This window comes from Genypterus blacodes, unplaced genomic scaffold, assembly GCF_046128005.1.
Source record: "Genypterus blacodes isolate CSIRO-AG114 ecotype Tasmania unplaced genomic scaffold, CSIRO-AGI_Gbla_v1 ptg000007l_1, whole genome shotgun sequence".
In the NCBI taxonomy this organism is placed as follows: Eukaryota; Metazoa; Chordata; class Actinopteri; order Ophidiiformes; family Ophidiidae; genus Genypterus; species Genypterus blacodes.
This window is the reverse complement of record NW_027466821.1, coordinates 2,737,837-2,808,620: the sequence shown is the minus strand read 5'-3', so window position 1 is coordinate 2,808,620 and position 70,784 is coordinate 2,737,837. Positions and strand designations below refer to the sequence as shown.

Sequence of the window (70,784 nt, the reverse complement as noted above, 5' to 3'; positions counted from 1 at the left end):
TCCTCTTGGTCGTGGTAGCCCTGCTTCTCCCGGTCGCAGCCGCACTGGCTCAGGTTGCCCTGGCTGCATGCTGCGGTCACAGCGTGGGCGACTCCAGCTGCGGTGATGGCATAAGTGAATGCTGCCTCCTTGCTGCCTAAAGAAAATAGAGCAGGATCTGAGTAAATGTAATATTAGTTGCAAGAAGAACAGCACTTCTTCTTCAGTGGGAAATCTATAATTCGCTTTCCCCCGCTGAGGTTGCACTCCTGTTTGTGATCGTTCTCATAGGTTAAAACAGAAATCAGAGGGATTAGGAATCACCAAATCTTCACTAAAAAGCTTTTTAAATTAGTGCCCTGTTCCAAATATCTGTCGGCAAGTCTGTCTGTGTTCAAATAGTCATCAGTGTGGAGGAGGAAAACACAAGTGACATCTACTGGTTAACCAGAATAGTCATCTTTCTGCATCAGCACTCAGAGATGCTGCATCTCGCTGTTTCCTATCACTTGAATTATCTCACACAGCTTAAGTGTCATCCTGTCTCTGTCTTAGGCTGTCCCGCATTATTTTTGCAAGTGATACTGCTGTGTTGCATGTCGGAATAATCCGTGGCCAGGCTCGACCGAGGTTTTCCCATTTCTAAGCTTTATGTGTCACTGTTTGAACTTCAGAATAAACACATTTATATTTATTGCATGGACAGGAAATTAATTTATTGGCACTACAATAGTTCTGTGTAATAGGATATCCGCTCTCCAATCAGGATAACGTTGGGCCTCCATTCTTCTCAACAGCCAAGAGTATTAATGCATGGCGTCTCTGGTAGAGGCGATTCTAATGGCTCCCTTCCAAACTGACAAACTCACTCGGAGAAACCAATGGGCTTGCGGTTCCCCTGGTCTATAACTCATAACAAACGCTGAAGTCTTCTCTCATCAGGCTAAATCCATGATCCATTCAGATACATTCGATGGTGAGCGGCTCTCAAGGCATCAGGCATATGCAATAGCCAAACAGCCATCTCTTTGCGCGATGATTTGTTTTGATTGTAGAGCAATGCATGCAGCGTTCCATTGTTGCCATCCAGCTGCTGTAGCTGACTTCAATTAGTGGTTAGCATGAATCTCTCTGGTCTTTCTCAATGCTTAATGAGTGCAGGCCCAGCAGGTCAATCAAATGAAGTGGTATGGATGGTGCGTTAGAGACACGGGAGAGAGGTATGGCCCTGACCTATGTTACCTTTCTTTTGGACTAGAAATTGTCTTAAGCGATGCAGAATGGGACCAATCTACGCAATAATGTACTTTAGATACAGATACAATACAGTCTAGATTGTCTACATAGGGCACTGTGCTGAGTCCATGGTGTTTCTACTCGCTGTTTGACACACCGCAAGAGAATAGAGACATTTCCTCAAAAACTAAATTAAAGGGATCCAGACGTCTCCCCGCCTGTCTCCCGTGTTGAAGAAAGTGATTGCTCCCAGAGTTGCTAGATTAAACATGGATCCAAACCCACAGCAAGACCGCAACAAAACATTTCGGACTGAACTACAATTTATATAAGAGGTTCCCATTAAGAGTGAATGGGCTTCTGTGAGAAGTAAAACTGGGAAGAATGTTGACCAAAACCAGGGAGACGTGTGTGTCTCTGTGTTTACAGATCCTGTAGATGTGATGTACGGGCTGTCATTAGACGACACTCCCAGATAAGCCTTCATCCATCACCATCACCTCAGAAGAGTCTTGACTATACAATTATGTCTGATTTGCCGGAGCGGAGTGTGTTGCAAGCGTAGCCTGCAGTGATTCCAGGCAGCAGCAGCAGCAGCTCCAGATTGAAACTCCTTCAGAATTCAACTGCAGGCATTGAGTTTCATTTTTTTTTTTTATGTCGGTGTCTAATGGAGGGCAGAGAATTCATTGTGGTTATTGCTTGTGGGAGACCAACGAGAAATGCTTTCAATTAAAATGTCACCACGCATCTTGCAGGCATTTGCGTGCAACTAAGCTGGAGCTCTGCTGATCGTACCGAGGAGCTCTCTCTCATGCCATTCACCACAGTCGCAGGAGGCTCCAGAAAAATATGGAAACAATCTTTAAAGCAGACCGATGTCACACCACAGGGCCCAGCGGCACCTTTAACCGTGTGTGTCCACATAAACTCTGCTCACATCACGCAGGTTCTTCAACAGGGAAATGGGTTCACAGGACTCAGTTTGGCTTGATCAGGCCAAGTAAAGTACCTGCTCACACACCTGCAGATGGATGTAAGTAACACCAGAAAGGAATTTGTGTAACACCGATCACTCTTAACACAAATCACTTCACTCAATCCCATTTCAGCTCGCTGCCCCGAAACCTCCCTCATTCTTCCTCTCTTCCCTACTGTCTATATTAAGGTTCAACACACTGCAAACAAGCCAGGTCGCCAGGGGCAAACGGACTGACCTACTCTCAGCTCTTGTCCAAAGACCGTCCTCTCGCCCAGGGCCGAGCAGTTCCAGCGGCCGTAGCGGAACTGGTACTGACATTCATTGATGCCTAGCTGGGCCCCTTCGCCGATGACGATGATGGCGTCCGGGCGACTCTGACAGAGGGCTCTCTGACGAGGGGCCAATCCTGGTATCTTGTTGCAGATGATGTTTGCGCCCAACGCCACCACAGAGGACAGCGCCCTAAGCGTAGACACAGAGATGAGAGGCCCATTGAAGATAGATGAAGGTACAGAAAGGGCTAGAATAGAAGATGTATGTGAATGGAGGTACAAAACTGGGTGTAATGCACCTGTACACTAACATTATTCTAAACCAGTACAGATTGAACTACCGGCGCTTGTAACAGTTCTATCAACATTTAGTATGATCACCACCAATCATGCAGATCACTCTATGCCTAATTTAACTAGACCATCAAAAAGACATGAAAGACAACATCAACAACTATTTTTGGAAATGGGGTCCGCATGTAATTCCTTTCTGTCTCTGCCTTTTCCGTCTTACACAAAACATGAACCACCACAGCTATTTTAGGGTTTCAGGATCTGCCCTTGTTATGAATGAAAGGCATGTATGGTGCAGCAATCATTCTCTTTTAGTTGGGGTCTGGGACTTCTAATGCCATAAAACACGAGCTCATTACGCGGATCTGCCTCTATAGGCACGCAGAGGATGATGTAGTTCAGTAGGATCCTTTTCTATACGTTGCTTTCCAAGTATGGCACTTGCCTGACGAGGTGCGCCTGTTGAACAAGTGGTTCTGTAATGCGTAAATCCATGAATGCAGGTTGAGTCATTAAGTAGTTAAATGTAGACCACATAAATATTGACTTGATTAAGTCTGGTTTTCGCTCACTTGTCGTCTTGGTTACCAAGACTATTTATGACACAATTGAAATGAAAAACAGCTCATATTGTGAAATAGGTCAAACGCGCAGCTCGTGCTTCATTGTGTAGAAATACGCAAGTCAAGCATGTGCAAGACACTATTTTTGTTGACAGAATAATCTCAACCCGAAATTGGTAGTCTTTAAGAAAGATTGAGAAACGTAATGGGATCATTTACATTATTTGGTCATTTTGAAGCTGCAAGCACCTGCGGAACCCAGTTGCGTTTTTGGCTCTTATATCTCTTAATAATAATCAACCTTTTTCTGGTGAGTAATTGGCCATTTTGCGCGTAACGCACGGCTACCTGCTCCCTATGCGTGACCCCAAACACAGCCGAGCCGCGTTTACATCAAATAAGAAAGTTGAATATAAGACACCTACAGGTAGCTACCGCTGGTGAGGATGAGGAAGATCAGCGGGTAGTAGACGGACAGCAGCGCACTGCGAGACGAGATGATGAGCATGGTTGCGCATTGAACACCGCGGGCTCTGCTGTCTTGTGGTTTGCAAAAAAAAAGAGGAAAAAAGGATGAGGGTTTGAACAAATATCCTTTATCTTTAATCCGGGAGTCAATCGCAGCGGTGCCGTCTTCTCAGTGCGCCGGTGAGAGTTGGTATCCTCAGCAAGTGGAGCTGTGGTGCGCTGCGGCAGCTCCAAGCTCCCCTGTCCATGTGCTGGAGACAAGAGGCTTCATCCCTTGTCCGGAGTGTGTGTGTGCTCTCCCATCTGGGTTAACAGAAGACCGGGGGGTGGGGGCGAGGGGGGAGTAAGAGACAGAGGGAGTGAGAGAGAGAGAGAGGGAGTGAGAGAGAGGGTGGGTGGGTGGGTGGGTGGGTTGGATGGGTTACACGCGACTCATGTCTCCAAAAAGAAAAAGTGAGATTGTCCTGACAGGGTGAAAGACAGTGGCCTCTCCCGGTCCACCAGCCCTCGGGATGAGTCTGCGCCCAGCATCCTAACAAATCCCCCACCCCAAATCTCCGACCCCCTCCACCCACCCAATCCGGTCCACCCGTCTCTTTCAACAATCCATTATGACATTCTAGTTTGGGGGTCACCAAAACCTCATGATTTGTTAAAATGGTGAAAATGTTACTACCAAGATAATTCTGAGAGGATGATTACACTCAGAGGTGCAGCACCTTATCAGTAGAGCGGCGGGGAAGACACCATCACCTCCACACTTCATAAGGATGGATGCTCTCAGAATGTGCTCAGCCATTCATCTGATCACACATGGTGCCTATCAAATACAACGCCCTCGTGTGGCGGCAAGAAGGAACCAGTCTCTTAACGTTGGTGTACACTGAGATGATGAGGTTCATTTATGGGAGAATTGTTGTCAGCATATGAAAATATTGTTATTTGACTTTACTTTTGCAAAAGAATCATCATCTGAGTGACATTTCATTATTTTGCAATGAATCGGTAAGTGTCACTTTGCAGGATTTGTTGAAGTTTGTGTGATAAGTGGAACTTTGAGTGCAATCCCTCTTATCTAAGCCCCTACAGTGGGTTGAATAAGAGTATAGTGTTGCTTAGGTGCAGTGGGTAGGGAGCTTTTAAAAAATTGTGGCGTTTTATAGGTGAGTGTCACCCAGGGAACAAAGTTAAAATGTTCTCAGCTTTGTTTTGCCAGCAAACAAAGGAACCGTGAGAGATAAGCAGTGTTTGGGCGGGAAGAAAGAGAGTAAAATACCGTTCATTCTTTTGACTGTTATGAGATTGGCTGATCCGCGTGCCCGTTCAGATTGTGTGTAACCATAGCTGCAGTCAGATCCACTCGGCACTGTAAAATATGAGAGGCAGCTCTGCCAATAAATTGGACCGTCTCGGCCGATACAGGCTCCATCTGGATAAAGCCCTCATCACAAAGAAGTCAACTCCCATTCTGCTGCCATTCCAGTGGACAACTTACAGATAATGTGTCTGGCAGTGGGTCAGACAAGGAAGAACCCTCTTTCTTTCTGTGTGTGTGTGTGTGTGTGTGTGTGTTATTGTACTGTACGCCGTTCCCTCTCTCTTTTTCTGTCTCTTTCTCGCTCTTACTCCCTCTCCCCCCATTCTCGTTGTCCAAATAATCCTCCTGACCACAATTTCCAAAGCCAAGATAGCACTTAAGCAGCGTGCACTCACTGTCTTGGCACTTGCGCTGCCATATCTGTTTCTTTTCATATTTTTGTGCAGGAGATGAGGTGAGGAGGGAGACATCGGAAGTTTGGGGCCCTGCAGGAATTCTCTCTATGTTTATTGAACAGGACATCAGGTCAGTGATGACAGTAAGCTGACCAGATGCATGAGTTTTGCTTTTTATTTGTAATGCTTTTTGAAAGAGACATTTTCGTGTCATATCAGAGGAAAGTTGCTGGTCCCATCATGACAGCAGACCTATGTTTTGATGCTGATTGATGGGGCTGAAGACATATTGGGAGAAATTGGAGCAGTAAGGCAGTGGGGCCCCAAGCTGGACGGAAGCCCAAGGAGTCTAGATTAATAATGCTCTCTCTTGGCTCGGTGTCTTTGGAACTATCTTGTCTTCGTGTCCAGAATCCCCCCCTCGCAAAGTCCCTGAGCGGGTTGTCTAGGAAATAGGTATTGTTGAGCATAATAGCAAACACGCGCAGATTCATCCTAAGTGACATTTTCATTACAGTTGAAGGTCTCGGGGGGTAAAACAGTCAAACAAGTGGATAGCATCCACAAACATTAAGAAGCGGGAGGACAAGAGATGTCAGAACAGAGCTGAATTCACATCAAATTGAGGCTTCGTCCACACACAGTTTGGTTTGAGTTCAGATGTTTAGAAAATTCAACACATTTCACAGATTGCTGACATTTTTTACTCTCAATTACTTGAAAAAAATGAACAAAACTTTATGAGATATAACTGATTTTGACAGAGGTATGGTGGGAGGACAAAACCAGCAGTTAAAGGGAATTTCCATCAATACATCGAATTCAGTTTATTGGTCTTGGGCAGCAGCTATGCAGCATGGGAACACAACTGTAGGAACTATTTTGTTGTTGTAGAGAGCTGGTCCAAAGTCGAGGCCTTGGTTGGTTGGTGCTAAGAGTTTAGGTCTGAGATTTAGGAATGGTGTAAAGTGACTTTTTGCTGTGTTTTCTGGTCAACAGGAAGTGACCCCCTTTTGATGTCGTCTGGATTCAGATTCCTCGACTTTGCAAAGCAGCCACAAAAGCCATGGCGCTGTTGTTTTACCATGTTGACTAGGACGGATAGCAGTGATCTATCACAACATGTTGTTTGTGTGAGAATGTTGTGTTTCCTGCATCATATCTAATCTCCTGCGGTTCCTATAAATAACACATACAGCATAAAGCTTAATTAATATTATTTTTAACCTAACCCAGACTGGACGGCCTGGATTCATACCTCCACCCAAAGGGAATTTCCCTATGGAGATCGCTTAAATATTACATTTGACATCGTTCGTACTTCATCAGAGGGGGAGAAACTCTTGATTCTTGAGCCAGACTTAAACCATAACAGCAGCCATACATTGTGTACGCTTCTGCCGCTGGGTTTCATTTGTCGAGGTGCCTCAAATGCATGTGGGCATTGTGAATGATGCTGGCACGCCTGTGACATGCAACTCAAATTGGCTTTCAAGCGTTGCCACAATGTCAGCGGCGTTGTTTAGACTGTAATGCGGCAAGACAAACACATGGTGCTTATGTGTAACGCTGGTATGTGTGAGGAATCTGAAGTGCGGTTGGAGAAAATGAATATTACCCCTTTCACTCCAATGAGATTGTGGAGTATTGAAGATATAAAAACACACACACACACACACACACACAACCTCCCTGGGGGTGAACAGCCAAGAGAAACTACTTTGTAATCAAATCTAATTTACACTGTTCCAAGCATCCCCGAAGTCCTGCAAGCTGACATGGGGAAATTGTTTCCATGTTGAGGAACAACAACGCACATCCACAGTTGAGCAATTATTCCTTGAAGCATTTTCAGAGCAAATGGAAGGGAGGGGGTGGGGGGTTAGGCTTTGTTTTTTTCAGTGTAGAGATGCAGATTTGGTGTTGGAAGCGTGTCAGATTGATGGGGAAATAGATACACAGTGTCGCCGGAGAGACAAAACAACACAATGACAGTAAGAAACAAAAAAAATAAGTGGAATTTGTGACATTTTCCAGCAGAAAGAATTGAACTGATGACCTGGAGGAGCTGCTGCTCATATACGGCCGCTCCACACGGATTTAAATCCCAAATTCGTGCTGTATTTTCCCTGCAGCTGATAAGAAATTCTTCTGAATCAGAAAATGGATCAGGCTGGATGAGTGCTGAGGTGCTCCTAGCTCAGCAGTTCTGTACTACAGCATGTGCATTAAATTCATCTCTGCTCTGTTATAAATTTCACCCCTACCCCTCAATTTCTGCAACACTGTTTGGTTTTTGCCGCTGACTTTGCCATTTTTGAGATAAGATATTGAAAACTGATGATATTGATCAGATACTATGTGATAACATAAATGTGTGAACCTGTAGATGTTAAATACACATTTTGTTAAATCAAATGTAAAATAAAAAGCTCGAGAACACATAAGATATAAAATGCAGTGACAGAAAGGTGCATTTAATCAAATAGAAGGTCCTGATACACCGAGGGAATCTGTGTCTGTATACTCAGCAGAGGGAGACAAAGCACCAGAAAAGGTCCCAGCTGGACTGATTTGTCCTCTGGTTTGGTTTTGTAGCGACATTTGACATTAACGCACCAAGAATACATAAAGACTACAAATATGATATGACAGCGCATCAATACTCCTCTGTGGTTACATTACAACAATCTCATTATTATGATTCAGTTCAGTATTCAATGCTTTACACGTACTTCATATAACTTGTGTTGTGCTGTGGAAACCCCCTGTTTGACACGTTCTTTCATTCATTTCAGATTCCGTAGATGTTTGGATGAGATGCCGTGCTGCTGGGCCTCATGTGAGTTTAACATTACAGCGTCTCTGGCCCTCAGAAGCTTGCAAGACACATAACATTTGTACATTTGAGAACCTCAAGGGGGCTCTTTACTCCCATGTTTCAAAGTGCAGCAGGCAGAGCCGTACAGCAGCCCGGCCGTTCCCACCATCACTCTGTGGTTCCGCCATTTTGGTTCCTACCATCGAACAAATTCAAAATTTAACCGTCGCCGGCGCCCGCGATAATTCCGCGCCTGTAAATATTTCTCTCTTGGAATGTCTTTGTTTTTAATGTGCCTGATATCAAAACACATTTCTGTTTGTTGCTCTTTCTACAAATCCTGAAGTCATTAATATTGAGGAATTCCTATCACATTTTTGTGTTTTATTGCATCAACCGAACACCCAGGGGCTCAGATTACGACTTCAAAGCCAAGTGGAGATATATCAAACACACATATAGGGCAGCCTGAGCGTACATCCTGTATCCTTTCACACTGTAGTCCTACATTACACACTTACGAACATTCCTATTCCTTACTCCTGAATTGGAATCAGTGTACACACAACAAATGAACTGAATGTCTTAGTAATTGTAGGATTTATGCAGGGCTGTAAGTGTCATTTCCAAATATCCATGTATGAATCCCCTCCGTCGAATCCTGGGTTCCTGTGACTGAATCTGTTAACCCCGAAAACTAAAACGATTCCTCTCTAGCTTTTCTTGTTGTTGTATTTTACATGATCATGATATTTCCTTACATTCCACTTACATCTATTAGAGGAGCCCCGACAAGAGAAGTAACGATTAGTCTTTGTTAATTGTACATTTAACACTATTTTGCGCAACCATCATCAAAGATTGCAGTTTGGCTGTAGCTGGTGCTCAGTGTAACTTGATGTGGTCTGTTAGTAATTCACATGTAAAGAATTATCACACTGGGGCTTTGGGAATCGAACATGTGTTACACTTCTGTAAGTTTCTATTCCCTTGGTAATACTCTGCCCTTAATGGGCTGGGCCTCGCTGTTGAATCACACTGAAAAATCTTTCCCACTCTCTCTTCCTCTCTCTCTCTCTCTCTCTCGATCTCGCTCTCGCTCTCGCTCTCTCTCTCTCTCTCTCACACACACATACACACACACACTTTAAAACACACAAATAGACACAACCACAAACTCTTAACCGGTTTTAGCAGGCTCTAATAGCTCAAAACCACAGAACGTCCTCCGAAAAACTCCTAAGATTCACATCGCATCAGTGCCGAAACTTGCTGATTAAGTTTGCTCACAATCACACGGGTCAGGGCTGGGGTCAGGTCCATGGATCATTTAGTTTAATGGCCATTTCCTGCCGTCTGAAACGTATGCTTTACATTCATAGGAAACGAGGAGATGTAACATAGCATGCAAGCGTATTATTTACAGGATACAGCAGTGAGAACGGGAGGAAAAAAAGGTGATTTGGGAAAGAGAGAGGGACACCTAAAGGTGAAATACAGGAGAGAGTGACTTGAAGAGACGGATCAATGGGAACAAAAAGAGAGAAAGAACCAGAGGAAAAGAGAGATGGTGACAAAGAAAGGAGAGAAAGCTCAGCTAATTTTTTTGTGGCCTGTCTGTGTCACCAGTACCCTGTTGGGACGACAGATGTGCAGATGATGTCATGTGGAAAGGGGATAGGGCGGGGAGGGTGGAGCCAGCAGAGCGCGGGAGGACGAGCCAGCAGGCGGAGCCTCAGCAAGAGAGAGAGAGAGAAAGAGAGGGATGAGGGATGAGGGGAGGAAGGGAGGGAGGCTGTGACACTCCTCCGTTGCCCCGCAGTCACACAATTATTCCGTTTTCGTAAGACGTGTCTTGAGTATATTTTATATTTGAAAGCTGACAGAGCTTCGTCACAGTCCTCATTGTTCTTTTAATTGAAAGTGTTGTTGCATGAATACATAACATATATACAGATTATCAAAGAGAGAGAGAGGAACGCAGAGTCATTTTGTGCTTTTGCCGTGCAGCCTTCGTTTTGCTGAACTGGTGGTTTTAGATGCAGGACCACTCACACAGCCGAGTCTCTCCAAACCACACAGGCCATTGGAGCTATAATTTACTTAGTGCAGTCATTGCTTCAAGTTTACCCTCCCATCCCCTGACCAGCCACAGCATAAGAACCCAATTGTTCTTGTGGTCCAGAGTGACAATGGCTGCTTGTGGCCGTCCAGTGAGAAAGAAAAGTGAGAAAGAGAAACGGACTGTGGAGTGGAGAAAGCAGAGCCGTGCGTTCCAGTAATTTGTACTGTTCGCTGCTAAAGATATAGTCAGGGTCAAGCTCAGAGGGGACGTCAGGAATGCCGGGATCGTCTCAAGGACACAAACAGTCCCTTAATCTGGCCCGTGTCCTGTCGTTTTGCCCTCCCAACTCTCCAGCAGTTATAACGGTGAGACCAAAGCGAGCTTGCTTGCATTTTGGTGATAAGCTTCCCAGCCTCCTCTACCCCCCACCTGCGCCCTTTCAGGCCAATTGTGCTGGCATGGCAGAGGGAGAAATTGAATGAATTAGGCAGTCGGATGTTGCCTAATGGTTGCACTGCACAAATGCAGCCATTCCTGGCATTGTTATGTGTTCGAATGAGACTGAGAGGGATTGTGCTCTATGGCCAACGCAGGAAAGCAGTTAATAAGTGAGACAACCTGTGGGAATCAACCCAAACCAAAAGTGGACTGAGGCAGTTTTTCCCTCTCTTTAATTTCTGCAAGCTTTACTTTGTTGGAAGCTGTTTGCTTTGAAATAGTTATTGATGTGCAATGGGGGACGACCACAAAATATCATCGGCCCAATCATTGATCCATTGATTTGGTCATGGGCGACCATGGGGCGGCCCTGCATTAAAAGTGAGTGGAACTGAGAATGTCTAGACAAGCCACTGCAAAATGTGTCCCAGAGAGAAAGAAATTACTATAATAAACAATATTTCTCTACATCTACAACAAAATCGTTCGCTTGCCTGGCTAGACATTCATTTTACTTTACTATCCCAATAATGTGCCTCCTATTATGTTCCTTTTCCAGATCTGGACCAGAAAAGCATCTATTGTTAGCCTAATATGGGATAAATATGCCTGAAGAAATAAGATTAGTGTATTACTTTTGAAGAAACTGACTGAAATGTTGAAAAGAAATCAGTTGTAACGTTCCTCTGCCTGCCACTAGATGTGGATCTGCAGTGTGTTCTTATCTGGAACACGCTCCACCCTTTGCTTAATACGTTTTGGAGTAATCTATCATAACTTCATAACCTCTTTGGCAGAGAAGCATCACAGGAAATTTTGGACACCTACAGTGGAAGCCAAAATGGATTATGTCCTTACTTAAAAGCATAAAATACCTGATTAAAAGCCAGAGCGTTGCCCTGCCCAACTCGGCCTGCAAGCACAGATAAAACACTGATAAGAGTTACAGACGGCAGCTGCAGCTGTTTTTTCTCTCTCTCACATGGGGAAGTGTGTCTGACCCGAGCCTGAGGACACCCTTGGCCCTCTGGGTAATCATTGACCTGTTACCTGTGGCAACCAAGCCACAACATACTGTACAACCCCTGGACGGCTGATAACAAGGTGATATCAGCAGCATTTAAGGTGCGCAGATACATGCGGCCACCACTCTTAATTGACATGGGATAATCTCTCATTTGGCCCTATACACTGATTTTCCTTCCTGAGACGCCGAGATGTGAATTGAGCAAAGTGGAATGCTGTAGAATGTGAATATTTACCTAGAATCAGATCACCCTCATGGCGAACGAATAGAGGCGGTGAAGGGGGACTGGAGGCTGTTTTCGTGGCGATATAGGTGGGGCGTGGCACCGCACTGCAGCACGTTGGCTGGGACGAGGACGGGATACCATCCAAGGAGAGGAAGGAGCAGGGAGAAAGATGGTGAGGGAGGCGGGGGAGAGGCAACAATTTGGCCCTCTACAGAGTCTCCTCCCACTGTTTCTGCACTTCCCGTCCCCCCTTTCCCCCCCATCTCCTCGCCTCGAACTCGCTCAGTCCTGCACGCAAAATGGCCTGTGTCTGAGAGCAGTGGCCTGAAATAAAAACTAAGAGGGGCCTTGGGCGGCGGAGAATGCAAGCTTTGTCTCAGCTGCCATCCACACTGTCTAGAGACATGGAGGAAAAGAGCTCAAAGAGAGTGTCTGATTGCAAATTAGCAGTGCCAAATGGAACGCCTTCCTTTCTTCTCTCCTTTCCTCCTCTCCTCTCCTCTCCTCTCCTCTCCTCTCCTAAGACATCTCTCTCCTTGCTTCATCTAAAGGTAGCATCGACTTCACTGATTAAATATTCACAAACTTTTCCCTTAGTTAATGCGAGTGAGGGAAGGGGCGGCTGTACAAATATATAGGATGAAACATTTATGAGTGCTGAGTGCAGAAGTCCATTTAGGTTCGATGTGCCAGAAAGTTTTGAATGAGAAGTGCTTAGTAGCATATCAAAGTCCATCAGCTAGACTAACAACTCATAATATCATGCTTAAAGTGGTATTTCAATTTAGTCCAATACTTCGATTGCTCGCTGCGTTCATGTTTAAGTTGGAAGCTTTGCAGAAGTGCCTGGGATTTGTAATGTCTGCTGTCCTTCAGTAACTGCTGCCTGGAAAAAATATTTCTTCCTCCTTTCTTAAAGGTTAAAAATAGAAACTGATTTGTTTTTCCCTTATATTATCCTTTAAAAACTTTGAAGCATTACTTCAAGAAAAGAAAGTAATCAATAAAAAGTTGTAGTTGTGGTCCAGAAATGGGTCACATCGTATTTAAGAAAAAGATTTAACCAAAACTTCTTTGTTAAAAAAATGTGATAAGACAACAAGAAAAGTAGTCAAAGAGCTGAAACAAACAAACCATAACCAAAAGAGAAAAGACACCTGATGAACTTTAAGGTTTGGGATGTCTGTAACAAATTCTGGGCCATTGGAGAAGCTGCATGATGATAGATCTGTGTGTTTCTGTCTTGGTCGAGCAGGCGGAATACCCTTTTATTATACACAAGTCAAAATCAGTAATTATAAATATAAATGCAGTTTATTAAAAATAAATGTAATGTAAAAAATTCTAAATAATCATCTCCATTTTTTTAATAATCACTTTTAGAATGTTTTAGAATTATACATACTATAAGTAAAGTTCATTATTTGGTTATGTAGTATACAAATATAAGAAAGATTAGTGTGTGTTGTGTGTCACATCAGGAGAAACGCCATCAATGTGAACTTGCATCACCCTGTAAGACACACACACAAAGACACAGATTTACTCTTTGTCAGTTCACTCGCTCTTCCCAGAAACCTAAATAAGACAAATTCATCTGCTTGCTTGTAAGTACATTATTTCTGCAGCTTGTTTTAAAAACAAGTTTTACAAAAACACATTTTCTTTTCATTTATTCAGTGAGAGACAATGCTGCAAGTTTTTTCTTATTTTTAGAGGATTTTAATTTTTTTAACAAATTGATCCATATAGTTAAGTTTGTATAATTACTTTTTTTTAAAATCAAAAGTGCATCTTTATTTAGTATGAAAGTAATACATTTGTCATACACTTCACCCTATCTATCTATCTATCTATCTATCTATCTATCTATCTATATCTATCTATCTATCTATTTTTCCCTTTTTCCACAGTGCAGCTGAATGTAATGGCTCTGATCTGTATAAAGGGAAACTTTTCAGAGCTTTATAAATGTATTTTCTCTCTATGATCTTTTATAGTATTCTTCTTACAGACTTGCACTCTTTATATGGATTTATCTCACACCTTGATGGATAGATATTCCACAGGTGGGAATGAGCTCCTTTAATTCTCTCACTCACCTAAAGTCAAATTCTTACTTGGTCAATTTCACTTTTCTGAAATAATAAAAATAGGTTATAAACAAGTGTATTTACAGAACATCCCCAAATACGTATTAAATATGTAAAATAAATATCTGCCTACATCAGGAGCTCAAACAGTCAGCTGAAGAGTGTAAAATCAGCTCCAAATCATCCCATTTAGCTGATTACAGTGATTGGAGACGGAAGAGCTCCGGCTTGCCTCACCTCCACAGCAGATGAAGCCGTCTAATCAATAAAAGCGTCTGCGAGGCAAATCGTGCCTCTCGACATGTCTGAACTTGTCCCCGAGTCACCTGTGGTGTCTCAACTACATAGACATTCATTAACGCTCGCGCAGGCTGCAGAGGACAGGAAGCTCATTAAGGCAGCCAGAACAGGTGTGTGTGAGCCGCAGCTTTTCAATCTCTAATATCTGTTTTATCTTTTATGAGATGACATAAAAAGCAAATATAACCCTGCAGCTGTAGGTTGAACTTTTATACAACATGCACAATTAACTCTTAAGGTTGTGTTTGATTAATTTTGGGTGCTTGCCTCGAAAGCTTTTGAAGTATTATCCGAGTGTAAACGAACCAGGTTAGCTATTTAACCATTTTTTGCTTGAACATTCTATCAGCTACTTGTTTATTATAGTTAAATATATTGAAATAAAACTGTTATGCTTAAATATCAAGGCAGGCCCTTTCTCTTTATAGCCTGCGGGCCTCTATCCTGGGTTTATGACCCCAACGAAATATTACTCTAATGTTTCTGTAATATTCCTACTCGGATATGTAGTTTTATACTGTTCATTGTTGAGTTTTAAGTTAACATTTTTGATTCTGTACATCTCTGGCATCACCTTGTTGTATTAGAAATGACTTCAAATATCTCCGTGGTGTTATCTGAGGATTCTGTGGTGTTGAATGCAGACGAAAATTGTCTAAAATGGCTGACAGGGTTTAATTTATTGTTCATACAGGAGGTCTACAAATCCAAATAGTGTTTTTAGATTGTGGGTGGGGTGGAAGACACAGAGTCTGCCAGCGCTTCACAATCGGCGCAACGCAGCCTATTTTTTGCGTTCAATTTCTGCGCGAAGCATGTTTACGGCTCCTTCTCTCTTTCGCAGACGTGAAAATAAAGCGGTGCTGGTGATCGCACACAAACACACGCACTCACACACACGCGCACGCTCACACACATACACACACACCCTGGCTGGTTGTGTAACGCGTTTCACCTCAGCTGAACTTGACGCATCTGGTTCAATCGGCGGCGCAGGACGCACGGCGCAGCCTGCGTGTCCCCGTTGAACCGGAGGGAGGCTGGGATGGCCGGGGGAGAGAGAGCCGCGGAGACGGGGGGGGGAAGGAAGGCGCAACTCTCACACAGACAAGCCCGCTCGCCGCTATCGCCACCTCGGCTTCCGCGTATAAAACCCCAAAACGACGACTTCTCCCCTCACACACCCATGAAAAAACAAAAGATTGTCGCCCCTTTTCTTGTTTTTGTTATTTTGCATCCAGACGCATTATAGACGACCGATAGAGGAAGCGCCGTCTAGGACATGTAAAGCCCGCGGACACCGGGAGATGAGACGGTCGGTCCTCCAACTTGAACTTGAGCTCTGTCGTGAGTAGTATTAAATAAATTACCCTGTTATCTGTGTGCTTATTAAGAGGTTAATATGTGCGTCAAATACGTAAAAATGACAACCAGGTACAGATTTCTTTTTTTTTTTGAACGCATCGATATATTGCCCGTGCGAACCTAAACCTTCCACGGGTCTTTCGGGGGAAACTTCACCCCGAAAAACAAAACCCCAACCTCGGTACCATCTGAAAAGAAAAATGTATTAAATGTGAGCTGGTCTCCTCAAACGTGTTCTCGTCTTTGTGTGGAGACAGACGGCGGCTCCGCGGTAGATTCCCCCCATCGCAGTGGAAGAAAAGAGGTCGCCTTTTCATGCCCTAGTTTTCCCTTCACAGAGGCATAATCTTTCCTTTTGTTGTCCCCGATGTGAGCCGAGATAGAGGCGCACAGCAGCGGGAACACGTCGCGGTTAACGCCGCCGCTTCCCCGAATGAGGGGGATTCTCGTGTATATAACGCGAAACAAAAAAGTGCGTTTAATTAGACAGGCAGCGTCTCCCGGTCGGTGCATGGAAGACATGACAACATATGGTGGATCCGTGCGGTTTCCCCCTGATGTGTCACTGTGGTTTTCCTCTGAGGAGAAGTTTTTCATGAGATTAATTCTACTCTGAAATCTGAGAGGACCCAATACAGCGGTGGCTGAATGTATTTTTAATGGTTAAAAGGTCTGGGGCTTTGTAGTGATATGTATATATATGTATATATTTATTCTATGTGCATATCTATCTATATATGTGGAAAATAAGATAAATGTATATTCTTGTGAGGGTTTGAAGTGATCATATTTACTAGGCACCATTAAACGCATTGCCATTCCTGCTATAGGGGGAATAATATAGATTTTGAACTTGAAAGGACGCAGGAAATCAGTTGTTTTCCAGAGTAACACAGAGTTTATTGTGAAGCCTAAAGCTCCTCTTCTTGTTGCTGAAAATTATTGATTTCACTAACTGTGGATCAGCATTTTTCTCAGTCCCTGTGAGGCAGAAATGTGCAGTACAAACAAGATAAATGTAGTATACTTTGAGATTGTGGCGAGATCAGTACTGTACAATAACACTAGCCCTTTGAAAGTATCAGTGCGTCTGCAACAGCCCAGTTTCGCAGCACATTGCGACACATCCCGCAGTGTCATGTGCTCCGGCGGCATGTGTTTTTAGCTCGTTTCGGTGGACGCCAAAGATAACGTTGTGGCCAAAGATAACTTGCGGCGTGCCTGGTTTCACCCAAAGCACCGCAGCGCACACGGGCACCTTCTGCTTGGCACAAGTCAAAAGTTTAAAAGAGGTACACACACACACACACACACACAGCGAAGACACACACACACACACAGAGGTGTATCTTCTGGGGTTGTCGGTCCTTTTTGGATCATCCGATTGCACCCTGCACATCTGGCTGCGTATTTAGCTGAGTGCTTTTGTCCGCGTTCCTCTGAAGCTCCAGAGTCAGAATTGAAGCAAGGAAATATCTATGCTGGCTGACACAAACTTGGTCTCTCACTCTTCTTTCTCTCTCTCTCACTCTCCGTCTCTCTCACCACACTGGGAAGAGGAACAATGCTGTCACGAGCCAAAAAATATGAACTGGGTCAACATGACCCATTGGCCCGCAGCTCTTACCCATAAACACATTCTCTTAAATGATGTATTAATGCCCGCCATATTGCACGTTAATAAAGCACAGCCGTGGCCGTAAACAGGAAAACACCATTGTGCCTTTGAGAAAATGGCGCAGAAGCACAGGTGGCCCTCAGACAATGGGACTAGGGGGTCATCTCTTCCAATCTGAGTCGGTGGGACGGGAGAAACCAGAACCATGAGGTATGCAGGAGATCAGAGAGGTCCCAAATCACCAAAATCTTCTCTTGTTTGCTTTATACAGAGTGTCTAGCTTTTCATGATTCTCCCTCCCACTCTTCCTCATGGTCTCTCTCTCTCCCTCGCTCTCTATCGCTCCCTGTTTCGCTCATATCTCACGCAATTGATTGAAACCCTAAACGGCGAGATCAGACCGGGCGCAATCCACCCCATCTATGAATAGTTGATTGGATGCGATGGCGATGTGGTGTGTTGTTTCTTTAAGGGCATTTCAGGTCAGGGGATGGGGGGGGGCAGGCAGGCGGGCGAGCGAGCGGGTGGGGGTTTCGGCGTGCACAGCAGATACTGCGACGTGTCGCGTTCTGCTCTCCTGTCCTGCACAGAGCTGCTGTGTTGTGGAGGCTCCTGCAGCCCTTTTTGTGCGATTGTCTGCGCCTGTGTGCGTGTGTGTGTGTCTGAGCCACCTCTTCATGTTCTAATCTGCACAGATGGATGGTGTATTAACAGTAGGAGCAGTAGGCGTCTGTCACTGATTATTTCAGGGTTTTTTTCTGTATTATTACACGGCAAGCCATTGGCTGTGTACAGCGTATGCCCAGTGTGTATGTATGTGTGTGTGTATGTGCATGTAAAGGCAAGCGTGTTTGCTTGTTGTTGTTTATTTTTTTTGCGTGTGTATGCTTTTGCTGTCCCCACCTCACTCTTAAATCTCTGCACATCTCAGTGCAGGGCATTTAAGTGCTTGACCTAATTTCTCTGGCAGCAAAGAATCCACTCGTGAAGGCCTTCCTCTGTGTGTGTGTGGTGTGTGTGTGTGTGGGCGTGCACGCACGCTGGGTCTGTGCACGCGCCCGTACGTGCACGCGCCCTGTGTTGCTCTGGGTGTTTCCTCCTTGCCTTTCTAACAGGAAGCTGATGTGGAGTTCAACTGAGGACAAGGAAAAGGCCTTTTCTTTCCACTGTGAATCATTTGAGAGAGAGAGGGGGAAAAAAATAAAAAGACGGAGAGGGAAAAAAAGAGAGAGAGCGAGAGAGAGACAGACTAGGCCACTGCATTGATTCATTCCTGTACAATCTAACCTCCCTCGCTCTCTCTCTCTTTCTCTGCATTTTTTCTCGCTCTTCACTCTTCATTTCTATTTCTACTGAGGAAGGATAGAGAGTGGGATAGTGATCTGAAGGCAATCGGCCGGTTTGTAGGGAGTTTACGAGTCCGATGAGAAGATTGAAAGAGAGAGAGAGAGGGAGGGAGAGAGAGAGAGAGTGAGCGAGCGACTAAAAGCAAATGAGTTAGGCCTGTAGGGAGCAGTGCAGGTTCTTCCAGTTCAGCTGTATCATACCCACCGCAGAGGCTGGCCCATGTTATGTACATACAAAGAAATGAAAAAACACAACAGCAAGTCGGGCCAATTTGCGCATCCGCATGCAGTAAAGAACAGGGGAGGGGATGCAATGTCATAAAGCAGCGATATGAAGTTTTTCCTTGCATGTTTAGAGAAAATCATATTTCCATAACTGCTCAGGAAAACATTGACCTCCAGGTCTGCATATCAGCAAATATTTACAGTGCCCAGGTGCCCTTGAGCAGACACGGATCCTGTACCAAGGGTGTAGCTGTTGTCGACCTTGTGCTCTGCCCTGCCTGGAGGGGAGAAAGTGAATCAATAAAATGTCTTTTTTACGATTGTATGCAGGCATTTGCAAAATAATAGAAGCGTTCTCACAATGTTGAGTAGCGTTACATAGACCTCAGTGCTTTTACAAATCCTTGTTTTCATTTTTTATTGCATAGATGTAATCTCATTGCTCTCACGTGCTTTCATCTCATTATTGCACCGAATGAACGGAGGACTTGCACCGGAGAATTCCTGCATTAAGAGAATTGAAAACATAATGTAGAGTGTAAAGAAATGGCGTCCTCTGTTCAGAGCAGTTTGGCAAAACAATTGCTTCTCACCTATAATAATCAGTGACAGATCTTGATAATTTGTCATGTTTCAGGTCAAAACATGGGCACGATCATGTCCCACAGTCTTGTTTTGTGACTTGAGTCTTTTCTGTTTGTTCCGGTGGGTGCAGGGAAACGGGAGACGAGCCGAAGGTGGAACCAGCCACGCCTCAGACACTGCAATGCAGGTGAGCTCACGCTGACACTCGAGTGGATTGAAGCCGAAACACACGCATGCACGCGCCCATGCACACACACACCTCCACCCAAACCTGTGCGCAGAAAAGTGGGGTGTTTTCCTAATGAGAAAATGCAGTATTATTTTGTCAGTGAAGCAGTTTCAGCTTAAGGCTTTTATTAATGTGATAGGATAGATTCATGAATAAATGCATGACTAAATGTTTATGAACACTTGAACAGATTTTTTGCTTAACCTAGCCTCTTGAAAAAACAACTCCTAATCTCAGTGGGACTAACCTGGTCACATTAATATTAGAACAGCAAAATAAATCCTGACATTAGTCTTTGGAGCAGTCTCCAAGTCAAAATGGTTCTTTTCCTCTTTCTCGCTACTCGTGAAGCTGTGATCCACAACAAAGCAGGCCACAGGATTAATACTTTAAATTACAGGTCTGCCTGATACTGTTGTTATGGCCGAGTATATTTTTAATGATGATCAGATTTAAGGAGAGCCTGAATCTCTTCTGCAGCACCCTCAGCACCTTCAGTCTTCAGTTTAGGAATTCCATAAGTGTCTCTGAGACGATTCTCATGTGAATTTGACATTCTTGAAGTGGGGCGAAAGCATAATTTACAATTTTTATTTTCTTCCAAGCAATGGATTTTGACTACATCAGGGCCTTTCGCTCCTCATAAATCAGAAAATTATGTTGTAATGATGAAGCTGATCCATTTTGAAAGTGTGGTTTTGACTTTTTTACCCCGTAAGGACAGCTTTCGTTGTCCTCAGTCTTCAAAATACCAGAATAACAGCTGAGGGAGGAAAGACGTATGGCTAGATTAAAGTATCAAAGTATCAAGATTGATGACCATAGCTCACAAGCTATTACGTATCTGACTGGATGACATGAAGACTGTCTAACTGGCAAAGCAATACCTGGCCTGGGTTACATTCTAGTCGCAAATAGCCCTGAGTGTTTGTTTCAACTTGCACGGACTACCAGAGGGCTGGAGCTTATTGGATCAGGATGATTCCAATAGTGTAACATCAATATCAGGCTCAGAAAAGTGTACTGAGTTCAGCTAAACTGCTTGAACTTGATGTTCTCCATAAATTTGAAGAAGGGAGAGAAAACACAGCAAGGCGGCGTCACATCTATATGGTATTCTGTATCTGCTCCACTGTATTTTATGCGTAGTTTGAGTGAAATATGGAAACTTAAGACGCCGCATTTTTATTACTGCACCATTACATCAAATGGAAAAGATTCTAGATGTCTTGTGCACCAGTATATACCCATTTCCCTGTAATTCGGCATGACATCTATGGTATTTTTTGTGGAACATTAGAATCTTGACTAGAATTGAATTTAATCTTTAGCAGCTTTGAACAATGCTTGACTGCACAATATGCCTTTAAAATGATGGACCCACTGTGATGGAAGAGTTTTCTGAAAGTAATTCTAAAAGCGAATGCTCCGGCGTGGGAAGTGAAGGTCGTCTCGATTGTGAAGAAGACCTGCACTTCCGTAGCCCTGCATTTAATGTACTGATGGTGAATAGTGGCTCCCTTTAGTGTTGATTCAACCCTATGTTTACTTTTAAGCAGTGCTTTAATCTTGCACTCAAGACTTTAAAAAAATAGCCAGGATAGGATTTAAGTTCAAGTTCAAGTTCAAGAGTTTATTGTCATTTGCACAGAAAAACACAGGTTGATACTGTATATTGAAATTCTTTGTGACGAGACATCAGCAGCAGTATAGAGAATGTGCAAAAATTAAAATTAAGTGCAGAATTGAATTCGGTGCAAAAACAGAATTGAATTTAGTGAATTTATTGGTTTTAATGAGATATCTTTCTTTTTTTTTTAGAAATGTTCAGTCTTGGTAGATGTATGTGCTGTAATGAATAACTTTCTGACCCTCTGCTATTAAAGAGAAGAGAAGTTATTACCAGTTTACTAGTTGTTGAAAGATACTCAAGGACAGACAGTTAGAAATGTATTTTAGCAAAGAAACACATTTTCACATCTTCTGCTTGTCACTAGATGGTTCTGTGTGTCCCCTAAATAGGCTTAAACAGTTAGAGGTATTTGTGAATCCTGCTGGACACAGGTCTGGTCTGGTCCGTCGTCTCTCTCAGGTGCACTTCCAACTGAGTTTGAGCTCATGTGGGACCTCTGCAGGTGTCAGCATGTCAAACAGATCCTCATCAGGATCTGGGATCAGCTTTCTGTCTTTTAAGCCAACTGAAACACCTCAGGTTAATACTCAATACTCAGTTTAAATTACAGGTACAAACAAGTTGCCAGAATTTAGTATTTTGAGTTCTAAATTAATGAATCCAACATAAAGCACCAGAAATGTTTGACAAGGATCCCTTTTTTAAGATTAACTCAAGCAGATAACTATTTTTGTCCAGTAAGGGCTATTCTTGCTTTACTACCTACAATGGCTGAGATTAATGCATCTTATAACAGTTTGTTACTGTATGGCAATAGCATACAATGAATTTGCTAAATATTATAGTAACTTGATTTAATTTGATTTGATTTGCTCATGAACTTGATTGATTCGCTATAAATTACATTACATTACATTACGGTCATTTAGCAGACGCTTTTATCCTAAGCGACTTACAATAAGTGCGTTCAACAAAGGTAGATAAAAGAACTTCAGGTCACAAGAAATCGTAAGAAATCGTGACTACCTACACACATATGTTTGTTTGAGTGATAGCTTCGAGTGGTAAGTAAACTTTATACCACATCCAGACATTCTGAATGAAACCCTTCATTTGACCAAACCAGTTCAGTGGAGGTTCAGTAAGCAGCGTCCCTCAGATCAGGTGTTGTCCAGATGTGCTTGTGAGATCCATCCTTAGGCTCCTACTAATCTTCTACAATATTTGGAGCGAAGGGGAGGAAGAAGAAAGCCCTCCATGACTTGAGTGACTGTAATGTGCCGTGCACACAAAAAAGCCTTTCAATGCCTTGACTAAATATAAATGTACCGTCAGGAACGACTTAATTTGATACACATATTTCACACATACACATATTTGCTGCACAAACCTGTACTACAGCATTATGGGTAGAGTCCAAATCATTACAGATGACTAGAAAGTTAATCAGTCTCACTTTATTACAATTATGGTTAGTCTTATTGCGGCCCGAACCTTTGTAAAACTATATTAGTGCTTATATTCATTCACTGTACTTATCTGCACATGATTGCATCATATCAGGTTTTACCCCTGCATTCCACTGCAACTTTCAACTGCCTCACCGTCTCCTCACCGCTTGTATCTTCACTTTCTATTCGATACCCAATGGGGCAGAATTGAAAATTAGGATATGATATGAGCCACGGGGAGACACTGAGTTACTTGCGAAAGTGAAGGTGGACTAAGCGGTGTCTGATTATCGGGCACGGCCGGCATTGTGCTTGCAGGGATGGTTCAGGTCCACTGGCGTCCAATTACAAAGTATTACATGGAAGGTAATTATGGGGTAAAGTTCAGGGCACTGTAGGGCACTGTAGCAGCGTCTGCTACTTGCGGCGGAGGTGTAAGGTAACTCTGTCTGTGTTTGGCAGTGTGTGCTCATTGGAGGGTCATGAAGGAGAAGTAATGAGAATAGATGGTCGCTCTCCACCAGACAACCAGAATGAACTGACTCTCTCTCTCGCTCGCTCGCCCGCTCGCTCGGCCACCGCTGCATTGTGGCCCGGGGCCTCATTTGAATGGGCCTTTAGTATTTTGTGTGAACAAGTCAGCGCCATTTGCATTTGTTCCAGTCACAAAGGTTTAACAGGTCAATAGGGACTCCCTGGCAGAAAACTAACACGCCAGGATACCTTTCCCCCCCCTGCCTACCCTCACGTCTCCTCCATCGCTGTGGTTGTCAGGCAGCCAGCGTGTCCTGGAAGTATGCAACTCGAGCATGCGGCGTGTATACATTACATGTGTGTTCCCCCGTGTACAAGTGTGCGTATGTGTTTTTGGACACGATAGGCGGCGGGGTACAGGGTCAGAAAATGGGAGCTGATATTCTCCAGCCTACGCGAACAAAAGGTTTAATTAACATATGACTTGTAGCAGCAGCTAGTTTGAATGGTTGGTTTTGTGTGGGTGTGTTTATGTGCATGTTTGTTTGAGAGGGAGAGAGGGGAGGGTGTCGCTTTTTTTGTTTTGTTTTTTGTACACACACACACACACACACACAGACACACACACACACACACACACACACACACACACTCACACACACACATGTACATCTGTGTCTGCTGTCCAGGAGAGTTTCATTTCCGCAGCCCGGAATAGTTTTAATCCAAATTGTAATGCAGCACCGAGCTCCAGTCAGTACGTTAACACACACAGTGACACTTTGATCCCGGTCCGATAAAGGCAATAAGCTTTTCCAAACGTCATGTAAACGCTGTGGTGTACGAGTGTCAGCATTTGCTCATCTGGCGTACTTCCTCTCATAAATCAATTAAGCATACGCCACATTTTTGCCTTCATCCTGGCACAAACAAAAATCATAGCGTAGCTTTTGTGACAACATTACTAGTCTAAGGTGATGACTGCTGTGGTATTTGTAAAGAAAAACAGTAAAACTTCACTAACGCAGTGATATAATAGCTTATATTATATAATAGTTTGGCTTTCATCAGGGAACGACAGCTAGTAGCATTGTTAGCAATGGCAATAAAAACTAATGGATGAGATTAGCTTTGGGCTGGCAGTACCCAACCACCGATTTGAGTGCAGAACGTGTTACTAGTACCTTTTGTATAATTAAAGAAATATATTTACAACACTTTGACAAATGATTTTGATGAAAAAAACTGAACAAAAAAAGGTAACCACAAGTGTCAATTCTTAAATGATCGATTTTTAGCATGAACGTCGTTAGCATGTGTCATTGCTTTGCTCTGAAATGATACACCGCAATTTATTTATTTTTATAACCAAGTGAAAATTCACCTTGCTAATTTGGACTGCAGCACTTTTGGAAAAGTAAATATGTGCCAGTATAAGTGTTTGAGCAGAATATTGAGAGATAACTCACTGTTACCCTCTGAAATAAGATTTATTTGGACATTTTAAGGTTGGCAGGATTGACTTATAATGGTTTCAAAGTGTCTCCAGTTTAATGCGTTGCCTTTGGTGTAATTTATTGTATTGTAGGCACAGACACAGCCGAACGTCCAGACAGTATGTAATACACATTTTTAACGTTGAATCAACTGTCCATGGCTTGCTCTTGAAGTAATAGAGGAATGCTGGACTGCCACAGCATTTCCATTTAGTTTGTGTGAGTCTGAAGAGCATTCAGGGTGGTGTAGCAGTTAAATGCTATATTTATTCTGTCAGGTACAAGTACGCAATTCTAAGCAATTGTTGCTCATCGGATATGTTTTGTGAACATGTAAACGGTAGGAGAAAGCACATGAAATCTGATATTCTCATATTTGACATTTGTATGTGGAAATACATCTGATATCTACTGGGAATCTGCTAATGCGACCATTAAATGTGACATTCTTTACCTGTGTAAGAATGACACCAAAACTACAAGTGCCTGGATCTCTTGGCTGTCCAGCTATTTGTTTGGGTGTCAGAAACTTCACCATTGGTTGTGCGTGAGGGTTGTTTCAGGTGTAAACGGTGTAAACACAGGTATTTGATGCGAGCCTCTTCAAAAAGAAGATGTAAATCTGTGAGCCAAAAATCACATATAGGTGGAAAAAATGAAGTGTAAATGTATCAAAAGAGATTGTCCTGTAACTAGAAATGTCAAGCATTCCAGTACAACAACAAAATGTCCTGATGAATTGTCCTCAGGCAGGACAGCAAAGACCTATCTGCTTATTCTGGGTGAAAGCACTTGCAAAACACCTCAAATGTGAATGTAAAATAGTAGTGCTTCCACTTTGTCAGCAGATTTCCCTGCTTTGTGTTGTATGATATTCATTTTCAAATGTGACACGGTGCCTCCTGCTTGTCAGGAATGCAACAATGCCACGTCTCAGAATCTCCCTGAGCCACTTTTATCACCTTTGTAACAAGTAATAACCTTCAACAACAAGCAGTGTGACGCACAATGTGGTATTTACCAGACTGACACGCCCCAAATACATTATTTGTTTATGGAGTTGAGGATGAAACTTGATGCTGTCCAAAGTCTGGTCCCTGCACACTTTAAATATAAAGACAATATATGAAAGTGGACTACATTTTATTTGAGCTGTATGCTTTTTATGTCTTTTCTCAGGACATGCCTGCACCATAAATATATACAAAAAAGGATTAATAAGGGCCGACAATTATTTTGTTGCCGTCCATATTTCTTCGGGAGAGAAGCTGAAAAAAGCTGATCAAAGCCCTTCTTGCTTTTGTGACTCTGCACTCTTCTCTTAAAGCTTGGTCCAAGCTTTAGCTTTTAGAAAAGTGTAAATCCTTCCCTATACCTAGTAAACCAGAAATAGTTTAATCACGATGTGTGTACAGAAACATGTACACTATAAGGAATTGGCCCTGGTGACTTGGCTCATGTAGCATAAATACAGCAGAATATACACCAGCACCGTGTATATAGTAGGATACAAAACTATGTACACATTATGCACAACACATATACATGATTAAAACATACACAGTTTGTATTTACATCACGGCATTAGAAAGGAAGAAGGGTAGTCCAGTTTATTGTGACATGAGACAGTAAAGAGGAGGAAAACTCAGATATTTTGTGGCCAACTACAGCAAGAGCCATGCAATCGCTCCTGTCCTGCTGATTTGAGATCGCCTAGTCATTCTGCTGAGCTGCGTGACCCTCGATTTGGACCTGCGCTCCATTATCTATCAAACTCGCTGCAACTGGGTCTCACTCAAAGAAAGGCAAAGTAAGAGCCCAGCGTCAGGTGCTGTAAGCTGCTAGGCCAGTAGCCAGGCCCGGAGAGCCAGACCTGGCAGCTCCAAGGCTGCGACGTGTGAAACGCTGCACACAAAGGAGCTCGCTCCATCTGTATGCACCCTACATAGGCAGGCTTTTGTTGCAGCCGACAGGCACATGACTGCTAGCATCTTAACCCCTCAGAGCCAGCGTCTCTTTTCCCTGCTCACTGAGCTGCACACAGACACAGCAGTCTGTTAATGCTGTAGATCAGATGAAAAATCAGAGCAGAACTGTGGGCTAAAGGTTCAACAAATAAGATCGAAGGGTTTATTTATTACTGATTAATGTTCATGTATTTTTTGGGACATTTCCCTCATTAGAAATATGCCCAAATTCAAGTTTATAAGCTATATAGCTTCTCCCCTTGGCTATATTGCAATTTGCTATGAATATTTAGTGTTCAGGCGTGTACCTCAAACCGACAATTTAGTTTATGGTAGCAAAATAAGGCTATATGTTGTTTAAAGAATTGTTTACATTTTTTAACAGGGATTTGAGGTTAATATTGGAGTCAGCCATGAATACGAGCAGATCAGAGAGGAGAAAATGTGGAAAGAGGCCACAGACTATACATGCGATCAAATGTGTGGAAAAATATTTGAATTGAATTTGTATTTAAAAAAACAAAAATAATACACCACAGGTGAAAGATGGTTTTTAAATTTCTATTCAGAGCAATGTTGCTACTTTGACTGCGCATTTTGCATAGAGTTGCATGAAATGAGGAATTTATTCCGACTGGTAGGGAAAAATGCTAATTAAAGTTCAGAATCACTGCCATTGAGTTTTGAAACGTGCAGCCATTAGAAGATGCTCCTATCTATTCATTTTTCTATTCTAACTCGGATGTCCTTGAGTAGGTCATTATCGTACACACATCTGCGCGCACACACACACACACACACACACACACACACACACAATTGGTGCACACGTGGCGTCTGTCTAGAAGTTCTTTTCTCATTAGACCACAGTGAGCCACCAATTAAAAAAGAGAAAAAAGAAACAAATTATCGTCCAATTTCACAAACTTTTCTTTTCATTACTTGTGAATTTCCCTTTCACATTAAAACTCCTTGGACACTGGATTTACGCACACGTTGGCCCGTGCCGGATGTTATGTGTGTGTAACGTGTGTGTATGGGGGAGCATGTCTGTGCAGCCTCGTGGTCGATAGCAAATCAAACAAACGCTTTTATTTGGAGTGTGTGTTCCCAAAACCCTCAGTCGGCTGAATCGGATCGGAGCAGCTGTGACGAACATGCCGCTGCATTGTCGGATAAGTGAGTGATGTTTGGAAAAGGAGAGGACACGGGGAGAACACGAGTAAGGATGTGGAGGCTGCACTGTGTTAAAAGGCATCTAAGAGGTCCCCCCTCCCTCCCCCACCCACCTTCCGTCTGTGAAACGTGCGTGTACCATCCGGGCAGGGGCCTGAGCACCAAGGGCTCCTATCTGGGCCGAGCTAGGTCACGCAGGCCCATCCAGGCTGCAGTGTGTCTGTGACGTGGCACTGCTGTAGAACCAACAGCTGGGTCCAAACTCTTTAAGAGGCGGTACCAGTGTCCCAGACGTTATGCTGCTGTTTGATAAGTAGAAATTTGTCTCATTTTGTCAGACGGGGGTCCAGAAACATGTCCAGTAAGTAGCATTTAAGAGGGATATGTGCATGTGTGTGCACGTGTGTGTGTGTGTGTGTGTGTGTTTCGTAAAGTACAAAATGTGGGCTTGAAAAAAATTATTACACCTACTTCTCTTGTCCGCAGGTTGTATTTCACTTGCAGTTGTCCACAAGAATGAGCCGAATGTGTGAGCTGAGATATTTCAGGCTCGACTCAGCACATTTGCATTCTGGTGTCGTCTGCCATCGCTTGATATGCAAACGCTGTATGAAACGCTCCTGTATGAAACGCTATCGCATGTGAGGTTAAAGGTAACCGGGATATCCAAAATCACAGCCTTGGTTTTTGCTGTAAATTCAATTTCATCGCGCTCATCACACTTATTATACATTTCCGGGAAAAGCCAGGGACCGGCGTGGCATTTCTCTGCTCCCTGGACGACAAATCCATGTAATTACCTTTTTTTTAATGACGAGAAATGTATTCTTTTGGGGAAATTAGAAACCAAACTTTTCCTAATAAGCATGGCAGTTGCGAAATGACCTAGAGAGGGGTACTCTCATGGTTAACAGAAAGTAGGACGATGGTTTTCCCAAAGCACAGCCCTTATTTAATGAGAGAGGAGCCGAGACGCTGTCTGAAGTGCCACTCGTTCAGTGTATCTTGTCTTGTTTTTAAGGCTGCTCGTGTCCGAGCTCGTCCGGGCTCATTTAAGCGTCTCCTCTCCTCCAACCTTTGCTCTGCTGCCGACCCAGCTCTCCCCCTGGCTCCGCTTTCAGAGGTGAGTGGCTCAATGATTGTCAGAGGAGTGAATTGGAAGTGCTCAGTCCATGTCCACGGTGTGCGTGAGTGTGAATTGCCCCTCGAAAAGCGTTTAAAAAGAAAAAGAAAATCTGTTACATTTATTTGTAACCATGACTTGAAAATGGTTGAATGCAATCGGAAACACACAGAAGGAACAAAATGCTTCCATAATTAAAATACTTAAAGCCTAAAAGTGAAATAATGAAAAGCTACAAGACTGGTTTGTGTCATTGACAGCTGCGTTTGAATGATCGTAATTACAGGTGAAATAATGCAAATTCGAATTGGAACTTTGAGCAATAAGCTGCTGTTTGTTTCTTGGAAGATTTATTATCAGAACACTTTGACATTTTCCAGCTTAGATACTCTTAAACAGCTTTTTTACCTCCACTTTTTAAATTTGCAGAGGCTGAGACAGAACTTTCTCTAAAAATTGTTTTTACAAATTCATTTATGTCTTTTTTGTGTGTTAAAAATCTATTGTCCTTTATCCTTTTCAATACTCCATTATGAAAACTTAAACTTTCCTAGGCGATTCTGCTCATTGGCAGTCTTTCTTTACTGAATTTAATGTTTCAACAAATTAAATAAATAATATCATATGTAGTTTGATCTTATTCAGCAACATTAAAGGTGTGTAAATAATTTTCTCAACTTTTTTCTGTTAAACAAATGACACTTCATGTCCTCTCAGCACACTTTGTTAATTAAGCCCTAAATTCATTCTGTGTAAAATCTTGATTCACAGGGAAGATTTAGTTTTTTCATTCCTAACTGAATTTAACTGCATTTCTATATGAATTTCTTTAATTACTCTGTAGTTTTTAATTTTAAAATGTGAGATTGTGCCAGGTAAATGCACTGCATTTGCTTGTATTCACACACATTAATGATAATGAGAAAGAAACGATTTGTTCTCTTAGGTCAGAGTTTTTTGGTCATTAAATACACACGGAAATTCATAGACACACTTTTTTGGAAAAATAGAAAGACTTAATTAGTTCATAACTTCTTTCATCATTTGAAATGCACATTAAAGGCAGAAACTAAACACACATCTGCTGTGTGTGTTCATATTTTGCTCTTCATCGTGGGTGAACCCCTGGATGTGTTTGCAACTCAAATTCATCACATTCACTTTCTCAAATACAAACTCTGTTTAGCCTTTTCTCCAGTGTGTATAACATTTCTTGTTTAGTAATTTGGCTGATTAGAGGCAGTGTGAGTGAGTGCATCACTCGGTCCGCCATGTTGTCTCCTCCTGTCCTCCATTTTGTGGTTCTGTCTCTCATTGTTCATGACCTTTTCTTTCTTCTTTTTTTAATCATCAAACATTTAGAGAACTTGACTTGTTACATTTATTTCCGTTACTTTCTCGTGATTTTCAAATATTTTGCTGGCCATCTACAGGATTTTCCCAGCCAATGACTGGAAATGTTGCCTTATTCTTTAAAGCCCAGTGCCAAAAACTTGAACTCAGCCGTCCTGTCTGTGTGGGACACACACACCTCACAGCAAGGTTCCACTCTCAGCTTCCTAAGTTTTCACCTCTTAAAACAGTTTATCCCTGTAATCACCACCGGTGCGTTGACGGCTTGACGCGACATGAGTGTTTACAGCTCCACCGTGTGAGCGACCATGACCCGTAGCCCCGTAATGGCCACGGCAGGTCACAGGGGTTAATAGAGACTGATGTATGAGGCCCCAGACTGACATCCCAAAGGAGATGGCCCCTTAATCCTTATTAGGCCTCAGTGTTAGTGATCCTTACCTTTCAAAGCAAACAGCACGCTCCCTTTGACGAGGGGCCCCGGCCTGCCCCCGGCGTTACACTTCTGACCCCGAGGTCACGGCCTTTGTTCGGAACCCTTCAAAGTCTGACCTCCGGGGTCACAGCTGTAATAGAGAAGTTGTCAAGGCACGTGCTGCGGAGGGGCCCCTCAGTAGACCACCGCGTAGAGGGAGCCGGCCCCGCCGCACTGGTCACCGTTGAGAGGAGCGATTGTCTGTGTGTGTGTGTGTTAACCGCAGTGTGAACGTATAGACGCATGCAGCTTGCAGGATGGAAACGCAACACGGGGATCAGATGTGTGAGTTATTAGCATTTAGTGCAATGTCTTAAACATGCTAATAAGAGCAGACGCTTGGAATTTTAAGAGCAACAACTCTTTATAATCATCATCTCTCATCACCGGCATTCCTACAAACTCGTCTGCCACATTATTGCTAATAGATGAAATATAAATAAATAGAAGCAATAGATGTTTTTCCAGGTTTTAATTATTTAATTTATTCTCGTAAAGATGAATTTTCATTACAGAGGAAGTGTGTGTCTTTCACCTTGTATCTATTATAATCTATAATATAACAATATAATATAATAATAAGTGGAATCGTGTGTGGTTGAATGAAACCTCACACTGCTGTCGCTCTGCTCTCAGACACCTTTTGCCATTGAAAATGAATATGAAGATGCAGCTCTGCAGGTGTTGCTGGCGACAGGCTCTTGGGCAGTCCAGCACCGAGCAGCGTGTGTGTGTGTGTGTGTCATAAATATAATCGTTGTGTGTTCAGTGGATCTGCAGCATGATTAATACGAGTTTAAAGGTGCCCGAGTCTGATAAGAGCGCTGGATTAACCACTGTGTTGTTTCAGTTCATTAGTGAACTATAAATGTTTGGGAGACCCTTGCTGCCTTCGTGCCAGTGGGCAACAGGAATTGCACACTTAACAGGTCTGAGTCCTTTCTGCCATTGTGTCGTTCAGCTTTTCTTTATTTTAGCAGACCTGTGCAGACTAACATGCGTATCACATATCAATGACGCATTTCAGTCACACACACACACACACTCGCGTCACACTGACAGCAAATGTCTGACAGAGAAGGGCTGAGCCGAGATTGCAGCCGGAGATGATACAATAAATAACGCAGCGGCTGACTCGTGAAGGTGTCATAAAGCGGCCTGTTAATATTGGAGTTTCATCAATGGCAGCATTGCGCAGGCCGCTCCTGCAGGGGCGAGGCTGCGCACAGGGCTAAAGTGTCAGGAGTTGGCAGCGCAGCCAAAACCAGAGTCGTATCCTCGGGTGAACTCTCGGCGACGTACAGTGCGCCGGGCCCTGCCAAGTTTTTTGAATTCCTGCCACATGTTCGATGGTAAACAACTGACTCGCAGTAGCAGTGCCTGGGATAGACGAGGAGAGGAGGGCCGTGCGTCTCTCCGTCCGCCTCGGCCGCCGATGAAACATGCACTTGTTTACACCATTGTTTCATTTATGTTTTTTGCGCAGTTGCAGAGCGTTTTTTTTTTGCTCAGAGCCAACGCAATTGGTTCAAAGACGTGGTGAGATGTGACGTCACCGGGTTCACCCTCATGGCTGCTCTGTCGCCTTTTGTCATGGAGGCACCAGGGCTGAATTTATATCTCTGTATAGCGCAACGGAGCTGATATTTCCTTGTGTTCCCAGGCTGGAATGATCATATTTCTGTGACACGTTCAATCATTTCTCAATATCGTGAGTTTTGGCGTTAAAGTGGGCGTGTGCGAGAGGCGGATGGCACAGCAGCAGCAGCCACTCCACCACCACGCCGAACACAGAGCACCTGAGTTTAATTTGAGATTGTGGCAAAGCCGAGGAGAGTTTGGCAAGACGAGTGCACTCTTGCTCTCTTTTCTCTCACTCTCCCCATCTGTCTCTCTCTCTCTCTCTCTCCCCGGGTCGGTCCGAAAGGAAGGGCGGCGGCGCAACGCCTCTCCCCCAGCGCCCGGGCAGATTACAGCCGCCCGAGCCGCCATGTTGGTTTGCCGCGCGCTCGTTCCCGCACTCTTCGTTTACTTCTCCGCAGTAACACAAGTGCGCACGTGCACAAAAACAGTCGTACTTTCTGCGCGCGCCAACGTCGAGCGAGCAGGAAGGACAGATCGAAATCGCGATCGGCAAGCGGTGCTCGCTGACGTGAGATCTGTCTGCTATTTTGGACAGTTTTCTCTTTTTCCCCTCTCTTTTGTGCGGCTGCTACTTTGGGGAGAGAGGAGGGGAAAAACTCTGGGTTTCTTTGGGAAGGAGAAGCCTGGAGGGGAGGGGAGTGGGAGAGGAAGTTTTTCCTTTTTTTCTCCTGTGCCGTGGGGAATCTGTTGCAAACGGCGAAGGAGGTATTACAGCATCGGCCACCTCGAGAAGTTTCAGAGAGGGAAGTCGGATGGGCAGAGGACGAGTGTGGATAACCTTCAGCTGTTTGATGCAGGGGTTGGTAGGTGTTGGTGCGGGAGAGAGAGAGAGAGAGAGAGAGAGGGAGGGAAGGGGTGGTAGGAGCCACATAATTATGTAAGAAAATGTGACCCGCCTTCCCTCTCCAGCAAAGGGAAGTGGAGAAAGATCCCCCTCAAAGCGGCTTAAATGAACACTCGCTGTTTAGTGCACGGCCGAGCTACTGAATGGACAAGAAAGAGGCTGGAGACAGAAAAGACTGGACACTCGGGGAGCCGGAGGGGGGGGGGGTGCGGGAGAGAGAGGAGCTGAGGGGAGCGGTGGGGTGGAGAATGAGGGTACACACAGGCAGGAGTCACCGGGCCCATTTTTATTTTTTTTATTGGCCAGGTTACTACGTCCCCCTCCTGCAGACTGCGTCGTTCGCAGGCGAGGAGGAAAAAGGGGGCGGACCCCCGTTAATGGCGAGCGGTGGGCGCACTGCGGTAAAAGATCGCGGCAACTTCACGTTGACCGGCGGTCGCCCCAAAAAACGGACGGTGTAGCTTTTTCGAGTTCTAGTTCAAGTGCGGTACAACAAACCAGTAATGATGAAGAACAAGACACCCCCCCCACACACACACACACACACGTGCACATACACCCACACCCGGTTCTAAAAAGTTCTACTCTCGCCCTCGGATCCTTTCTAATCCCCCCCCCAACGTGCTCGCAAGGGTCTCCTCCTTAGGAGGTGCACCCTGAGCCCCTGTGCCCCCCCCTCGACTCAGCCGGCCGCCTCACGCACGCTCACGCCGCTCTGGGGCCACCGGTGATGAAAACGCGCTGCGCACACGCAACACAGACCCACCCCCCCCCCGTTTCGTCGTCAGCTGAGCTCTTTCTCCTCCACTCAGAGCTCTTTTCCCTCCCTCTCTCTCTCTCCCCCCCTTGCTTCTTTTTCTGTCCATCTCTCTCGCTCTCGCTCCCTCTTCCTCTCTCCCTGGGTCCTGGCCACATGCGAGAGGGTAGACTAGGACGCCGCAGCTCTCTGACACACACACACGCTCGCTCGCACACACACGCACACGCCGAAATGAGAGAAAAAAATAGAGAGGGGAAAAACGCTGCTGCTATTTCTACAGCCGGGCCCTCCCCTCCAGCCGCTCTGTGCCAAAAGAGGGAGGGATTTTTTACTACTCCCAGGATTTTAACCCTCTGCCTGCTCCCCCTGCAAGATCCGCTCCTCTGTATCATGCAACAAGTGGCGTTCGCTCTCTCACTCCTGCTTCAACCCTGCTGCCGCCACACCATTTGGGGAGACGCACCCCCACCCCCCACACCCCAAGTTTTCTTCATCTTCTTCTTCCTCTCACCCCCCTCCGCGCGCCGCATTTCGGGTCAGTTTTCGTCGCTTCCGACTTTGTCACCTACAGCGTCAAACGAATCGGTTTTGGGTTTTTTTTGTGGGGGCGTGGGGGCGGGCGGGAGGCGGTTGTGCGGACCTTGGACAGATCGCTCCGACCGCGGTCTCCCTTTTTTTTTCTCGGCAGAGGAGTGTGTGGCTGCCTTGAACTGAGGACGGAGACAGCGGGTTTGTTCTCGACTGCTGCCTTGATTCTGTGCCGCCTGTGCACGCCAAGATTTCCACATCTTTTGAGATCTGCCAATGATTTCTCATTTATTTCCTCCCTCGCTCTTATCTCGTTTGCCCTCTACCTTCCTCACCCCTCTCCCTCTTGCCTTCTCTGCCCCACCCTCTCTCCTTCTCTCTCTCTCTCTCTCTCTCTCCCTCCGTCTCTTGTGGGCAGTCTCCAGTGAAAGGGGAGCAGGAGGGCGGAGCAGCGGCGGGGCTTTTTCTGGGACAGGTGCCAATTCCAAACAAAAGACACAAAAAGAGTGAGATGGTTCCCAACGAGAGAGTGAGAGACAGAGAGTGAGAGACAGAGAGAGAGACAGAGAGAGTGGGGTGGCATGTTTCAAGAAGTGATTTGTCGCGATTCCATGTGAGCGCGCATGTGCTCAGCTTTACTATCGCTGCAGTTTTTATTACACGAGCGAGGAGCAGAGGTCTTGAATTCTCTCTCTGCCCTCTCTCTCAATCTCTCTCTCTCTCTCTCTCTCTCTCTCTCTCTCTCTCATTCCCGTGAAGGCATTTGAGTTTGGAGCAGGCGGGGGGGTGGTGGGTGGGGAGGGAGAAGAGAAGGTGGGGCGGGTGGATTTAGGAAAGGGGCACAAGGAGGTGGAGCCTTGCCTCCCTCTCCTCCCTGTTGAGCCTTCTGCATTATTCATGGGCCCGGGCCGGTGCTGCGCTCTGACTGGCTGCCCGGCTTAGCATTCACCCAACATTCAGCGGCTCTGTTTGCTAACATTCCTCATTCAAAGCCTTGTTAACTGCCAGACGGGAGGAACACGCGACTCCACGGGAAACCCACATGGCCTCCCCCCATTGTGGCGGGCCCCCTGACAGTCTCAGACGAGGAGGCGGCTGACAGGGGGGGAGAGCGGGAGTAGAGGAGAGGAGAGCCAGGCGCGTATAGATCAGGAGCTCTTACCTGAGGTTTAGGTCAGGCAGAGGGAGAGACGGAGCGAGTGTGAGCGAGCGAGAGAGAGAGACGGGTTTAGGCTGAGGTGGCCAGATTGCCGGGGCGAAAAGCAGACAGATGGGCAGACAGACATGCAGACGAGTCGCTCAGACAGAGAGGGAGGCTGGCACTCTCTGGTGGGACTCTGAATGGGTCTCCGGTCGGCGTGCCCGCCTACTCCTTTGCAGAGCTGTGTGACTGAATCCCAGCTGCGTCTCTGCTCCTGTCCACAGAGACACAGAGCCGGGGACGTTAACTGCGTGAATCCCGCCAGAGCCGTCGGACAGGATTTCTCAGCGCTTTGCCCGGGCAGATGAGCGCTGCATGTGCCAGTGGCCTTTGTGGGTAAGTCAGACTGTGTGTGTCTGTGTGTGTGTGTGGGTGAAGTGTCTGTGTGCGGATGTTTGTTGAGAAAAAGGGCAAAGAGGAAACAAACGCCAGAGCAGATTGGCTGACTCGGTCCTCACGTGCCCGTATTTGAACACAGCGTCTTCAGCTCTCCGGAGAAACTAAATGTGGACAGACTGGGTGGGGGGGTCGGGAGGGGGGGGGGGGGACTCGGCTCGGGCTTTGGACTTCAGACAAAGCCCGAGCCCTAATCTCCCTTTTTCTTCACTCGTACCTGCCATTTGCACTCCAGGTCGGCCTTGTGTGTGTGTGTCAGTGTGAGACAGTTTTGGAGGGAGCAGTGCTGTAATGTTGGGCCGAGGGCCAGACAGGGCCTGCTGCACATTGCCCCACGATAACGTCCACTGCCTGTCTGTCCTCTGCTCGCCGAGCGGGACACCGGCAGCCGCCAACGAAATGGCGAATTTTTGCCATAAAAAGGCATTTTTAAACGGCACGCCTGCGCTTCGTGTTTTGTCGTAGAAGGTTAAACGCCCGGAAATGGGTCAGTGCTGACACGTGGCTACACAGAGCTTTGATAGAGCTCACACAGGCCTGTTTAAGGCAGCCGAGTCCAGCACTAAATGGTTCAGCTCATATACATATGTGACTGTATGTAAACGCGCGTAAACAGGAGTTTTTATGTTGCAGACATTCCTGTCACTTTATCAGGAATCCAGCTTGTTTTGTAATTATACGTCGTTTCGTTTGTATTGTAGCACGAAAATAAGATTGAAAACTCTACGTGGTTTATGTCGGATTCCGCCGCACATATTTTCTTTTTTGATGCGTAGAATTTTTAAACCCAGAGCGGTGCACCCATGCCGATCCCGTCCATCGCCGTCCACATTTCCCCGATCGGCTCGTCGTCTGCGTATGGTCACGTCGGCCGTGCACCTCGTCCCTGCACACACACATACGTGCGTGCGCATACGCCGACCGGCAGGTACGGAGTGGAGGCAGCGTGAGTCACCAGACAGCGCCACTCGTCCCTCCTCCGCCCCACGTGCGACGGGCCCATTCACCCGCCGCTCTGACGCCAGCATCCGCCATTTCTGTCAGGCCCAAAGAGAAAACCTGTGACAGCCCCCCCTCCCCCCACCCCACCCTAAGACTCCAGAGTTAGTCGATACGTCAGAGCCAGACGTCACTCCTGGACACAGAATCATCCTGTCTTGTTCTGTTCTTCTATGTTTGCCAGAAATTGAATTCCCAGGCCGCGTACACGACGTCCGTGACTGTAACGAGGAGGATGTGTCACAAATGTTTTATAGCATTTCATCCCCCAAAACATGGACGTACAGTATATCAACGCATATTTACAATCTCAAATCACGTTAAATTCCATTGCGCATAAGAATGAATGCAAAGTCCTGACCGTCCCGCAATTTGTCGTCTCACAGGGCACGAGGGGAAAAAAACGGGGTTTGAGTTATTTGAATTCATAAAATGTGAGATTGTGTCCCACGCTGATGGCGCACAGAAAGGTTCAACAGTAAAAGTTTTATGCGTTGATTTCCGGAACTCTCGAAATTATGAATTTGTTGCCGAGGGATGTTTTTGGTCAAACCGTCACGTATGAAAAACAGAGCCACAAAATGAAGGAAAACAGCAAAAATAAACAAAATGAGAGCCTAGGTCACACACACACACACACACACACACACACACACACACACATGCACACACGCACACACATGCACATGCACACACACACAGACACACACTCAGACACATTTGATGCAATGTACCCCACAATGAACCCTGCCTCCTAAGATGAATGGGGTTCCCACGCCTCTCCCAAGGAGTGCAGGGCACAGCCTCCTCCTCTGGGTATTCAAACACACACACACACACACACACACACACATACATGCTGCCGCACGTACAAATACACACGATCATCCAGTTGCACTCGATCACGCACAGGTGTATGCAAGAACAATACACAGACACTCTGGTATGTTACAAGGACACATTCTTAAAAGAAGACACACACACACACACACACACACAGTGAGATGATATGTGTACTCGGGCGAAGTGTTGTTCTTCGTTCCTCGTCTGGTTTGCAGTTTTTACGAAACTTTAAAATGGCGTCTTCAGGCGAATCATTACAGCGCGAGGAAACACACTTTGGTGAGAATCCAACTTTAAAAGTGACGCACCAATCATGGCTGAACACGCCGGGGATACACTGAGACCAACAGAAACTCAACTATAGACTCTGTGTGTGTCTGTGTGTGTGTGTCTGTGTGTGTGTGTTTGTGTGTGTGTGTGTGTGTGTGCGCGCGTTTGTGTGTGTGTTTGAAATATAATGCTTTGTCGAATTTTTCCCAAATCGGATCAAACACGGATATATTGTAATATTTGTCTCCATAAATATTAAGGTAAACTACATAGTTTGTAATTGTTACATTAGTTGTATCAGTATCTATATTCTTTTATTAATCATTTATGATTGTAATTTATTTATGAAGGACAGGACTTATTTTTGGTTTAGCAACATTATACATGGTTTATAGAATTATTAAAAAATAATGAATTGTATTTGCAGTTTACTGTCGTCTGTTTTCTTTAATAAAACTTTTGCTCAGGAAACTTCGAGACATTTTTCAAATTTTGTAATTAGTTTTGTAATTTAGTAACACAGAAAAATCATAAACAAATGGAAACACACAGTATTCCCTGTGGTAATTTTTTGAAGTGTGTGTGTGTGCTCTGGACAGTAAACTGTATGCTAATTGAGTTATCCAGTCTAAATTTGGGCTCAGTAATGTGAGCTGTGAGAACGTGCAGGACTTCAGCTTTAATAATACACACAAGTAGCTGCCTGGCAGGTTTATGACCCGGAGGCTCTGGTGTACTCACACACACCTTGCGCGTGTGTGTGTGTCTTGTGAATCTGCCTGGACCGAATTTTGTTATTATATAGTGTAAAGTTTTTTCTCTCTTTCAGTTCCAGGTGGATCAGCTGAGGATGACTTCATTTTCCTGGCGAGCTTTGGCGTAAAGGTTTGTTTCAACATATTATAATTATTGTACAATTATGGATTGACTGATGCCTGTGTGTGTGTGTTTGTGTGTGTATGTTTGTGTGAGTGTGTGGGCTTTTAAAATCCAAATCGTTTCTTTTCCTATGACCTCATCACTCGCCGGCCTGCAGGTGCTCAAAGCGGTAAACACACTCTGTCGTCCAGCCGAACACGACGCACGGCGGCGGCAACAGTGAGCGACGCAAGGCCGTCAAAACCCCCTTAAAGCTCCGGGTGTTGTCCACATCAGCCAGAGATAATCTCCTCAAAGGAAATTAGTCCGGGAAAAACGGGAAAGAAAAGCCGTCGGCCTAAAGGTCAAATGAAGAAACAGTACACGAGGGCAACGCCGGCTGGCACCCGGAACCGCACAAAGGCCTCATTGTGACGGGAGACCTCGGCGTGGCTGCCGCTCTCTCCCCCCTGTGCTTGGTCCAGACATGACACCTGTTGGTGGTTTGGGTCAACTGCAGGCACGGAGACAGAGGGACGTCTCTGCAGGACAATGCGGTGCTCAGGTTTGGGCTTTTGTCTCTTCCCAAACACAGCGGGGGGTCGGGAAACTTTTTGGGATCCGCAAACACCTGTGCAATTACCAAAAAACCACCACGCCGCAAAGATCTTCAAAATCTATAAATCTATAAATACATAAATAACAACAGGATAATTGCTTTTGTTTTATTTTTTTGCCGGGTTTTACACTTTGAGCCAAGTCCTCGGGTCACACGGGGCCGTCTGGCTTCAAAGGGCAGCGCGCTTCATCCCGACTCATTCCGGGGATCATTCCCGGCAGTTTTACGGCCCGTGGCGCCGCGCGTTCCATCAGAGGTACACACGGCCACGGGATGCCTGTTATTAGCCTATAATTCCCGGTGTACAAGCTGGATAAACTGGCCGTGTGTTTGAGGGAGAGATACTTTCAAATACGAAATGATTTGCTGCATTTTAATATACATTCTGCACCTCCATTAAAGGTGTAAATCAGCTTCTGTGCCGCAGATCAGATTTGTGTGGCATTTATGGGATAACCAAGGAGTCATAAAAGAGCCACAAACTGGTATGTGCGTGTGTGTGTGTGTGTGTGTGTGGGCGGTGACTCATTTTTACAAGTTTGACCCCACCGTGCCTCCTCTGCGTTGGCGTCTCTTCTGTCACAGTCAGGAAACTCCCCCAAAAACAACCGCAACCTGTCGCTTTGACCTTTCAGGCCCCTCAGACGAACACACACACACACACACGTACGCCCCTCAGCAATGAGACCTCCTGCGACACGCACGTTAGCGGCACAGCGTCTTTAGAGGATTCATGTGGCTCATTTTAGGGTAATGGAGTGTGCGGTGGTGTGTGTTTAATAGGCAGCATGTGTGTGTGTGTGTACTGCATGAGTGTGTCACCTGAGGCGCCAGGTAGCACACACCGTTGCCCTGCTGATTGCCAAACATCATCCTCATTAATAATCCAGACAGACCACACTCTCACTCTCTCCTCCTCCTCTCCGTGTTCCCGTGCACACATGTAAGCGTGAACCTGTTTTGGTGATCAGGTGTTGACCTGCACCGGTCTGCACGCCATGTGCTTTCATGTACGTGTGTGTGTGTGTGTGTGTGTGTGTGTGTGTGTGTGTGTGTGTGTGTGTGTGTGTGTGTGTGTGTGTGTGTGTTATGTGTGTGTTAAATGTGTGTGTGCACGCAGGCTTGCCGAGTGTAAAACAAAAGGTGAGAACCTGACCTTGAGACACCCCGAGGCGGCTCACTCTCTCCTCTCATTTGTCTCCGTCAGGACGAGGAAACCTGAGAGAAGACGAGGTGACCGAGCGTGCGGACGAAGGCGCAGAGGAGGTGAACCGCCACACACAAGTGGCACGCAGGAAATACTTTGAAAGCGATATTTATGGGGGCAAAAAGGTTAAACAAACGACGTGGCTGGCTTACAATCTCACTCCTCTCACTTTGCTCTTCAACCAGTCGCCTCATAGTGGCATGAAATAATTTTGCAGTGAACAAAATGTCGTCTGTTTCTGATGTCATGGGAAGTGCTAACACAGTGGGAAAGTGCGCCATTTCAATATTCTCCTTGAGTAAAAGACAGATTTAATGAGCAGTTAAGGAATTTATATACTGAAGTACCCAAAGCCAGTGTTAAATTATTGTTTGGTAGATTTGAAATTTCCCCAAATTAAAGATGAGGAACTTCTTCACCCAAAAGTGGAGATGCAAGGATTATCACCTGATGTAGTGATTACATACACTACAGTCATTTCAATGATTTCTTTCATTTACATTGTGCGAGCTGAATCGATGCAGTGTGATGATTTTACCTTGTTTTTTCATTTCAAAGTCTCCCGTTGCAAAGTAACTCCAGTCGCCAGATAAATCCAGGTGAGAAAACGTGACAACTGTTCCCTCTAACATGTGCTGCAGATGTAGAAAGACATATTGGCATCAGGCACATGTGCGCCAAAATTGTGCTTCAGTAAATGCACCTTCTTACTTTTCTTCTCTTGCTCTGCAGTCGGCTGATACACAACGTCAAGGCACCTGAGCTCCTGTAGTTTGGGATCAAAAAGTCTGATCTATGGTTTAGTTTTGTGCATTTCTCCCCGGCCCCTAAGTATTTTGTGAGTTTGTGTTCCCACAGGAGCCCGTCAGCCTCGTGTCGTGAGGGGCGACCTCGGGAGACAAACTGTCCTTTGGGGTGAGGTAGTAGGTTGTATAGTTTTAGGGTTATTCCCAAACTGTCGATGACTATACAACTTACTGTCTTTCCTGAAGCGACTGTGATGGCATCACGGTCGTCATCGTCGTCATCACCATCGCCGTCTCTGCTGATGCGGAAGAAAATAGTCTGATTCTTAAATAAAACTGATATTTGTCTTCTTTATTTAGGTCATATTTTGAATGTGGGCTTGGCGGTGAAAGGGGGAGCATAACGTCTGATTATCGGAATGACTTGTATTGAAATATAATGTCTTGATTGTGTAATGAAATCACGACAAACCTCATTGTAGCCTGTAGTTCTCTCCTCATTCATCCACGGCTCAGACCTCTGGACAAGTCCTCAGATGGGACACGCGGGAACCGGACCCTTGGGGCTGACTTATGGTGTTCGCACAGGGTGAGGTAGTAGGTTGTGTGGTTTCAGGGTTGTGATTTTGCCCCATCAGGAGCTAACTATACAACCTACTGCCTTCCCTGGAGGGCAGCAATACATCACAATACAGCACCGCCACATCTGTTCATGTTCAACCGGATTTTCCTACTGGATATTATTCCTAAATGTCCCCAGAAGAGGTGAGTGTTGGACTATCACAACATCAAAACATATCAACATCAAAAGTGTAGCTGTTCCTTTATTAGGAGTAGTAATGTTGTATAATTGTTCTGTTTGATTATTTAATAAAGACTGGTTGGGAAATTAAGAAAGTCTGAGCCTGATCTTTTGAAAGTGTCTTAAGAGTGTGTAGATGGTGTATGTGTGGCTTAAACCTTAGTTGTTCCAATTTGTTAGTAAGTAGTGCTGCTTTAATCTGTAATCCTTCAAAGGAGCTCATTCTATTTCCAAAACCAAGCTTCCAAGACTTGTGTTGTACTGTGTAGTCGGAGAAGAATCAAATCGAATGAATGCAGCTGTAACCAAGCTCATTATCTGATTTCATCCCTTTATCCCGAAAAAGCTGCAGAACAAAATGCTGTTCCTACTTTTAAAACCTTTTCTCACAGACAAACCTGACAGGATGCTGAGGTATCACCAAAAACGTTCCACTTCCCAGGGACCAGACACCCTCCACAGAGTGTTGTTTTCTAGCTTTCTTGGAAGTAAAACACACTAAAAGAAGCTGATCCTGTGAAATTAAGATTTTGAAACACTACTTTGCATTCTTACACAGTAGATGGCGCCAAATAATGTGTAACTATGAAAGTTATTAAGGTTATTGAAAGAGCATACTCAGCAGAGGCAATGTTTCAGAGGGTCCTTGCCACCATCTGCTGGCTTGAACATGAAGGCGCAGAGGTTTCAGGATGGATGAGTGTATCATGCAAACTCCAGTGTCATTACACACCACAGGCAAAGACTTATGGCTCCAGCACAAAAGGCTTTATGATTAAGGGACTAGATCATGCTGCTTTTTTGTACTTATGCGTCATTATTTATTTAAGTTTTGTGGGTCCAGTGTATTAAAGAAATTTGAGTTTTTCATTCACAGAAGTGCCATTATTAACAAATAACTTTCCCTTGATCAATCTATACCAATAACTATGAGATACGGGTTAAAGGAGTGACGTTCCACCCCCAGAACATTCACATGTACGTTATATTATCAATTTCCCAAGGTTGCATCAGGACCTAGTAAAGGTCAGTACTGGATATTATTTCACTTAAACAACACTCGTTGTTGTACGACATTATAAGCCAGGGTATTATAGTTCTGTTGTGTTTGTACGCCTTTCTCCTATTAAAAGAGCAGGGATTATATATTACAAAGTATCTACATGTTCTTTTCTACTAGATAGTAATTCATCAGCTTTACTTTTACTTTTAACAAAACATACAGTACATGGGCATACAGGTTAATAGTTATTTTATTAGTCAAAGTTGACGCTGTAACTTCAGAGTAATCTTACATAAGGTTTATTTTCTTTAAACAAACTTTTATTGAGCATTTGTATTATTGTTTACAGTTTAAGAATGTTGAATTACACTGTATAAGTGTTTTAATCAAGACGGAGTGATTTCAAGTTGACACCGGATGGCATTAATTCTACAGCCGCAAAGCAGTTTTGCTGTTTTATTTTTTTGAGCCGCAGCCCCGCATCTTATTGGCTGGTTTCACGCCACCAGGAAGTGATGTGTCTAACACACGGGGGGGGGAAATAATAAAAAATAAAAATAAATTATAAAACATAAATACACCACACGAGATAAAACCCAATGAAAGAAAATAAAAACAAAAAATAGGAATAAAATAATACGGATATAATTTCGGGGGCTGTCCATTTCAGTTCCCTGCGCGTTGATTGGTTCAAACCATAGGTGTGTCAAGAGGTGCGCGCATATCTGTGTCCTTCCGCCACTCTACGTTACTTCCTGCAGTGGGTGATTGCAGTTTGACAGCGCGGAGGGAGACAACGCGTCAACTTTTTACGGCGCTATCTATCCGCTCTCCTCCCGCTCCCTCTTCTCCTAAAACACCGGCGACATCATCTGGAAATGCTCCCCAAAGTCTCCGAGGTAATTAAAAACTCCATATTCCAAAACCGCGCTGTTATGTAATTATGTTTCTAAACCAATAAGAGGATTTTCCTGTTGTCTGGTGGTATTCAACAAACTTTTTGCTGCCCAGAACTACAGCTCTCTGTGACGTCTGACCGCACATTAATCTCTACTGAAGTTGACGTGGCTTTATATTTTTAAAGAGCACGTTTACTCTCTGCAGCTGCTCTATGTTATAGCTGCTGCTGCTGCTGCTGCTATATTTAATTTAGCAGCGACGTGTCGGCGGTGCAGGTCATTGTTCTCGGTGTCTTGTGGGAAGGAGCTCCACTTGAATTTCCTGACTCGCCTCGGCTTCACCTGTTTTTGTAATAAACTGTTGCTGACACACCCACACGAGTTTCAGGCGGAGAAGAGGGGAAGGTTTGCTTCGACCACATTCAGCTTTAGCTTCAATAAAGATTTGTAATGTGGGGGAATTCCCTTAACTCTCTGATGTGTGAGTATAGAAGATGTACCTGGTGTTTGGTGGGAGATCACAGGTCTCTGAAAGGTCAGAATAGATGATTGTGGTTGGGTAACATTCGAACACAGAAGAGTATTTGAATCCCAGACGGCCAGTGTTGTCATTTCTGTAGCTCTAGTTGTACCTTTGGTCTTTGCATCTTCTGTCATCTGCTAACATGCATCTTAGACTGAAAACAAGGTCCCTTAAATTCACCTCCTGTTTCCTCTTCTCCTCTGACCTAAAGATAGACTTCTCTGTCTGGGAGTATAGTTCCTTTGGGAGTTTAAACACAATGTAACTTTTAGGTAATGGGGAAGACTGGGCATGGGTTTGGATCATCTGGTGGAGGAAGAGGAGGAAGAGGAGTGGAAAAGTCACCTCAGTCAAGACTGAGCTGCCTAAGTGTCACACCAAAGGAGGAAGCTGTAACTCCTGAATAACACAATAGTTACAATCTGTGTCAAGAGGGTGAATCAGCAATTTGTCAATTAATCATGACAGATCAGGTGTGCGTGTGTGTGTGTGTGTGTGCTGTGAGAGAAGGCATGATAAGATGATGTCATCAGACTATGCCTACTGTGATCACAACAGTAATTACAGTATTTATATCCTGAATACATGAAGAGGCCAATATATGAATCACATCTCAGAGCTGCATAACAAAACATTTTGAAAATCATAAAATCCATTTCTCAAGTTTGGAAAAAAAAAAAAAGATTGTTTGCAAAGCAGTGTTTTAAGATTTTGCCAAAACTTTAACTTGATCAATATGTTGTGGTCCAAATGCAGTTTTGTCGAGTGTGTGTGTGTGTGTGTGTGTGTGTGTGTGTGTGTGTGTGTGTGTGTGTGTGTGTGTGTGTGTGTGTGTGTGTGTGTGTGTGTGTGTGTGTGTGTGTGTGTGTGCGCGCGCACAACTTGGCAGATGAGTTAGAAGACAACAGCTGTTTGCACTGCTGTGACGCCATATTGTCGTAGATTCTCACCCCCGGCCTTCTCTGTTCTGGTTTTGCAGCACCATATATGACATGCATACAGGCCCGAGTGCGGACCCTCATTTATACACACTCACACAAGCGTCTCTCCATAACACAACGTCGGCCTATTGTCAGGACGTGTCGCTTGAAACGCCGGAACACAAAAGACAAGATAAACAAGAACAAGCATGCTTTGATCAATCACGTCCACTCTGGCCTCACAGACCGCTGCTGATAGAGTGCACACATGCTCCACCCCCCCTCCCCTCATAGGTAAACAGGGCCATGGGTCTAATTGTTATTCTCAACCTTTAATAGTAAACATTCAGACAAGATTCTCTAACAGTGGAAGCAAAAGCTGGCCAGCCTCATCCCAGCTCATATTTCTCTCCTTCTTGGCGTTGAGGTGCAGGCAGCTGTGTAAACTTGAGTTTCTTACATGGCGCTCACATGGGTTCTGCCATCCCACAGCTTCAGCGTCTGTGTATCAGAAGAAGTATGCTAGAAATTCCTGTCCAAATAGTCCTGATGAGTGTTTTGTTTCAGTCACGAGGGGTCGGCGATCACAGGGATGTGAACTTTTCGGGGGAGTTTAGGCAAAGAAAATAACCGTGTCTTTAAACTGGATTTCTCTGTCAGCGATTTTGCAAATTTCAATCAAAAATGGCCTTTTAAAGAGCTTACAAAAACAATAACATCTGTGCTTTGGGTTCCACGAAACGGTTACAGAACACCGGCGTTTGCCACAGTGCCGGGATGTTGCGCGATGGCTCAAACAGATGTCCTTTACCCTGCTGAGAACAGCTGGGAAGCCCACTCCTTCCCTTACATACTTCAAAATCTGTGCTGAAGAGACAGACGGAGAGACATGCTGAAGACAAACAAGGCAGGAGAGCAGAGAAGTAGACATGTGGCAGGGTAGACGACCAGTTGAATAGCCTTTTAATGGGAGCCGCTTGAACACGCAAACACACAGAAGCTATTTATATGATGTAAACCTCGTGTCCCCTGTGTTGTATGTACACACTGAAGTTTGCACGCCATCGGCATTGGAGGAAAATCAAGAGTTGGCTCTTTGTCGTCAACACTAAGTAAGTTGACTTTTGGTTGGACTTGGCAGCAGACATGTTGGAATTTGAGAGTTGAGTAATACAGTCGAAAGAACGACTGTTGAGTCTTTGGGCACGGTGCTTGTATTCCTCGATGAACCGTTTGACACGAGCTGTACAATGCTCGCTCTCCACCGCAAGAGACACGGCAAGAGTCAAGATTCAACCCCTGCGCCATAAAGATCGTCTCTGTTGCTTGAAGAGCGGCGGCGAAGGCTTTCTTCGGGCGTCCACAACAACTAGGGCCATTTGGACGCGGCGTCGACTCTGGCCTCTTGTCGTCACGCCGACGTGTACTCCAGCTCCAAGAAGCCTAGTGGTAACCATGAAGAATTTGTTGGTTTGAAAAGTGCAGAGTTGGTTGTTGAAAACTAATCTAAAGGTGGCCTCGGGCTTTGTTAAACCATTTTTTTTCTTTCACCCTTCGCGCTTTGCTGAGCCCGAGGAAGCCGGAGTCTGGCTCTACACACACCTATTGCAACATCCATTTCCACTATAAAATTCTTAAGCAGGATTCCTTTTTAGACATCACATCCCAACTGTGCTCCCGGACACAGAAGAACCTCGTCCAGAAGTTTGGAATGAAATTATCCCGGCCTCCTCTCCTCCCCCGCAGCCATCTGCAATCAAATTCACCACCTGGTTCCGATCAGGACCTAGCCAAACCTCCCTGTTAACCCAAGTGCAGGATGGCCTCGGGTCTGATGAGTTCACATTAAAGTGGATGATTGCAGAAGTTCCATGTGTGTCTCCGCTGTAACCCCTGCATGTCTCACCCTCCATAGTTCCCCATCTGTTTCCGCTGGGGTCGATTCCCTGCTGTGACGCATTGAAAACTAACTGTGATGTCGCCACTGTCCCCTTCCTCCTTGTCCCTCCTCTCCTTCCTCTCCTTCACCCAGTCTGGCGAGTGAGGGGTCCCCCCCCCCCCACCCCGCCTCTCCCCGCCTCCTTTTCTCAGGGCCTTGCTTCTCCTCCCCTCCATGGCAGGGGACCCTTACAGCCCCCCGTCTCCATTGGGGGACTCTCTCCTGGACAGCCCGCTATGTGGCGACCTGATGGAAGACCTGGGCGACATCTCCCAGTCCATCGGAGACGACACGCTGGGCTGCCTCGATTTTCCCGAGTACCAGAAAACCGGATCTGGGTCCGAGGGCTCCATCACATTGGGTGAGTAGTGAGGGACAAGCGGCATCTTTACTCAGTGGGGGGGGGGGGGGGACACACCAGCAGGATGATGAAGAACGACTCCCATAATTCCATCCTTGTCGAGAACTTAATATGACACTAATTATAAAACACACCAGTTCAAAATTGGCCATACCTGCCTCCGTTCTCGAGTTCGAGTTGTAGGAAAGTGAGGAAAGTTCTGGACCGCCTCTTTAATATTTAGTTCCTTTTGTATATGATGGACGTGATTATAAAGTCATCATCTTGCCGAATCAACATCCTGACTCCAGAGCTGCTGCTGAAATGATCCTGCACGTGCACCCGTTTATTTTTGACTCATTTGGAAAGCAGCTGCTGACAAGTAGCACAGACCCTTACACCACTGTGACCTCGTGACCTTTTGGCTCCTGTGCCCCAAATGTGTATTTGTTGAAGAGGCCTGTGTGTCTGATAAGAGAAGATAAGACGTCTTCACATTCCAAAGCGCCACTGTTCTTCATCAGTCATATCTTAGCGGCAGTAAGCTTTGATACAATGTTGATTTTGTTGCGGAAACTGTACAAATGAAGAAACTCTGTGTCCATCCCTCACCGTGTTCCTGTCTCCTCTGTGCTGTCCCACTCGTCCTCTGCTGTAGACACGTTGACGCCAGCGTCCAGTCCGTCCTCTGGGGTGTACGGGGCAGCACCAGACCCCGATGACAGCTTGAGCCCCCTCTCTCTGGAGTGCAGGGTGTGCTCGGACAAGGCGTCGGGCTTCCACTACGGGGTGCACGCCTGCGAGGGCTGCAAGGTGAGTGATGTGAGACAGAAACAAACTGTGTGTGTGTGTGTGTGTTTGTGCGCTGAGTGTGCATGTTAGGTTAACAGTAATGAATATAAGAAGACCAAACGGGAGGGTAAGTTTGGGTTTCGATGATGTTTGCAAATAGCTCTCTCACTGTGACAGAGGTGAAGAACACACACATACACACACACACATGCACACACTCACCTAAACACAAAGAGTTTGGCGTGCAGAGGTGCTTGACATAGCGGTCAGTGGAAAGTTTCCGTGGCATGTGTTCAGGTCATGTGAGGTGGAGGACGCGGTGGCCTTGGTCTACTTGTTACCTCGCCACTGCTTGGCACAGGGCCCAACTGGTGTGTATACACACACACAGACGCACACAGGCGCACACAGACGTACATGGCAGGGGCCTGACCTCCGCTGTGCTTAAGCCCACGATTGCCTCCTTTTATGTTGGGGCTGTAAAATGATTTGACCCCTTTTTTCAGAGGTCAAGCACGCGGGTCTGAAACGCTTTGATCCCCCTGAAAACACTTTTCTGGTGGTCTTGTGACACACATTGACTTCAGTGTTAAAAGCACAACCACTCAGCGCAGTCATCACTTCTCCATGTGGGTTAAGAAGCGTACGGCTGCTGGTGTGTGGTCATGTGAGCCTGTCATAGCGTCATATCTCCCTAAGCTGACCTCCAGCTGCTGCTAATCTGAGCCTCTGTCTTCTATTTTTGCCTTTTTGACTCGCCCGCTCTACAACTGTTCCCCCATCAGACGTGTTTGTTTGTTTCCAGAACATTCATGCAGTGATTGAGAAACCACAAGTGTGTATGTGGGTGTACACGCGACACACAGGTGAAAGCAGTATGAAGCTGTCTCCTTCTGTGTGTGTGTGTGTGTGTGTGTGTGTGTGTGTGTGTGTGTGTGTGTGTGTGTGTGTGTGTGTGTGTGTGTGTGTGTGTGTGTGTGTGTGTGTGTGTGTGTGTGTGTGTGTGTGTGTGTGTGTGTGTGTGTGTGTGTGTGTGTGTGTGTGTGTGTGTGTGTGTGTGTGTTGCACAACCGCTCTCTCCAGCTGGAGTGAATCTTGGAAGTTCCCACTGTTCTGGACTGGCGCTGTGCCTTTGCCTTTAACTTCTCCCGCTCATCTATAGGGGACAGGAGGGACGGACGCAGGCAGGGGGGGTTAACATTTCACAATTGTTCAATTCTCTTTGTCCCAAGTTTCTCCGATCTCTGTTTGAAGATGCTTCTCATTCATCAACATCGCCACCATGACTCCTGAACCGACCCCTGTGCGAGCCCCTGGCTGCATGCTTTGGCAACAGCAGCTTCCAGCATGGAGACACGATGGCACAGAGACGCGCTGCACATGTCAGAGGTCTATTTTGACACCCGTCTGCTGCTAAATTCCCTGACTGGCGGCTTTGTGCCATCATGGAAAAAATCTGACTTGTGATACGGCGCAGTCCTAATTCTCAGTTTCCATGCTGGACTCTTGGACTCTGTGGATGGTTTTCCACACCTCCCTGTTTGAAGAGCGCAGAGTTCACTGACTGGAGCGTCACCGGACCCAGCGTGAGGCATTCATCTGCCGTGACGAGACGCTGAGTTCAATTCCATAACCACTTCCTTTAACCGTGTCGCTGGTTTGCCCGTAAGGAAGCATTGCACAACAAACCCATGTGCTTATGCCTTCAGTGTGTTAGTCATCGTGCTCTTTAGCCGTATGCCGTGTTCACTGCTCCACCCAGGGTCACTAAGTATTCACAGACGTGCAGAGACACGCACACTTCATGAACGCACACATCTGCTTCTCCTGTTTGTGCAGCACTCTTCTTGTTGCATATATATATATATATATATATATATATATATATATATATATATATATATATATACTACTATATATACCGCGATGCAACCGTCCAGTCAGACCCACAAGCGTGCAATTTCTGGTTAGGAGACAACACAAACAAAATGTGTGTGTGTGTGTGTGTGTGTGTCAGCGGAGGGCTCTGCTCCCTGTTACATGAATGCTGAGGTATGGCGCGACCCTGTGGCTGAAGATGTATTGCCTGAAGACTTACAGGCCCTTTTGCATTGGGGGGAGGGTCGAGGAATGTCCTGACGAAAAATAGAAATGTAATATTTACTTCAGTGATGTGTGTGTGTGTGTGTGTGTGTGTGTGTTGGAGGATCTAATTTGACAGTATGTTTCTTTTAAATCCATTTGCCTGTTTTAGCCTGTTCTGAGTTCTGACAACTAGATTTGATTCCCTTCACTGACTGTTTGTGTGTGTGTGTGGCTGTGTGTCCGTCAGGGTTTCTTCCGAAGGACCATCAGGCTAAAGCTGGAATACGACAAGTGCGAACGAAACTGCAAGATCCAAAAGAAGAACCGCAATAAGTGCCAGTACTGCCGCTTCCACAAGTGCCTCTCTGTGGGCATGTCACACAACGGTCAGTACGCCAGCGCCCTCACTGGAATCATTGTTTGTTTTGAAATGTAAACTGGTAATTAAGGAGCTTGATATCAGTTGATGCGGTTGCGTAACACTTGGCTCCCAGTGTCCTGAGCTGACTCTGTAGCCTGGCCTTTTATCACACAATGTACTGTATGTGACTTACAGCCTTGAATGTGCAGGGTGTTGGACTCCCGCCAACTTAATTCAGGGTTTTATATAAACCCAGCAGCCCGCTGCACACTGAGGAAATGCAGGGACGGTATAGAGCCACATGTGGCGTGTCATTTGTGCTGCCTGCCAGAGGGTCACTGGGTTCGTTACAATGGCCTCCCGCTGCAATAGGGAGCAGTGTCGCAAAGCTGAGAGGCCGGGAGGGCGGCAGGAGAACAGAAAGGAGCAGATCTCCTCCGTGCATACGTGCGTGTGGTGTGAGGCGGAAATAATCTGTATTCTGGATAGGTTGAGCACGTCCTTGCAGTTGTTTTTGTTGAAGATAAATATCCTTCCCTTCACTGTTTAACCACCAGCCATAAGGTTTGGTCGGATGCCGCAGGCGGAGAAGCTGAAGCTGAAGGCGGAGAGCCAGAAGGAGGAGAGCGGAGTGACGGACCCCATGCTGGCCGACCACAAGATTCTTATCAAGCAGATTCACGAAGCCTACATGAAGAACTTCAACATGAACAAGGCCAAAGCACGGCTCATACTCACCGGAAAGACCAGCAAGCCGGTAAATGATGGGGATGCAGTCAAACTAAAGGGACATGAAGGTGTGTGTCACGATCCTATCTGATAAATCCCCCCCCCCCACTCTCCGCAGCCTTTCGTCATTCACGACATGGAGACGTTCCAGCTGGCAGAGAGGACCCTGGCAGCCCAGGTGGTGGACGGTGGCTGTCCAGGGCCGGAGCCGGACCTGGAAGACGTGATTCCAGACCCAGGGTCCGGGGAGCTCCAGCAGAGGGAGGCCGAAGCCAGACTGTTCCACTGCTGCCAGAGCACCTCGGTGGAGACGGTCACCGAGCTGACGGAGTTTGCGAAGGCCGTGCCGGGATTCCAAAGCCTGGATCTGAACGATCAGGTGGGTCTCTGTCATTGCATGAGAAAAGGCACAGAATGGTTGTCTGATCTGACGTGGTAAAACGATCCCACTGTTCCTGTTTTGCGTTGTGTTTAGGTTACACTCTTGAAGTACGGCGTGTATGAAGCACTCTTTACTCTCCTGGCCTCCTGCATGAACAAAGATGGCCTCCTGGTGGCTCGCGGTGGCGGCTTCATCACTCGGGAATTCCTCAAGAGCCTCCGGCGGCCTTTTAGCGACATGATGGAGCCCAAGTTCCAGTTTGCGACCCGCTTCAACTCTCTGGAGCTTGACGACAGTGACCTGGCGATTTTCGTGGCGGCCATTATCTGCTGTGGAGGTGAGCTACGGGTGGAGAGGAACATCAGATGACTGGTTGCTTACTTTTTATTGACTTTAAACTCCTTTTATGGCTTCACCCTTTTTCCTCCCAGACCGCCCAGGCCTGGTCGACGTGCCCCCAGTGGAGCGGCTCCAGGAAAGCATCGTTCAGGCTCTACGGCTCCACCTGCTGGCCAACCGCCCTGACGACGCTTTCCTCTTCCCCAGGCTGCTGCAGAAACTGGCCGACCTCCGCGAGCTGGTCACTGAGCACGCGCAGCTGGTACAGGAAATCAAGACAACAGAGGACGCCTCACTCCACCCTCTCCTCCAAGAGATATACAGAGATATGTATTGACGTTTCAATACATAGCCATATATGAAGACGTGTATTAAAACTGTAACATGTGCCAGGCAGTGTCTAAAGTAGCTGGAGGTAGAGATTACTGATACTAATATCCATATCAGTATTGAGGTTATTATGCAATTCTTCTGGATAAAGCCTGGTGTTTCACTGAACATTTATTCTATGTGACTCTAGAAGTTGCTGCTGAAACACAACACAAGTGGAATTCCTTTAGGGACGAACGGCAGCTCGTGTGGATGATGTGACATCATCGGTAACGGAGCACACATTTGGTGGTAGACTCTCTGGAATTACATCATAAATGTGTATTAAGATACTGTATTGTACGTGCAGAATCCAGCTGCCATCTGTTGGTAGTTCTGGGTGCAAGTAGAGAGAGTATGCAAATGTGTATACTTGATATTCCTCTGGGTGAGCACAAAGTAGTCCTTCACTGACGCTAAATATTCAGTGTCATATGAATATTTGAATAAGTGAATCCAAGTAAATCTCAGTATTTGTCTAAACGGGCAAGTTAAAGACCTTTGTTCTGCCATCGGAGCTGCTAGAAATATAAAAATACCAGAAAGATGTTCCTCATGTTTAGTACGTTCAGTGTACACGCTCAGATCATTTAGACGGGCTTTAGATGTCATTATTATTATCATTCCCATATTTTTTGGTGGCTGCTAGTACTTTGTAGAGGAAGTGTTGTAGAAACAAACCGTGCTTCAGTAGATGCCATTTCTATCACACTGGATGAGCTCTGTGTTGGTGCCGCCGCCGCTCTTGGATAACGTTAGGAGCAATACAGCCTTTTTGCTATTATAGGTGGTACGGATTAAGAAATGTGGAAAAGTATCACGAGGTGGGGAGCAGTCTGGAATGAAGTGAAAGTAGCTTTACTTCTACTCCAGAAAAACTGTGAAAAAGCAGTTTGGTGTGTCGTGAGTCACAGGAATTCCTCCTACTGCTGCCAGCACAGTGTCATAGGTCATGGTGTCGTATCCTAACATGACCTTTATTTGGTTGTACAAATTCTGCCACTAAAACTCATTTATTCAAGGAAAAGGCCAGTATTTTAAGTGCGATCTTGTTTTTTACTAAAATCTATTATGACAAATAAACTGGTTCATATTTTACTTTGTAAGGTGTGTGTGTGTGTGTGTGTGTGTGTGCACGCGCGTCTGTGCAAAGCAATCAAATTATTTTATTTACTGTATGTAGATGGTCTCTGCGTGTATTAAAACATCATGTTGATCACTTTTTAAAAAAACAATTAAACCCAGTGGACTGTTCATTATCTGTCTCAACAATGTGATTGCCTCGAATAAATAACTATTTAACTCAGTCATATTTGTAGTTGAGTTGATTTAATGACCGACCTGACGATGCCAAGATCCCACAGTTCTATTCCGCTTTTATCATATTTTTAAAATTCCTCAAGCAGCAATGGAGCCATTACAGGGGCTGAGAATTCTGACGTCATTAGCGTTGTGAGCCCCTGAATCATGTCGGGGATTGTGAATATCTAATGTATTTGAGCTATTTTGGAGGTCTGGGTTTAAAATATCTAAATGACAAGCATCAACTGTGGAAAGAAACTTGTATTTATTGATACTACAGAGCCTAAAACAGTTTAATATCTTCAATATTTTTCTGACTGTTTAAACATTTTTTACAATGTGTTTCCCCTACCGGTCCACTAGGAGGCAGCAACGCTTCACAAAACAATGCTAATGACGTCGCTACAGTTAGCAGGAAGAGCCCGGTTCTGTCTCCCTCAACGATGGAAGAAAGTACAAACGAACCCCCTCAGAAGACATTTACATGCCGGTCGTGTGGTTTGTCTAGTCCGTTCACTTACTACGGACAGAAACCACCAAACACCAGAGCCATTGTGTAAGTGTAACTTTACAAAACCACGCTATTATTGACGTGCTCTGGAGCTAAGCTAATGTATGCTAACGTTACTGTGACGTCGAAGAAATTCGCTCAGCAGCCCCTCCACTTCTTTGTACGTGTCATTTAAAGCCAATTTTGACAGTTAAACACACATATACACACACTACGAGCAACAACCAGCTCACAAACGTCATATTGAAAGCTTATTGTGTGCTTTTCCAGGTTGCTGGAGGAGTGTTTTGTCACCAGAGACCCTTTTAACCCGGACAGGGAGAAGTTCCTGGTCCTGGGCTCGAACTGCAGCCTGTGCAGCGTCCCGGTCTGTGTAGGCTCGGTAAGTATCTTTACTGCTGCTGGGTTTAGTTATGTCCACTTGTGTGATCTTTTGTTGCTCTTACGGTCTGGAAGCACAGATGTCCACCTCTGGGGACCAATGACATCAGCCTTGATAATACAGAGGGAGTGATGGTTACTTTATTTAGGGGCTATAATCATAATAAACACAGAAGAAACTAACTTAAATGCATGACTTGTTGTAACTGCATATGTGTCTCCAGTTGGTACAGATTGACCCTGCAGAGGCATATATTTTAATGTTTTCTTTAGATGATTGTTTAATCATGTGATATATGTTCCTGCTGAGAGGGTTTCATGACTATTAAGCCATAGAAATCGCTTAATCCAGTTATAAATCCACAAATATCCAGTGAGACAGATATGGAAAATGGTAACCCCTCTCTCTCTCTTTTCTCTCTCTCTCTTCTGTCAGGACTGCAGTCTTTTCTACACCAAGCGGTTCTGCGTGCAGTGTGTGAACAAGCACTTGGAGCAGTTTCCCTCTCAGATTCAGGCCGAGCTGGCCAAGAAGAGGCAGGGCTCCAAGACTGCTGTCTCATGACACCGGGCCAGAGGACTTTTACTCGCTCGCCCCTTCGGAGAAGAATGTCTGAATAATGTTCAGCCGTAAAAAAAAAAAACGAAGGCTGGTCCCAAATGTGTGTAGACACTCTCCATCGCACACACACATACACACTCACACACACACATACACGCTGTACCAGACTGTGAAAAGGAAAACATCTTGTACTTTACCAGTACAGCTATGACTGCTTCTTCCTCTTATTACTATTATTATTAATATTAATATGCATGCAGGGGAAGCTGTGGGCTCTGAGAATGAGCGTTGCCTTTTTTTGGAGAGGACATTCTTCAGTTTTATGGCCTATCATGATCTTGAATTGGATGTAAATTAGAGATGTACAGGGTCTTTAGACAGGCAGATGCAGTCGTTCATAATTACACGTTTCCATTCAGTGCAGTGGAAAATGGCAGCGTGTGTGTGTGTGTGTGTGTGTTAGACCGGCTGTGCTTTTTCTACCGTTTCTTATGACATTTAGTTTGAAAATGCTTCAACAGTGACATTGATGTGACCTGTTCTAGCAGACGCGTGTGTGTGGTTTCTGTCCATTTGAAGTGGGCCTTTGCTCCAATGGTCAGATGCTGCTTTGTTGACTTCTGTGGAGCCCCAACACAAATCTGTTTTCCATGTTGCTTCTTGTTTTCCCTCATCATAAAAGCATCCAGACTGAGGCCTTGAAGCTCACTTAAGCTACATTGTTTCCCTACTGCCAGAATCCATTAGTGTTGCATCATCCCACTCCAGATACATTTGACTGTGTTTTTCTGTCACTTCTGTTTTGTAAGATAACTCTCCAGGAAACAATTAAATAGCAACAAAAAACGGGGACTCATCTGATTTTCATCACTCCTCTCTGCAGACACCAGCAGGGGTTCAGACCAGCGTGTGTGTGTGTGGGTGCCACCTTAGACCAGTGGCATAAAAGCATGGGTTACACCCTGGAAGCGCCGCTGACGCATGTATGACCTCAAGTGAACGTTCTCTGGTGCTTTTCCTTGCCTCTTATCTGCTTCATTATATAACATTCAGACCGGAGGGATCGCTCTGTACAGCGGCGTGCGGGCAGAGGAAGCACAGTATAGATGAAGTGCGATCACAGCGCCTCCATCGATACAGCAGATGGCCTTTGGCTGCGTTGATCACGAGATGTTTCGCTCTTTTTGAGGGCTTAATTTGAACAGTATGGGCCTTACAGGGAGGCAGGGATGCGGACCAGGCGGAGGAATGCAGGCAGGCAGAGTGACACCGGCCACAGGGTTGAACCTCGGACACGGTAAACACCCGAGCACAGAGTCGGTGCTTTGCTGGATCTGATGTCTTCATTCAATATACTACAGTGGATAAATAAATGTGAAATCATGCAAGCAGAGACATATTTGACATAACTGTGACACCATTTCGGATCCCCGCCGTCTCTGCGTGGGAACTCTGTAACTGTACCAGAGATCAATTACGTCCATTTAAAGCTGAGACACTTCTTCTTGCCCTCCCAGTGTTTTAATTCCGAGCACACACAAGCAATTACAACCAATCACGCGTACAATCCGAAGCCCTGGTACCGGTGCCAAAGTCTGACGGTGATAGGCACCGTGCCAACGATGACGGAAGGCTTTTTACTCAAAGATGATGTCACTGGGTGCCAGAGGCAGATGTGTTAGTTTTCCTATTTTACCGCATGAAACCTCATTTCGGCGTCTGTGTGTCCCGTAACGACCTTAAAGCTGATTAACTGATCAGGTTTGGGCTGATCGAATCAAGTGTACTTAAGCCATTGATGTGACACCAAATCGGATCATGCAGGGTTATTTGTCTGCCAGTGTGTGATAGATTCGTCTGATGATACACAGCTGATCCCACCGCTGCAGCAACACGGCCTTTTAGTCTCAGCAGCTTACAGGTAAACACGAGGGGCCTGATGACGGTGAAAGGGGTGACGTCACATCTGTTGACCTTTAAGGTGTCCCGTCTCACCCTCACCTCGCAGCCTGACTATTACGTGAAGTCAGCAAACTCAGGATTTCATGTGATGTCACATTTATCAAGTGATGTCATCCAATAAACAAATTACAACTGCGAGAACGTCCAAACTAACAAGATTACAACAATGCGATGATGTCACGTTTACACATTATGAAATACCGATGACCCATCCCGAAGTCCCGGTTCTCTAAATGATAAAGTAGCGCTGAATAAAGACAGCAATAAAGAAAAAAAAACAATAAAACAGCCTTTACTTTTACTTTTTAATTCGATTAGCAAACCAAACATTAATTAGTCCTTATTTAAGCAAAGAATTAATTCAACCCAGCTCTGTGTTGTTGCCCTGTTCAACTTTAAGAGCCTACTATGGGCGGGCCCTGCGCGCAGACCAATGAATTGCCTTCTCTGTTTAAATAGACTTCGATGTCAATTTTGCCTTTTCACTTACAGCTCCCTCCTCTAACGCCATGTTGGCTGCCATGACTTGACTTGTTGTTTTCATCTGCCTACTACGGAGTTGACAGGAGTGGCTCTCGGTTCAACCCTCCTGCGCCTTGCAGACGCTTTATTCCACTTTTTGCGCGTAAGCGTTTGGATGTTACGCGCGGGGATATGCATGCGTTGAGCCTGTGACTGTGCATTCGAGAGGAAATACTACTACTTTGGAGTAGCGCTCTTTCAAACGGATTTTGGTTTGTGTTTGTGTGTGTTTTTGGTCGCTTGTCATATGTGCAACAAAATGTCAGATGTTCGGCTTTCTAATGCGAGCCCGACGTTGGAGAGGGTCGATGCACGGCAGCCGGACAATGCCAGACCTCCGGTGCGCAGAAACCTTTTCGGCGCGCCTGACCGTGAGGAGACGCGGAGGTATTTTAGGGATGCGCAGGAGGAAGAGCGGCGGGTCTTCGCGGAGACGTACGACTTCGACCCCGGCAGCGACAGACCGCTCTCCCCGCACAATTACAGCTGGGAGTTGGTGAGCGGCGCACCGGAGTTTTATTCCAGACCGGCTCACCGGCGCCAGCGGCCGCACGGAAATGTGGACCTGCGCCGCGGCCAACAGGACGCCGAGGACAGGAACGAGAGATGCAGCGTCCCAGAGCCGGACAGAAACGGCTCCAGGAAAAGACCTGCAGGAGCCCCAGGTGATTAAACATGATGGTGTTTATTTTGTCCACTTTCTCCCACTCCCAAGTGTAGACAAAGTTTGTTAGACAGACAGTTAAAGTGCCTAAGTGTCCTCGAGCAAGGTATCGTGTTTGCTTAGAAGGCAAATAAGTTCACAGACAGCTGTTGAAACTGTTGTAATGGGTTTCGGATTAGACTGAAGGTGTCTAGGATGCGCATTGTAGTGAAACGCGTCAGCTGTCAGATGCTTTGATCTGTACGTGCAGCCCCACACGGTGCCCGCTTCACTGTCTTCCCCATTTTTCTTGTATATCTGCCAGGTGCTTGTGCCAGCGAGAGTCAGAGCAAAAGGTCGCGCACCAACGGATCTGATGATGATGATGAGGATGATGAAGATGATCACGATGATGACGAGGATGATGATGATGATCATGATGATCATGATGATGAAGAGGACGGGTCGGCCGCTACAGGAAGTCCGAGTGTACCAGCGGCGGAGGAGAAACCCAGTGAGCTGGACAACAGGACAGAAAGGCAGTGAGGTCAGAATCTGAAGATGGTATAATTTTTTTGAATAGCTTTTATTTTGAAGGGTAGGGAATGATTGTTAACCTGTTGATCGTCACCTCTCTTGCAGTGTGTGCATGGTTGTTGTCTGGTCTGCATCCCTTCATACTGTTGACACCTTGTGTGTGTGCGTTTGTGTGTGTGTGTGTTGGGGGGGGCTGGGGGATATCAAGCATGAGCAACTTGTTTTTTGTATTGCACCATCCAACGGGCTGTTTCCTTTTTCTGTTCCACAGAGCAGGGAGTCCTGTCACTGCTGGAATACTGTAGCCGCTCTCAGCATCAGATGGAGGGGAGAGTGGAGAGAAACAAACTCAGCGGCCTAGAGGAGGAGAGGCTGCACAAGCACTGAATATGTACACTATCAAGTTGGCACTCAGTTTAATTAAAATTGCCTCAGAAGCAGCAGACAATGTAGCAGCGTGCAAATGGATATATTTTCCTTTTTGCTCAGTTTATTTTCTACTACCTATGTTTCAGATGTAGCACATAAAAAAAGTGTAATATGCTTTTCATACTTATGTTCAATGTTATTTGTGTGAATTTGACTTGAGAAATTGCAGTGCAATTTCCAAAAGAGAAATATTATTTTGTTAAAGTGATGGTGTTGTATCCTTTCTTTTTTCAGGTAACTGGTTTTAAGTTAAAAGTAAAAAAAAGTAAAAAATGCAGATTTCAAAAGTCAGGGTCATGTGGAAACAAACGTCTTCACTTTTTTATATGGCTTTATTTTTTTCTTTCTCCCAGTGCTTTTTATTTTGAAGGTCCATATGGTCACACTGTAAATCAAGGGTCCATGTAGCTGGGAGTAGCCACAACCTAGAACGTTTACATGCAAATAATGTGTCCTTATTTCCCCCATTTTTATTTGTATTTTTTTTGCCAAAGTTTGTGCCTTTTTTTGTGGGGTGGCTTAACTGCTGAGCAATATCCAACCAAATTTAGCAGTATTTGCTAATAATCCTAACTGATCAGCTTTCTCTCTTGAATTAGGTGGGTAGAACATTTTCGTGGCTTATGGATCACGTTTCCGGCTCTGTGTAATTTATGGTGAAGCCCAGGTTAACATAGATATAGAAATGTTTAAATCACTGGGTGACAAAAATATGCAAATACAAAATATGTGAATCAGGCAAAGAATTGTCTTTGTGGTGTGGAATTCATGTGGAACATGTAATTGCACTATTGTTAATTTCTCATTTTTGTGAAGGCAGAAAAAAACAAAGTTACACTGCCTCGGTTGGTGAAATGTTCCTGTGTGTCCGAGTGTGTGTGTGTGTGTGTGTATGCGCGAGTGAGTGTGTGTATAATTTTTTTTGTAAAAACACTGAAAAAAATTATACTAACTTATTTATGTTGAGCTTCTTTGTGGGTGTGTGTATGGCTTTCCAAAGCAACATTTTTATGCCTTTTTTTTGTAAATGTATATTTTCATTATCTTGTTTTAAGGTAAATAAACATGTTGCAAAACTGAGCCTAATAATCTGTTTTATATCCTGTATGTTTTGTATTTTTTTTCCTCTGAAATCTTGCAATTTGATTAAAAAGCATTGCTGTTAATAATAAACACGTGCTCAGTGTTTTGATTACAAAGCACTCTTAAGCTCTTAAACTTTATTTTCCTGCAGCATTTCCCCAAATGACCCTGAGCTTGTTTCAACACTTTGTAGCTATTCTATAATTACATTTAGTAACACACATTTTTAATGGCTACACCACTCCACCACATCTAAACAGATGATTTTCATACATGCTTTATTAAGAATTTTATTAGAATTTTAAAAAGCCTTCTGGTTTTGAACAAAGTAAGTTTGCAAAAATGGACTCACACATGTAATCAGAAATTTAATGTAACCTGCACATGTAAAATTGTAGATGAGTCTCCCCCCAAAGACTTGATAGAGCCACGGCCAAGTCATTAAATAACTAACGTCTCCAGCAAACCAAGCAATGACACACAGTCATGGTTCAGTGTGTGTGTGTGTGTGTGTGCGCGCCTGTGCCTGTGCGTGTGTGTGTGTGTGTGTGATGTCCAAGTGTCCTATGGTCGACTACAGCTGTGGTATTTCACTAAGATTTCTACAGGAACCATTACATAACAAAAGATTATCTTATTTTTAATCACTCTGAGGTCTTAATGTATCATCCGCCTGCCAATCCACTATACTGAACACCACTGTTCCTGTACTCTGTGTTATTTGTGTTACATCCATGTCAAATTAATCACAGCATGAGTACACTCGGAATAAAAAGCCGTCACACACTGAAAGGAGGTAGATTAAGGACAGCACAGTTCAGGCCGTGTGTGCTGGATCGCTTCCCTCCGCTGCCCGTCTCTAACTCTCTAAAGTTGAAAACAACAAGTCCTGAGGAAAAGAGAAAAAAAAAACAGAAGGGAAAGAAGAAAAAAGTATCTGGGTTATTGGCTTTGCCGCTCTCCAATCACAACGGGGGAAAGAAAAGCAGACCACTTAGGATCCAGCCAGTCACAGAGGCTGTGGGAGGGAGCCCGGGACAGTACAGGCTGTTCTTTTTGAAACACACACACACCTCCCAATTAGTTTCATTGGCTGCCTTTTTCCTGTTGATACCAGTGTGTGTAGGAGTCAAATAGAGAGAGAGAGAGAGAGAGAGAGAGAGAGAGAGAGAGAGAAATGTTCTAACTATTCCTATCCTATCATATTCCCATAGTGACTTAAGTGTATCTTGTGTAATTAATAGTGAATCATGACCGTTGCTTATAGTGTTACAAGGAATTCTAACACTTCAATGTGTCTTTTTTCTCTATTGACACTGCTCTGTAATATTTGTTTAGCTATTATCCCTGCAATATTCCCTGTCAAGACAGATAGATATGGAATTTATAGTATCCTCGTATTGTTTAATCTGCCGTAGTACTGCTTGTCTGTGGGGCTTATGTAACGTAGTACTATAGTGGTTGCTGCACGAAGGGAGAAGTTTGTTTGAGGGTACAACTTACAAACACACTGTCCAAATTTACATTTTTGGGAAGTTGGTCAATAATGTGCGCACTTCCTGTCACACTCGCCCATCGCTGACCCATTTCTGACTGCAGTGGACAGGCAACAGGGAAGTTGGTAGGCGGTGAGAATCCTGTCGAATAAACTGCGTCATGTGAACGTGAGTGTTCGGTGTTAACTATTTGCAGTCGGCGGTTATATTCGCTGATGCTGATTACTTTCAGAAACATCAAACATTCAATCCGGTATTGTATGTTTTGTCTGTGGCACTACTTTGTTTTGAACATTGCTGCATTCAATTAAGATCGTAAACGCCCCCCCCCCCCCACAGGTGTTTTCAATTATTACGCCTGATTAGACCTCTGCTCAGGACCGAGTGGGCGGCTCTTCTTAACGCAGAAGGACACCAGCGTTTCAGGGGGACGGCTGCTATGTCCAGTGGATATGCATGAGTAGTCTACATGTAAACTGGATTATGAATGGATTACGTATGAATGCAGCTCATTTAAAGGACTTAGGTCGCTGTCGTTTGTCCTCACCGGGCTACTGTAAGTCTTTAAGTGTACCTACTGAGTCCTCAATTTGTGATGGCGCCATTGAAACAAATGCATAGGTCAGTGTTCTCCCATCAGAGCTCCACCCACCTTGAAAATCTGCAGAGGTCTAATCAGAATAACTGAAAACACCTGTGTGGGTGTGCAGGGCCCTTAAATACTGCATGTTGTTTCAAATGCTCTGTTTGCATGCGCCTGTATGCTTCAAGCAACGCTGCCAAAAGTTGCTGATTTAACATAGTTTAGTTTCACAGGATACATGAAGTGACTTGAAGGAAACATGTGGAAAATACTTTAATCATCACATATGAGCAGAAGAAATGAGAAACTGTTTCTGCTCTGCCATAAATACTTAGTATCACATATAGAGTACATACAGCATGTTGAATACACAACATTTAATCAAGGTTTTCACTTCAGGAAGAGAGTTTTTGTTTCATTGACTTGTGGCAGCTCGCTGATGTTGGTTGTAAGTGACAGTAAGTCCAGGTCAGTGAAACACCCATTTCCTCCTCATTTCCTCAGGGTTCCACCTACACCATTATGAAAACAACCTATGAACCCAAAAGGGAAGAGAGCTCAGAACAATTTCCACTATAGGTGACGGCTGCAAGTCAGAGGAATTAATCCACCTCAAAACCCAGCTGTTACGCTGTTGTTCTCCTCCCCGAATTGCTGTTTTTCTGATCTCCCTGTCAACCACAGCAGAACATAATGTGACCATGAGATCCAGCTCCTCAGATTAGGATCTGCCTGGCTTCGCCTGATGTGGCCCAGCACCTTCAGGTGGTTACAATTACGCACGCTCGGTGCACTCGGCAAACAGTTTCAACAGATGCTGAGCTGAATTTGTCAGTCAACAGCATCTGAGCTCGGCAGAGACGGTTGATGAAAAAGTTGACAAACTGAGTTTATCAGTCGGCAAAGAGGAAGAGTGAATTCGTTTTGTGATGTCTGTTGGATTTTAAAGGAGGATTCCATTGATTTTTACTCAATAAATTCATTTTATTAGTCTCAGGCAGCTCTGAATATGTGAAACATCTGACTAATAAAGGGAAATATGCAAAGTCAGGGAAGATGATCTCATCACCGTTCCTGTTGATGATGAAGGCTAAATCATCTACAAGACCTTTTTGTGAATTAAAGGCCCAAAATTCAGGCTTTAGTTTTCAAATTTGTGAGGTCATAGAGGTCACCGCCTAAATTTGATGTGTAAAATTGTGAAACCACCCTTTAAAGGTACAACGTTTGGGTTAGGATTGGCTCTGTCAGTCTTTTTGGAAGCATATTATCAGAAGTGGTGATTTATACTTCTTTATCATAGCAAGTTATACTTTTACAATGAGTTATACTTTGGGTTCTCATCAGGAGACGATGACCTACTTGAAGGCCACATTTAACTTGCAACCTCAAGGTGATGCAGGAAGAGAGGCAGAGGCTTGAACGGTTCACAGATATGACATCACCACTAGGATCTCAAAGAGCTCTGCCAGGCATGACCTCAAAACCACCGCTTGTATGTGTGTGTGTGCGTGCGTGTGTGTTACCCTAGGCTGACCCTGTTTGCCACATACAGCTCGGTGAGAAATAGACACACACATCCTTGCGCACACACAGGCACACAAAGCTCTGCGCACCCTCGAGTGTAATCAGTCCCTGCGCACAGCGGGTCAGTGCGAGCTGTCCCGAGTTTGCCTCCGAGTCAGGAAAACGCTTCCATATTCCCAGATTCTAAATTAGCAGGCCTCTAATTGTTGCAGCAGATAACGAGAGGAGAAACGGGTCATAAAAGTCTGACATGTTGGAGCTATGAATAGACGTTCAGCAGAGGGCCTACAGAGCATGAGGTCATACTTTGGCAACTCCGCTGGGGGGAAAGGAGTTGGAGTTTTTTTAAGCCAATGTCTTGTTTCATTCTGGAAATACAACTTCCCCATCTGTTTCACGTTGCTATTAATTTGGCTGATTTTTTTCTCTCCCTATTTTATTTAAATTTTTTACAAGGCAGGCTTGCTTTATTTTTCCGTTTCACTCTTGCCTCATGCTCATGTGCTTTTGGCATTGGTGAAAAGAAGGAAGAAAGAAAGAAAGAAAGAAAGAATGAATCAATGAAAGAAAGAAAGAAGAGAAGAGGCTGCTTGGCTGTGCTTTTGCTGCTGTTGGGCCGAATCACGTCTAGTGTGCAGGATGTAAACAAACTGAAGTGCCAAAGTGAAGTTTCAATGCACTTTGGGTTTCACTCTGGGCGCGGTGACTCATGCAGTGTGGCTGCAGGCCGGTGAGCTGACCAGTGTTTGCGGTTCGCCCCTCACATTGCCCGCTAGTGGACAAAGCTTTTAGACTAGAAGACGGCAGAGAAATGTAGCAGTAAGAGATGGAATCTTCTCCTCCCACCCAGGAACACTAGACATGATTGACAACAGTTCCCTTGTGGTAATTGTTAGTATTTTGTTCTTCAATCAGATTCCACCAGTGGAAGGTGCTGCAGAGGCATTTTTCACAAAATGTTTCGCATTTTTCACATCGCTGGATTTATGGATCAGGATGTAGTGGATTTCAGCAAATTCTACAAAAAAAGTTCCTTAAAAACTTACAAACTGCAGCTTTATAATTAAATTGTGAGAATTTAGAGAGAAACGTGATTTGAGGAGTGGAGTCGGGATCTACATTACATTACATTACGAGCATTTGGCAGACGCTTTTATCCAAAGCAACTTACATTACATTACATTACCACCCTTCGCAGAGGGGGGAGCAATTGAGGGTTCAGTGCCTTGCTCAGGGGCACCTCGGCAGGGGCTCAAACCGGCAACCCTCCGGTTCCCAAGCGGATGCTCTACCCACTGAGCTACTGCCTCCCTATTGGGTTAAATCCCACAATTTCAATCAATCTCAATTATTTTAGACACAGGAAGCAGGGAAAAGTGTCAGGCAATGTCATTTTTCTTGAGTGAATGAAAAATGTTTCTTAATCATTTTAATGACTTGCCTTAAGCCACATTGTAAGGCCACACACACACCTGTGAACAGGCCTGCACACACACACACACACACACACACACACACACACACACACACACACACACACACACACACACACACACACACACACACACACACACACACACACACCCCCCATCTTCACCCCTCATCTTTCCCTCTGCGGGGTCACATGTCTTTGATTTCTCTCATCTGGCCCTGGGGGTTCGATGACATGTGTGTCTGGATTGGGGGAAAGGAGCGACTTGTTTGAAATAAGGCAACAATCAACTGCTGAGGTGAGTCGCGCTCCAGCTAATAACCCGGGGGCCATGTCTTTACTCCTGTATGCATCACAGTTTCAGGCAGCTGGGAGATGGCACGCAAGGCTCAGCCAGGAAGTCGGCTACAAACTTACTTGGGAGTTTGTGGTTGTGTGTGTGTGCACAGGGGCAAACAACAATAAAAATGTCCTGTTCCAAGTCCTGAATTGCAACATAAACATAACAAATTAAAGGTGAATATTCCTTTAATCACATCAGAGTTTGTCTGTATTTGATCTTTGATGTATTTTACAGGCTTTCGCACGCCGCCAAGAGACGATTGACATGTAGTGTATCTGTCTGCATCTCGTCTCAATAAAACATTAACCCGGAGTGTTTGCAAATTGTGAAAAAGTAAACAGCTTTGAAACGAGACCTGGCTGCGGATGATCTCTGAACTGTCGACCCACTCGCTGACGTTTTTGGGGTGGTGAGTAATGTTTGACCCGAGGACAGACGTGTGGCTACAGGAAGTATCAAGTGCTCGCAGGTCATGGCCAGGTCGGACCCAGCTCCTCTAATGCGCCTGATTGGTGCTGCGATTGGGTGATGCAGGGGTCACAACCCTGAGAGGGGTCGAATGGGTTTGATCGTAACAAGAGGGCAACAGGGGGAATGTTGTCTCACTGCAGTTGAGAAGCATCAAGGTTTCGAATTGTTTATCCAAAATCATCTAGGATTTATGAGAGTTGATTGTTGAGTTCTTAGCCTGACACACAAGGAAGTAAGCAAGAGCTGTAATATGTTTTGTGGTGGGGTTTTTTTGCACGTCAACTACATTTATTGGAGTTAAGTGATTGTAACATCTAAGTTCCAGAGGAAGCCAAGGTTCTGTGCGTCGTCCAAAATGGACAAAACTAGTTCCTCCTGCAGTGATTGCACTTGCTGGCTGCTATCCACAGTGCTTTTCACATTTCAGACACTTTTTCAGGAACTTTCCAAGGTTTCTAACAGGAAAACGGACCAAATATGATACCAGGACTGTAATTCCTTAACCTTTTAGCTCCTACTCCTCAGTGGCGTGTAAAGATGGCAATTAAGTTTTGGCACATGCCAAAATGTCATGGCTGTCAAGTAAAATGGGCATCAATAATCTTTATGGTGCTTGAATCATGGTGGGAATGTAAAGCAAGCAACTGATTGATGGAACCATATAGTTCCTGCATGAGATAGCATCAGTAAAGTAGTTCCTGATTCAGTTTTGAATGTTCACTTTCTGTACCCAACCAAATATCACCAAGAAATTTGCTAAATGTCCACTGCAGGTTGACTCTTTGAAGTGCATTAAAATGAACAGAAAGCAAAGGCTGCACAGAATGTATCAAAATATTATGACTCCAGAGTGGTTTGGAAAATATTCAAGAGTAATGAAAAGTGAAGATGATTTGTTGCTGTTGGGATAAAACCTGTAAAACCGATATGGACCTTTTAAAGCTTTGGCATTATTTTGGAGTAAAGTCATTCCAAACATTGTCAGAGTCACTGATAAGCTGACACTTTCTCCTGCAGATAATGGCCAACAGCTGATTGCTGTTAGTAATTAACAGCAACTGAGTAATCAATCAGCACAGCTGCTATTAATTTCCTGTCACCACTGTCTCACTGCCTGCTGAAGATGGCCTGCATGTCAAACTGAAAGCTGGAACAAACAAAGTGACTTTACTCTTAATTAATCATAAATAACCTCGTAAAATATAAGAGGAACTGCTGGTTTGTGGTATTTGTTGCCCTCAGTCATGCCTCCCAGGGAGTTTCCACCCCAGGCTTTGTGCTAACTTTGATTGATCTGTCAGTATTGCCAGATCCTGACTGCAACATTGACACAGATATTCAAAAACCTTCTTAAGACAACATTCCTTGATAGATTCAATTTTGGGGAAGACTGCTTTGGATGCGTTGCCATTTATGGGCTAAAAACCTGCACCCAGAACAGAATTTATATTCAAGCAGACATCTCGCAGACCCAAATGCACAACACACATACGAGAAGTGCGTAAGGCAGCATGTGACCGTCATCACCACCGCTGCTGCTGAGGTGGCGTCAGGAGTGATCGCAGCGGCTGTTTATTAGTGCATCTGTGGTGAATGTCAAGATTCATGTGACTGAAAAAGCATGAACAGGCGAAAAAAAGTCACCCGAGGCCTGACAGTGTTTTCCTGCTTTCTTTCTCAATCTGTTCTCTCAAAAATACACACACCTAGATTATCACTCACTATAACAAACACTGGTCAGATAATGTGAAAAGTGTCATTTCAAAGTGTGGGGGGATGTGCAGAACTACTGGCAACGCAGTCACCACTGCAGGGAATTGACCTCTGTCAGAGGACACTTACTTGGCCTACAGTTGACCCCAGTGTGTGTGTGTGTGTAGAGAGAAAATGTGTAACCCTAGCTGACAGACAGATCCACTGAAACCCTAGTGGGAGAAGGCCATGAACTCCTAACAACAGCTGGAGGTGAAGGTGTTCGGTTTCTTGTTTCTCTTGTTTCTCTCTCTCTCTCTCTCTCTCTCTCTTTTTTATCTTCTCCCTTTCTGGTGTAACATAGCTACAAGGTTTGTGCTTCAAATCTCCATTGCATCTTTTATTTTTCCAGCTCTCCAGGAATACAAAAATAGATTGCACATGACCAATAACCATTTCAAGGTGAATTTATCTTAAATTCTCCAATCATATCATAAACAATACATTGATGACTTACTAAACCACACTTTCTTTGGCCCTCTTAAAAGGCAAAGTCGGTAAAGACTGCGCTTCAGCGTTTCTAACGTCGAGGACGAGTTACACACACAAATACAAAACCCACACTGGGGCCTGGGAGCTGCACAGTGCGACCACAACCACGGTCGGGAGTCCAGTTCAGTGAAAGGCAAGAGCATCTCACTCCGTCCCAACCGGCCAGATTTATCCCGGCTGTCTCTCGTTCACCCAGAAAGATGATTTGCAGATGTGGAAATCGAATCGGTGCAGCCTCAGCTCTTCTCTGTGTGCAGCATTGACATTTTTTACTGCAAGAAGAGATAAGAGTGAGAGTTTAGGTCTGGTTAGACAAGTTAGAAATAAGGAAACAGAATGTGGATCTTTATCCTTTTACTCTTTTGTCCATTGTAGTCTGGTAAAACCAATCAAGGCCCCTTCAGCTGACAGGTAGGCATCTGTCAACACGTTGTTATTCACAGTCCACAATAAGATCTGATATATTCGTCAGCAAAAGCTCCAACACATCAAACAGACTTTGAAGTCGTCACATTGCCGCATTGTCTTGAAAACACAACTTTCTATTTTGTAATTTGTTATCTTGAAGTGGTTGTGGCTTGAGTGATCATGAAAAAACCCAAGAACTGAAGAAGCACGTGCGAGACAGGTTGTCTGCGAGAAGCTGACAATCCAACTTGTCCCTGTGCCGATCCACTCCCCGTGCTTTGTGTTGCCGATCACGTTACAGGATTTTGGATTCCCTGCAGCTCAGCTCAGGGGAGTATCGCCAGTTACTCGCCTCTGAATCACAGCTTTTTTGTTAGCGATATTCCAAAGCCTGAACCCGGCCTTAGGGACAGATCTTTGGCATCCCTGGTATATGTGCAGATTACATTATTGTTGCTTTTCATGGGGAGCTGCAAAGTGTAAAGCTTCACAGACCAATGCACAGATAAGAAGGGAGATTGAGATTGATTGAGTATGAGAGAAGAAATTATGAAGAAGAGAGGAGCCTGCAGTGTTTTCCATTACAAACCTCTGTGGTATCAGGGTCCTCAATGTGATGGTCCACATGACCCTTCTTACCCTTCAGTTTGTTATGAACACTAACACACCCTGCAGCTACGTCCCACACACTTTCACTCTCAATGCAACTCTTTCATCTGGTTTCTTACATTTTGAACCAAGCGTCTGATGCAAAGGGGACAACCGTCTTTTGGCATAGACAAGATCAAACGCCAGCGCAAACCTGCACCCACGCTTGCACTGGTGAACCACTTGTGTATGTGTGTGTGCGTGCGTGTGTGTGTGTGTGTGTGTGAGAAAGAGAGAGAGAGTGAGAAAGACAGACAGGAGGAAATAGCAAGCAGAACAACATGTCTATCTCATGCCAAACCACAAGGC

At 45.0% G+C, this 70,784-nt stretch overlaps 4 protein-coding genes and 1 long non-coding RNA gene across 8 annotated transcripts in view; 4 read left to right on the top strand and 1 right to left on the bottom strand.

Annotated features, from left to right (window-relative positions):
• The window catches only part of wnt7ba (wingless-type MMTV integration site family, member 7Ba), a 5,824-nt gene extending 1,990 nt beyond the window's left edge, over positions 1-3,834 (bottom strand). The window contains exons 1-3 of the mRNA XM_076151724.1: positions 3,752-3,834; positions 2,433-2,659; positions 1-136 (exon numbers count right to left, since the gene is read on the bottom strand). The exon at positions 1-136 is cut by the window's left edge and continues 136 nt beyond it. Coding sequence (XP_076007839.1) covers positions 1-136; positions 2,433-2,659; positions 3,752-3,834 — 446 coding nt within the window. The remainder of the gene's footprint in view (positions 137-2,432; positions 2,660-3,751) is intronic.
• An 11,724-nt stretch (positions 3,835-15,558) lies between these two features.
• On the top strand, positions 15,559-42,805 carry LOC143003433 (uncharacterized). Of its 3 annotated transcripts, XR_012963868.1 has the most exons (6): positions 15,559-15,824; positions 19,747-19,803; positions 29,064-29,165; positions 36,195-36,306; positions 39,314-39,363; positions 41,163-42,805. It is a non-coding gene; the product is annotated as an uncharacterized LOC143003433 (long non-coding RNA). The 3 variants fall into 3 exon arrangements; XR_012963867.1 differs by lacking the exon at positions 29,064-29,165; XR_012963869.1 differs by lacking the exon at positions 29,064-29,165 and having other exon boundaries at positions 39,308-39,363.
• Positions 42,806-44,450: 1,645 nt separating this feature from the next.
• pparaa (peroxisome proliferator-activated receptor alpha a) lies at positions 44,451-54,693 on the top strand. The gene is made up of 8 exons (XM_076151702.1): positions 44,451-44,612; positions 48,088-48,355; positions 48,993-49,147; positions 51,459-51,597; positions 52,130-52,329; positions 52,420-52,680; positions 52,777-53,020; positions 53,115-54,693. Exons 2-8 carry the CDS (start codon positions 48,169-48,171, stop codon positions 53,357-53,359), a joined length of 1,431 nt encoding a protein of 476 aa, XP_076007817.1. The 5' UTR covers positions 44,451-44,612; positions 48,088-48,168; the 3' UTR covers positions 53,360-54,693.
• Positions 54,694-55,068: 375 nt separating this feature from the next.
• On the top strand, positions 55,069-57,017 carry cdpf1 (cysteine rich DPF motif domain containing 1). Its single transcript, XM_076151690.1, has 3 exons — positions 55,069-55,249; positions 55,475-55,586; positions 56,022-57,017. Exons 1-3 carry the CDS (start codon positions 55,137-55,139, stop codon positions 56,148-56,150), a joined length of 354 nt encoding a protein of 117 aa, XP_076007805.1. The 5' UTR covers positions 55,069-55,136; the 3' UTR covers positions 56,151-57,017.
• Positions 57,018-58,579: 1,562 nt separating this feature from the next.
• On the top strand, positions 58,580-61,381 carry LOC143001837 (uncharacterized). 2 transcript variants are annotated; one of them, XM_076151678.1, is made up of 3 exons: positions 58,580-59,296; positions 59,600-59,838; positions 60,083-61,381. In XM_076151678.1, exons 1-2 carry the CDS (start codon positions 58,879-58,881, stop codon positions 59,818-59,820), a joined length of 639 nt encoding a protein of 212 aa, XP_076007793.1. In that variant the 5' UTR covers positions 58,580-58,878; the 3' UTR covers positions 59,821-59,838; positions 60,083-61,381. The 2 variants fall into 2 exon arrangements, with proteins under 2 accessions (XP_076007793.1, XP_076007784.1); XM_076151669.1 differs by having other exon boundaries at positions 58,581-59,296; positions 59,600-59,821; positions 60,083-61,320.
• The last annotated feature ends 9,403 nt before the right edge of the window (positions 61,382-70,784 follow it).

Bases quoted from the DNA above. Each gene is read 5' to 3' on its own strand.
- pparaa (XM_076151702.1), top strand. From the start codon at position 48,169: ATGGCAGGGGACCCTTACAGCCCCCCGTCTCCATTGGGGGACTCTCTC. The intron at 48,356-48,992 runs GTGAGTAGTGAG...CCTCTGCTGTAG, and splicing joins CGAGGGCTCCATCACATTGG to ACACGTTGACGCCAGCGTCC. The intron at 51,598-52,129 runs GTCAGTACGCCA...TTTAACCACCAG, and splicing joins TGTGGGCATGTCACACAACG to CCATAAGGTTTGGTCGGATG.
- cdpf1 (XM_076151690.1), top strand. From the start codon at position 55,137: ATGGAAGAAAGTACAAACGAACCCCCTCAGAAGACATTTACATGCCGG. The intron at 55,250-55,474 runs GTAAGTGTAACT...GTGCTTTTCCAG, and splicing joins CCAAACACCAGAGCCATTGT to GTTGCTGGAGGAGTGTTTTG. The intron at 55,587-56,021 runs GTAAGTATCTTT...CTCTTCTGTCAG, and splicing joins TCCCGGTCTGTGTAGGCTCG to GACTGCAGTCTTTTCTACAC.
- LOC143001837 (XM_076151678.1), top strand. From the start codon at position 58,879: ATGTGCAACAAAATGTCAGATGTTCGGCTTTCTAATGCGAGCCCGACG. The intron at 59,297-59,599 runs GTGATTAAACAT...TATATCTGCCAG, and splicing joins AAGACCTGCAGGAGCCCCAG to GTGCTTGTGCCAGCGAGAGT.